Below are 72,089 nucleotides of genomic sequence, written 5' to 3' on the forward strand. Positions count from 1 at the left end.
AGGTGAATGAGCATACAGCATTGTACACAGGTGAATGAGCATACAGCGTTGTACACACGTGAATGAGCATAGTGATGTACACACGTGAATGAGCATAGTGATGTACACACGTGAATGAGCATACAGTGATGTACACAGGTGAATGAGCATACAGTGATGTACACAGGTGAATGAGCATACAGTGATGTACACAGGTGAATGAGCATACAGCGATGTACACAGGTGAATGAGCATACAGTGATGTACACAGGTGAATGAGCATACAGTGATGTACACAGGTGAATTAGCATACAGTGATGTACACAGGTGAATGAGTATAGTGATGTACACAGGTGAATGAGCATAGTGATGTACACACGTGAATTAGCATAGTGATGTACACACGTGAATGAGCATACAGTGATGTACACAGGTGAATGAGCATACAGTGATGTACACAGGTGAATGAGCATAGTGACGTACACACGTGAATGAGCATAGTGATGTACACACGTGAATGAGCATACAGTGATGTACACAGGTGAATGAGCATACAGTGATGTACACAGGTGAATTAGCATACAGTGATGTACACAGGTGAATGAGCATACAGTGATGTACACAGGTGAATGAGTATAGTGATGTACACAGGTGAATGAGTATAGTGATGTACACAGGTGAATGAGCATACAGTGATGTACACAGGTGAATGAGCATACAGTGATGTACACAGGTGAATGAGCATACAGTGATGTACACAGGTGAATGAGCATACAGTGGTGTACACAGGTGAATGAGTATAGTGATGTACACAGGTGAATTAGCATACAGTGATGTACACAGGTGAATGAGTATAGCGATGTACACAGGTGAATGAGTATAGTGATGTACACAGGTGAATGAGTATAGTGATGTACATAGGTGAATGAGCATACAGTGATGTACACAGGTGAATGAGCATACAGTGATGTACACAGGTGAATGAGCACACAGCATTGTACACACGTGAATGAGCATAGTGATGTACACACGTGAATGAGCATAGTGATGTACACACGTGAATGAGCATACAGTGATGTACACAGGTGAATGAGCATACAGTGATGTACACAGGTGAATGAGCATACAGCGATGTACACAGGTGAATGAGCATACAGTGATGTACACAGGTGAATGAGCATACAGTGATGTACACAGGTGAATTAGCATACAGTGATGTACACAGGTGAATGAGTATAGTGATGTACACAGGTGAATGAGTATAGTGATGTACACACGTGAATGAGCATAGTGATGTACACACGTGAATGAGCATACAGTGATGTACACAGGTGAATGAGCATACAGTGATGTACACAGGTGAATGAGCATACAGTGATGTACACAGGTGAATGAGCATACAGTGATGTACACAGGTGAATGAGTATAGTGATGTACACAGGTGAATGAGCATACAGTGATGTACACAGGTGAATGAGCATACAGTGATGTACACAGGTGAATTAGCATACAGTGATGTACACAGGTGAATGAGCATACAGAGATGTACACAGGTGAATTAGCATACAGTGATGTACACAGGTGAATGAGTATAGCGATGTACACAGGTGAATGAGTATAGTGATGTACACAGGTGAATGAGTATAGTGATGTACACAGGTGAATGAGTATAGTGATGTACACAGGTGAATGAGCATACAGTGATGTACACAGGTGAATTAGCATACAGTGATGTACACAGGTGAATGAGCATAGTGACGTACACACGTGAATGAGCATAGTGATGTACACACGTGAATGAGCATACAGTGATGTACACAGGTGAATGAGCATACAGTGATGTACACAGGTGAATTAGCATACAGTGATGTACACAGGTGAATGAGCATACAGTGATGTACACAGGTGAATGAGTATAGTGATGTACACAGGTGAATGAGTATAGTGATGTACACAGGTGAATGAGCATACAGTGATGTACACAGGTGAATGAGCATACAGTGATGTACACAGGTGAATGAGCATACAGTGGTGTACACAGGTGAATGAGTATAGTGATGTACACAGGTGAATGAGCATACAGTGATGTACACAGGTGAATTAGCATACAGTGATGTACACAGGTGAATAAATAGCGATGTACACAGGTGAATGAGTATAGTGATGTACACAGGTGAATGAGCATAGTGATGTACACAGGTGAATGAGCATACAGCGATGTACACAGGTGAATGAGCATACAGCGATGTACACAGGTGAATGAGCATACAGCGATGTACACAGGTGAATGAGCATACAGCGATGTACGCAGGTGAATGAGTATACAGCGATGTACGCAGGTGAATGAGCATACAGCGATGTACGCAGGTGAATGAGCATACAGTGATGTACACAGGTGAATGAGCATACAGCGATGTACGCAGGTGAATGAGCATACAGCAATGTACGCAGGTGAATGAGCATACAGCGATGTACGCAGGTGAATAAGCATAGAGCGATGTACGCAGGTGAATGAGCATAGAGCGTTGTATGCAGGTGAATGAGCATACAGCGATGTACACAGGTGAATGAGCATACAGCGATGTACACAGGTGAATGAGCATACAGCGATGTACGCAGGTGAATGAGCATACAGTGATGTACGCAGGTGAATGAGCATACAGCGATGTACACAGGTGAATGAGCATACAGCGATGTACGCAGGTGAATGAGCATACAGTGATGTACTCAGGTGAATGAGCACACAGTGATGTACACAGGTGAATGAGCATACAGCGATGTACGCAGGTGAATGAGCATACAGCGATGTACACAGGTGAATGAGCATACAGTGATGTACACAGGTGAATGAGTATAGTGATGTACACAGGTGAATGAGCATACAGCGATGTACGCAGGTGAATAAGCATAGAGCGATGTACGCAGGTGAATGAGCATAGAGCGTTGTACACAGGTGAATGAGTATAGTGATGTACACAGGTGAATGAGCATACAGCGATGTACGCAGGTGAATAAGCATAGAGCGATGTACGCAGGTGAATGAGTATAGTGATGTACACAGGTGAATGAGCATACAGCGATGTACGCAGGTGAATAAGCATAGAGCGATGTACGCAGGTGAATGAGCATAGAGCGTTGTACACAGGTGAATGAGCATAGTGATGTACACAGGTGAATGAGCATACAGCGTTGTACACAGGTGAATGAGCATACAGCGATGTACACAGGTGAATGAGCATACAGCGATGTACACAGGTGAATGAGCACACAGCGATGTACGCAGGTGAAGGAGCATACAGTGATGTACACAGGTGAATGAGCATACAGTGATGTACGCAGGTGAAGGAGCATACAGCGATGTACGCAGGTGAATGAGCATACAGCGATGTACGCAGGTGAATGAGCATACAGCGATGTACGCAGGTGAATGAGCATACAGCGATGTACGCAGGTGAATGAGCATACAGCGATGTACGCAGGTGAATGAGCATACAGCAATGTACGCAGGTGAATGAGCATACAGCGATGTACGCAGGTGAATGAGCATACAGCGATGTACACAGGTGAATGAGCATACAGCGATGTACGCAGGTGAATGAGCATACAGTGATGTACGAGCATACAGTGATGTACGCAGGTGAATGAGCATACAGTGATGTACACAGGTGAATGAGTATAGTGATGTACACAGGTGAATGAGCATACAGTGATGTACACAGGTGAATTAGCATAGTGATGTACACAGGTGAATTAGCATACAGGGCCTTATTTTGGTTCATTCTTTCTGACAAAATCCTTCTTAGATGGACAAAACCATGTGCACTGCAGGGGGGCAGATGTAACATGTGCAGAGAGAATTAGATTTGGGTGAGTAATTTTGTTTCTGTGCAGGGAAAATACTGACTGCTTTATTTTTACACTGCAATATAGATCTCACTTTGAAGTAAAACCCCACCCAAATCTAATTCTCTCTGCACAAGTAACACCTGCCCCACCTGCAGTGCACATGGTTTTGCCCATCTAAGAAGGATTTTGTCAGAAAGAATGAACCAAAATAAGGCCCACAGTGATGTACACAGGTGAATGAGCACACAGCGATGTACGCAGGTGAATGAGCACACAGCGATGTACACAGGTGAATGAGCATACAGTGATGTACACAGGTGAATGAGCATACAATGATGTACGCAGGTGAATGAGCATATAGTGATGTACACAGGTGAATGAGCATACAGCGATGTACACAGGTGAAGGAGCATACAGTGATGTACGCAGGTGAATGAGCATATAGTGATGTACAAAGGTGAAAGAGCATACAGCGATGTACGCAGGTGAATGAGCATACAGCGATGTACGCAGGTGAATGAGCATACAGTGATGTACACAGGTGAATGAGCATAGTGATGTACACAGGTGAATGAGCATACAGCGATGTACGCAGGTGAATGAGCATACAGCGATGTACGCAGGTGAATGAGCATACAGCGATGTACGCAGGTGAATGAGCATACAGCGATGTACGCAGGTGAATGAGCATACAGCGATGTACGCAGGTGAATGAGCATACAGCGATGTACGCAGGTGAATGAGCATACAGCGATGTACGCAGGTGAATGAGCATACAGCGATGTACACAGGTGAATGAGCATACAGCGATGTACGCAGGTGAATGAGCATACAGCGATGTACGCAGGTGAATGAGCACACAGCGATGTACACAGGTGAATGAGCACACAGCAATGTACGCAGGTGAAGGAGCATACAGTGATGTACGCAGGTGAATGAGCATACAGCATTGTACACAGGTGAATGAGCATACAGTGATGTACACAGGTGAATGAGCACACAACGATGTACGCAGGTGAATGAGCACACAGCGATGTACGCAGGTGAATGAGCATACAGCGATGTACGCAGGTGAATGAGCACACAGTGATGTACGCAGGTGAGCATACAGCATTGTACACAGGTGAATGAGCATACAGTGATGTACACAGGTGAATGAGCATACAGCATTGTACACAGGTGAATGAGCATACAGCGTTGTACACACGTGAATGAGCATAGTGATGTACACACGTGAATGAGCATAGTGATGTACACACGTGAATGAGCATACAGTGATGTACACAGGTGAATGAGCATACAGTGATGTACACAGGTGAATGAGCATACAGTGATGTACACAGGTGAATGAGCATACAGCGATGTACACAGGTGAATGAGCATACAGTGATGTACACAGGTGAATGAGCATACAGTGATGTACACAGGTGAATTAGCATACAGTGATGTACACCGGTGAATGAGTATAGTGATGTACACAGGTGAATGAGCATAGTGATGTACACACGTGAATGAGCATAGTGATGTACACACGTGAATGAGCATACAGTGATGTACACAGGTGAATGAGCATACAGTGATGTACACAGGTGAATGAGCATACAGTGATGTACACAGGTGAATGAGCATACAGTGATGTACACAGGTGAATGAGTATAGTGATGTACACAGGTGAATGAGCATACAGTGATGTACACAGGTGAATGAGCATACAGTGATGTACACAGGTGAATTAGCATACAGTGATGTACACAGGTGAATGAGCATACAGAGATGTACACAGGTGAATTAGCATACAGTGATGTACACAGGTGAATGAGTATAGCGATGTACACAGGTGAATGAGTATAGTGATGTACACAGGTGAATGAGTATAGTGATGTACACAGGTGAATGAGCATACAGTGATGTACACAGGTGAATTAGCATACAGTGATGTACACAGGTGAATGAGCATAGTGACGTACACACGTGAATGAGCATAGTGATGTACACACGTGAATGAGCATACAGTGATGTACACAGGTGAATGAGCATACAGTGATGTACACAGGTGAATGAGCATACAGTGGTGTACACAGGTGAATGAGTATAGTGATGTACACAGGTGAATGAGCATACAGTGATGTACACAGGTGAATTAGCATACAGTGATGTACACAGGTGAATGAGTATAGCGATGTACACAGGTGAATGAGTATAGTGATGTACACAGGTGAATGAGTATAGTGATGTACATAGGTGAATGAGCATACAGTGATGTACACAGGTGAATGAGCATACAGTGATGTACACAGGTGAATTAGCATACAGTGATGTACACAGGTGAATGAGCATAGTGACGTACACACGTGAATGAGCATAGTGATGTACACACGTGAATGAGCATACAGTGATGTACACAGGTGAATGAGCATACAGTGATGTACACAGGTGAATGAGCATACAGTGATGTACACAGGTGAATGAGCATACAGTGATGTACACAGGTGAATGAGCATACAGTGATGTACACAGGTGAATGAGCATACAGTGATGTACACAGGTGAATGGGCATACAGTGATGTACACAGGAGAATGAGCATACAGTGATGTACACAGGTGAATGAGCATACAGCGATGTACACAGGTGAATGAGTATAGTGATGTACACAGGTGAATGAGCATACAGTGATGTACACAGGTGAATTAGCATACAGTGATGTACACAGGTGAATGAGCATACAGTGATGTACACAGGTGAATGAGTATAGTGATGTACACAGGTGAATGAGCATACAGTGATGTACACAGGTGAATGAGTATAGTGATGTACACAGGTGAATGAGCATACAGTGATGTACACAGGTGAATTAGCATACAGTGATGTACACAGGTGAATGAGCATACAGTGATGTACACAGGTGAATGAGTATAGTGATGTACACAGGTGAATGAGCATACAGGGATGTACACAGGTGAATGAGTATAGTGATGTACACAGGTGAATGAGCATACAGTGATGTACACAGGTAAATGAGCATACAGTGATATACACAGGTGAATGAGCATACAGTGATGTACACAGGTGAATGAGTATAGTGATGTACACAGGTGAATGAGCATACAGTGATGTACACAGGTGAATGAGCATACAGCGATGTACACAGGTGAATGAGCATACAGTGATGTACACACCGCTGGGAGTGTCCGGGATAACGCAGGCGTGCCTAGGAAACCACTGGGAGTGTCCGGGATAACGCAGGCGTGCCTAGAAAACCGCTGGGAGGGTCCGGGATAACGCAGGCATGCCTAGGAAACCGCTGGGAGTGTCCGGGATAACGCAAGCGTGCCTAGGAAACCGCTAGGAGTGTCCGGGATAACGCAGGCGTGCCTAGGAAACCGCTGGGAGTGTCCGGGATAACACAGGCATGCCTAGAAAACCGCTGGAAGTATCCGGGATAACACAGGCGTGCCTAGGAAACCGCTGGGAGTGTCCGGGATAACACAGGCATGCCTAGAAAACCACTGGAAGTATCCGGGATAACACAGGCGTGCCTAGAAAACCGCTGGAAGTATCCGGGATAACACAGGCGTGCCTAGGAAACCGCTGGGAGTGTCCGGGATAACACAGGCATGCCTAGAAAACCGCTGGAAGTATCCGGGATAACACAGGCGTGCCTAGGAAACCGCTGGGAGTGTCCGGGATAACACAGGCATGCCTAGAAAACCACTGGAAGTATCCGGGATAACACAGGCGTGCCTAGGAAACCGCTGGGAGTGTCTGGGATAACGCAGGCGTGCCTAGGAAACCGCTGGGAGTGTCCAGGATAACACAGGCGTGCCTAGGAAACCGCTGGGAGTGTCCGGGATAACGCAGGCGTGCCTAGGAAACCGCTGGGAGTGTCGGGGATAACGCAGGCATGCCTGGGAAACCTCTGGGAGTGTCTGGGATAACGCAGGCGTGCCTAGGAAACCGCTGGGAGTGTCCGGGATAACGCAGGTGTTCCTAGGAAACCGCTGGGAGGTGTCCGGGATAACGCAGGCGAGCCTAGGAAACCGCTGGGAGTGTCCGGGATAACACAGGCGTGCCTAGGAAACCGCTGGGAGTGTCCGGGATAACACAGGCGTGCCTAGGAAACCGCTGGGAGTGTCCGGGATAACGCAGGCGTGCCTAGGAAACCGCTGGGAGTGTCCGGGATAACACAGACGTGCCTAGGAAACCACTGGGAGTGTCCGGGATAACACAGGCGTGCCTAGGAAACCGCTGGGAGTGTCCGGGATAACGCAGGTGTGCCTAGGAAACCGCTGGGAGTGTCCGGGATAACACAGGCGTGCCTAGGAAACCGCTGGGAGTGTCTGGGATAACACAGGCATGCCTAGAAAACCACTGGAAGTATCCGGGATAACACAGGCGTGCCTAGGAAACCGCTGGGAGTGTCTGGGATAACGCAGGCGTGCCTAGGAAACCACTGGGAGTGTCCGGGATAACACAGGCGTGCCTAGGAAACCGCATTTCGGACATTTCCACTTGGCTGTGAAGCCTTCACTAGTAGGACACATTAATTTGCAAGGCGGGATTTCACTCTAGCGGGCAGCGTTTACCTGATCACTGGCAATCTGGTCTGAATTACCCCCATTGACAAGTTTTCCCAGTTTATTGATTTTCATCCACATCCGCTCACAAGTCCCACTTCAAGGACACAAAAGACAGTGTAAATCATTTGTGAGCCCTGTGATCAGGTCAGAATCAGGCCCTTTATTCGAATATGAATTAGCAGAAAATGGGCACTGCTATGGGCACCCAGTTTGCCCCATTTTATGCCAATATTTTTAGGAGACAGTAGGAACAGAAGACGAGTTGGACCAATAACCCACATGGGGTGTCTTGGAGATTGACTTATTATATATATTGACTATATTATTGACATAATAAGATTATTGTTATTGACATTAACAGTGCATGAATTTGTATGACAATTTGTATATAGAAATCTCTATATGAGTTTAATATTCCAAGACAATGACCAATACAGACTAGGAATGGTGTGAAGCTTATGGACTCCAAAACATACAATGAGCCCCCATCACAACAACTGGTTGGAGTCAATCCTGAGTGGTCAGATGAGACACTTATTAAGGAATTATTCCGACAAAAATATATAAATAAAAGAAGTAAAAAGCCATAAAAACTCCAAAATTCCAATATACGTTGTTTACAGACTAACATCTTAGATAATTCCCTAAAGAACTTTGGAAAATCGTACATAAGGATCCTATAACAGGGGGACACATTTATACCCCAAATCCAAAGTAACGGCTGGTAAAACGTTATCTACAACACACAAATAAAAGCCTTACAGTCATTTTATAGGATGCAGAACGACGGGGTCCATCGGGACTGAAAGACTGGAAACAATGAGATGAATGGAAAGAAATGACAGTAACTGCCTATAATGGGTAGAAAGCTGCGGAGGAATAGGAGTAACGCTATGGCAAAACACTATGGGGGATGGATTACCTTTAGCACCCTGAGACACAGTGATACTGCTCTCCACCAAGTTCACATAGACGTCATAGAGGTCGGGGCGATTGCTGACATCGGAGGTATGGAAGCCGGCGATATATCCTACAAAGGAAACTATTACAGTCAGGGATAAACTGCTAATAATAATAATAATAATAATATGCACAGAACCCCACACCGTGATCCCGGTGACAGAACCACACACCGTGATCCGGTGACAGAACCACACACCGTGATCCGGTGACAGAACCACACACCATGATCCGGTGACAGAACCACACACCGTGATCCGGTGACAGAACCACACACCGTGATCCGGTGACAGAACCACACACCGTGATCCGGTGACAGAACCACACACCGTGATCCGGTGACTCAGTCCCAGCCAGTGTTACCTGGACAAGATCTTAGATCTTCGGTTTCTTCCTGAATGTAATGAACATAAGGATGAAGGATTGACCAGTCCTGTCTGTGCCAAACAAGTGCAGGAAGAACCCTGGGAACAGTCCAGAGAGATAACCATTATTCCCAGGACAGCGCCTAACATCTCCCTCACCCGGTGGTAACCATTATTCCCAGGACAGCGCCTAACATCTCCCTCACCCGGTGGTAACCATTATTCTCAGGACAGCGCCTAACATCTCCCTCACTCGGTGGTAACCATTATTCCCAGGACAGCGCCTAACATCTCCCTCACCCGGTGGTAACCATTATTCCCAGGACAGCGCCTAACATCTCCCTCACCCGGTGGTAACCATTATTCCCAGGACAGCGCCTAACATCTCCCTCACCCGGTGGTAACCATTATTCCCAGGACAGCGCCTAACATCTCCCTCACCCGGTGATAACCATTATTCCCAGGACAGCGCCTAACATCTCCCTCACCCGGTGGTAACCATTATTCCCAGGACAGCGCCTAACATCTCCCTCACCCGGAGGGAACCATTATTCCCAGGACAGCGCCTAACATCTCCCTCACCCGGTGATAACCATTATTCTCAGGACAGCGCCTAACATCTCCCTCACCCGGTGGTAACCATTATTCCCAGGACAGCGCCTAACATCTCCCTCACCCGGAGGGAACCATTATTCCCAGGACAGCGCCTAACATCTCCCTCACCCGGTAATGACATTACCAAGCAGACTCAGCGCCTAACATCTCCCTCACCCGGTGGTAACCATTATTCTCCGGACAGCGCCTAACATCTCCCTCACCCGGTGGTAACCATTATTTCCAGGACAGCGCCTAACATCTCCCTCACCCGGTGGTAACCATTATTTCCAGGACAGCGCCTAACATCTCCCTCACCCGGAGGTAACCATTATTTCCAGGACAGCACCTAACATCTCCCTCACTCCGTGGTAACCATTATTTCCAGGACAGCGCCTAACATCTCCCTCACCCGGTGGTAACCATTATTCTCAGGACAGCGCCTAACATCTCCCTCACCCGGTGGTAACCATTATTCCCAGGACAGCGCCTAACATCTCCCTCACCCGGTGTTAACCATTATTCTCAGGACAGCGCCTAACATCTCCCTCACCCGGTGGTAACCATTATTCTCAGGACAGCGCCTAACATCTCCCTCACCCGGTGGTAACCATTATTCTCAGGACAGCGCCTAACATCTCCCTCACCCGGTGGTAACCATTATTTCCAGGACAGCGCCTAACATCTCCCTCACCCGGTGGTAACCATTATTCCCAGGACAGCGCCTAACATCTCCCTCACCCGGAGGTAACCTTTATTCCCAGGACAGCGCCTAACATCTCCCTCACCCGGTGATAACCATTATTCCCAGGACAGCGCCTAACATCTCCCTCACCCGGTGATAACCATTATTCTCAGGACAGCGCCTAACATCTCCCTCACCCGGTAATGACATTACCAAGCAGACTCAGCGCCTAACATCTCCCTCACCCGGTGGTAACCATTATTCTCAGGACAGCGCCTAACATCTCCCTCACCCGGTGATAACCATTATTCCCAGGACAGCGCATAACATCTCCCTCACCCGGAGGGAACCATTATTCCCAGGACAGCGCCTAACATCTCCCTCACCCGGTGGTAACCATTATTCCCAGGACGGCGCCTAACATCTCCCTCACCCGGAGGTAACCTTTATTCCCAGGACAGCGCCTAACATCTCCCTCACCCGGTGATAACCATTATTCCCAGGACAGCGCCTAACATCTCCCTCACCCGGAGGGAACCATTATTCCAAGGACAGCGCCTAACATCTCCCTCACCCGGTGGTAACCATTATTCCCAGGACAGCGCCTAACATCTCCCTCACCCGGTGATAACCATTATTCTCAGGACAGCACCTAACATCTCCCTCACCCGGTGATAACCATTATTCTCAGGACAGCGCCTAACATCTCCCTCACCCGGTGGTAACCATTATTCCCAGGACAGCGCCTAACATCTCCCTCACCCGGTGATAACCATTATTCCCAGGACAGCGCCTAACATCTCCCTCACCCGGTGGTAACCATTATTCCCAGGACAGCGCCTAACATCTCCCTCACCCGGTGGTAACCATTATTCCCAGGACAGCGCCTAACATCTCCCTCACCCGGTGGTAACCATTATTCCCAGGACAGCGCCTAACATCTCCCTCACCCGGTGGTAACCATTATTCCCAGGACAGCGCCTAACATCTCCCTCACCCGGTGATAACCATTATTCTCAGGACAGCGCCTAACATCTCCCTCACCCGGTGGTAACCATTATTCTCAGGACAGCGCCTAACATCTCCCTCACCCGGTGATAACCATTATTCCCAGGACAGCGCATAACATCTCCCTCACCCGGTGATAACCATTATTCCCAGGACAGCGCCTAACATCTCCCTCACCCGGAGGGAACCATTATTCCCAGGACAGCGCCTAACATCTCCCTCACCCGGTGATAACCATTATTCCCAGGACAGCGCCTAACATCTCCCTCACCCGGAGGTAACCATTATTCCCAGGACAGCGCCTAACATCTCCCTCACCCGGAGGTAACCATTATTCCCAGGACAGCGCCTAACATCTCCCTCACCCGGTGATAACCATTATTCCCAGGACAGCGCCTAACATCTCCCTCACCCGGTGGTAACCATTATTCCCAGGACAGCGCCTAACATCTCCCTCACCCGGAGGTAACCATTATTCCCAGGACAGCGCCTAACATCTCCCTCACCCGGTGATAACCATTATTCCCAGGACAGCGCCTAACATCTCCCTCACCCGGTGATAACCATTATTCCCAGGACAGCGCCTAACATCTCCCTCACCCGGTGATAACCATTATTCCCAGGACAGCGCCTAACATCTCCCTCACCCGGAGGTAACCATTATTCCCAGGACAGCGCCTAACATCTCCCTCACCCGGTGATAACCATTATTCCCAGGACAGCGCCTAACATCTCCCTCACCCGGTGATAACCATTATTCCCAGGACAGCGCCTAACATCTCCCTCACCCGGAGATAACCATTATTCCCAGGACAGCGCGGTGTGGCGATACGCAGAATGTCATACAAATGGCACCATTAGCATACAGTACCGCAACCATGCAGACTCACGCCCGCTTCGCCCGCGGCTCAGGATCTCGCCCTATGAGGATATCCCTGAACACACAACGTTACCTACACTGGTCTTATACACAGATCACCGACAGCTGACTGCAGTTACCATGGGGACACTGTGATAAGTGTCCCGCCTCCCTCTGTAGCACATGAGCCCCCTCACCTGGTGAATTCCTGCACCACCTCCAGTTTCGGGTGATAGACGGCGACCCTTTTCTTCAGCATAAGGGCCGTATACAGAATAACAGCCTCCATGCCAAACTGCAACACCACATCTGTAACAGAGAGAGAGACAGGCTGAGCAGGACGCGTCTCCCCCGGGCAGCCGCAGGAACCGATGGGGACCGGTAACGCACCTCTGATGGACCCGGACGTGTAAGCTTTCAGCTGGTCGTAGTCGCGGCTCACAAAGGTCCCGTTTTCTGCGCTCTGACAGATGCCCTTGGTGAGGACGGATATGTAACTCTCCATCATTGGCACCGGACTGCCGTGCTTTCCATATATTCTGAGAGACAGAGAAGGTATGGGAGCTACCCAACATTTCCATTCTTTGTCATAAGTAAAATGGGGATTACACAATGATTGATATCAACCTTTGCTACATTTTGAGGATTTCCATATGCACTAACCTATCAGCTTGGGCGGTGGATATTTCCGCTTACTGGCAACAACTTAAAGATTAAAAATGGTTATTTCTACCAAAATGTCTATGGGTGGAATGAACTTGGGGATGGTGTTACTCTCCGTTATTCAGAGGCAGGGCACATTGAATATGTGGGTTTTATCTCAATTCACTTCCCTCGTTCACACACTATTCTGACAGGAGACCCCACTGGCACATCGCTCATCCCCTGATATACTCTGTGCTGCTGGGGACCCTGCTCCTCCCACTATATAACTCTCAGTCTGTGGCTGCTGCCCCCATTCCCCTCCTCACATCATGTCACTGCCCCTGTCACATGCAGCCCTGTCCTCACTGATACATCACTCATCTCCTGATATACTCTGTGCTGCTGGGACCCTGCTCCTCCCACTATATAACTCTCAGTCTGTGGCTTCCTGCTGCCCCCATTCCCCTTCTCACATCATGTCACTGCCCCTGTCACATGCAGCCTTGTCCCCACTGGCACATCACTCATCTCCTGATATACTCTGTGCTGCTGGGGATCCTGCTCCTCCCACTATATAACTCTCAGTCTGTGGCTTCCTGCTGCCCCCATTCCCCTCCTCACATCATGTCACTGCCCCTGTCACATGCAGCCCTGTCCTCACTGACACATCCCTCATCTCCTGATATACTCTGTGCTGCTGGGGACTCTGCTCCTCCCACTTTATAACTCTCAGTCTGTGGCTTCCTGCTGCCTCCATTCCCTCCTCACATCATGTCACTGCCCCTGTCACATGCAGCCCTGTCCTCACTGACACATCCCTCATCTCCTGATATACTCTGTGCTGCTGGGGACTCTGCTCCTCCCACTTTATAACTCTCAGTCTGTGGCTTCCTGCTGCCTCCATTCCCTCCTCACATCATGTCACTGTCCCTGTCACATGCAGCCCTGTCCTCACTGACACATCACTCATCTCCTGATATACTCTGTGCTGCTGGGGACCCTGCTCCTCCCACTATATAACTCTCAGTCTGTGGCTTCCTGCTGCCCTCATTCCCCTCCTCACATCATGTCACTGCCCCTGTCACATGCAGCCCTGTCCTCACTGACACATCACTCATCTCCTGATATACTCTGTGCTGCTGGGGACCCTGCTCCTCCCACTATATAACTCTCAGTCTGTGGCTTCCTGCTGCCTCCATTCCCCTCCTCACATCATGTCACTGCCCCTGTCACATGCAGCTCTGTCCTCACTGACACATCCCCCATCTCCTGATATACTCTGTGCTGCTGGGGACCCTGCTCCTCCCGCTATATAAATCTCAGTCTGTGGCTTCCTGCAGCCCCCATTCCCCTCCTCACATCATGTCACTGCCCCTGTCACATGCAGCCCTGTCCTCACTGACACATCACTCATCTCCTGATATACTCTGTGCTGCTGGGGACCCTGCTCCTCCCACTATATAACTCAGTCTGTGGCTTCCTGCTGCCCCCATTCCCCTCCTCACATCATGTCACTGCCCCTGTCACATGCAGCCCTGTCCTCACTGACGTATACCCCATCTCCTGATATACTCTGTGCTGCTGGGGGACCCTGCTCCTCCCACTGTATAACTGTCAGTCTGTGGCTTCCTGCTGCCCTCATTCCCCTCCTCACATCATGTCACTGCCCCTGTCCCATGCAGCCCTGTCCTCACTGACACATCACTCATCTCCCGATATACTCTGTGCTGCTGGGGACCCTGCTCCTCCCACTATATAACTCTCAGTCTGTGCTTCCTGCTGCCCCCATTCCCCTCCTCACATCATGTCACTGCCCCTGTCACATGCAGCCCTGTCCTCACTGACACATCACTCATCTCCTGATATACTCTGTGCTGCTGGGGACCCTGCTCCTCCCACTATATAACTCACAGTCTGTGGCTTCCTGCTGCCCCCATTCCCCTCCTCACATCATGTCACTGCCCTGTCACATGCAGCCCTGTCCTCACTGACACATCACTCATCCCCTTATATACTCTGTGCTGCTGGGGACCCTGCTCCTCCCACTATATAACTCACAGTCTGTGGCTTCCTGCTGCCCCCATTCCCCTCCTCACATCATGTCACTGCCCCTGTCACATGCAGCCCTGTCCTCACTGACACATCACTCATCTCCTGATATACTCTGTGCTGCTGGGGACCCTGCTCCTCCCACTATATAACTCTCAGTCTGTGGCTTTCTGCTGCCTCCATTCCCCTCCTCACATCATGTCACTGCCCTGTCACATGCAGCCCTGTCCTCACTGACACATCACACATCTCCTGATATACTCTGTGCTGCTGGGGACCCTGCTCCTTCCACTATATAACTCTCAGTCTGTGGCTTCCTGCTGCCCCCATTCCCCTCCTCACATCATGTCACTGCCCCTGTCACATGCAGTCCTGTTCTCACTGACACATCACTCATCCCCTGATATACTCTGTGCTGCTGGGGACCCTGCTCCTCCCACTATATAACTCTCAGTCTGTGGCTTCCTGCTGCCCCATTCCCCTCCTCACATCATGTCACTGCCCCTGTCACATGCAGTCCTGTTCTCACTGACACATCACTCATCTCCTGATATACTCTGTGCTGCTGTGGGCACCCACTGCTTCCAGTACGTATCACATGCTGTAGGCACCGACCTGCTCAGTGTCCGGCTGAATGCTGCATACTTCTCCGGGTTAAAGTCTTTGGCTACCAGAGCGAGACAGAAATGAGTCACCTGGGGAAACGACAGAACATATGAGACAGGGGAACCTTCCGTGTGTGAGCACATGCAGAACACGGGAACGCGCCAAGTCACGTACCTGTAGACCCATTCCTGGTACATACACATTGCTGCGCGCTCACCTTGTGCAGGACGGACGCAGCCTCCACGTGTGTCAGCAGGATATAGAACCACAGTCTCTTGTGCTGCCCATACAGGAAGCTGTAGAGGGGGCGGGGCTTCTCTTCCTGGAGGCAGCACTTCCTCAGCAGCAGCTGGCGGTACTCGGCAGAGATGTAGGGGTAGCACCAGACCCAGAGTGCCTCGCCATTTGTGTCTCTCTCTGCAGGAAAACCGGAGGCGCGTCACCAACAAATAACCCGCAACCGTGCCGTTCCCCTTCCCTGCCTGGGGCTGGTGCTGCTAGCACAGTGTGGTCTGAATTTCAGCACTGGTATGCAGACTAGACCTGTGCACAACAGGGAGTGGCACCCCAGACAGGAAAGAGGAGTAGGCTATGAAAGATGCAGGACGCTAGAATGATCACTACAACCAGCCTGCAAGACTCCAGGCCTACCTTACTCACATGGGCAGTGCGGCCAGGCGAGAGCGGGAAGGGCAGTGCGGCCAGGCGAGAGCGGGAAGGGCAGTGCGGCCAGGCAAGAGCGGGAAGGGCAGTGCGGCCAGGCGAGAGCGGGAAGGGCAGTGCGGCCAGGCGAGAGCGGGAAGGGCAGTGCGGCCAGGCGAGAGCGGGAAGGGCAGTGCGGCCAGGCGGGAGCGGGAAGGGCAGTGCGGCCAGGCGAGAGCGGGAAGGGCAGTGCGGCCAGGCGGGAGCGGGAAGGGCAGTGCGGCCAGGCGAGAGCGGGAAGGGCAGTGCGGCCAGGCGAGAGCGGGAAGGGCAGTGCGGCCAGGCGAGAGCGGGAAGGGCAGTGCGGCCAGGCGAGAGCGGGAAGGGCAGTGCGGCCAGGCGGGAGCGGGAAGGGCAGTGCGGCCAGGCGAGAGCGGGAAGGGCAGTGCGGCCAGGCGAGAGCGGGAAGTGCAGTGCGGCCAGGCGGGAGCGGGAAGGGCAGTGCGGCCAGGCGGGAGCGGGAAGGGCAGTGCGGCCAGGCGAGAGCGGGAAGGGCAGTGCGGCCAGGCGAGAGCGGGAAGGGCAGTGCGGCCAGGGGAGAGCGGGAAGGGCAGTGCGGCCAGGCAAGACCGGGAAGGGCAGTGCGGCCAGGCAAGACCGGGAAGGGCAGTGTGGCCAGGCAAGACCGGGAAGGGCAGTGTGGCCAGGCAAGAGCGGGAAAGGCAGTGAGGTAAGGGAGTAGGAGTGAGGAACCGGAGTGTGGGTGAGGTACAGGAGTGTGAGTGAGGTACAGGAGTGTGAGTGAGGTACAGCAGTTAGGTACCGGAGTAGGAGTGAGGTACAGCAGTGTGAGTGAGGTGTAGGAGTGAGGTACAGCAGTGTGAGTGAGGTGTAGGAGTGAGGGACAGGAGTGTGAGTGAGGTACACGAGAAGGGTGTAGGAGTGAGGTGCAGGAGTGTGAGTGAGGTACAGAAGTAGGAGTGAGGTACAGCAGTAGGAGTGAGGTACTGGAGTAGGAGTGAGGTACTGGAGTAGGAGTGAGGTACTGGAGTAGGAGTGTGGTACAGGAGTGAGGTACAGGAGTGAGGTACAGCAGTGAGGTACAGCAGTGAGGTACAGCAGTGTAAGTGAGGTACAGGAGAAGGGTGTAGGAGTGAGGTGCAGGAGTGTGAGTGAGGGACAGGAGTGTGAGTGAGGTACAGCAGTAGGAGTGAGGTACAGCAGTAGGAGTGAGGTACAGCAGTAGGAGTGAGGTACAGCAGTAGGAGTGAGGTACAGCAGTAGGAGTGAGGTACAGCAGTAGGAGTGAGGTACAGCAGTAAGAGTGAGGTACAGGAGTGAGGTACAGCAGTGTGAGTGAGGTACAGGAGAAGGGTGTAGGAGTGAGGTGCAGGAGTAGGAGTGAGGTGTAGGAGTGAGGTAATGGAGTAGAAGTGAGGTGTAGGAGTGAGGTACTGGAGTAGAAGTGAGGTACAGCAGTGTGAGTGAGGTACATGAGTAGGAGTGAGGTACAACAGTGAGTAAGGTACTGGAGTAGGGTGTAGGAGTGAGGTACAGGAGTGTGAGTGGGGTACAGGAGTGAGGTACAGCAGTGTGAGTGAGGTACAGGAGTGAGGTACAGGAGTGTGAGTGAGGTGTAGGAATGAGGTGCAGGAGTGTGAGTGAGGTACAGCAGTAGGAGTGAGGTACAGCAGTAGGAGTGAGGTACAGGAGTAGGAGTGAGGTACAGGAGTAGGAGTGAGGTACAGGAGTGAGGTACAAGAGTGTGAGTGAGGTACAGGAGTAGGAGTGAGGTACAGGAGTGTGAGTGAGGTACAGGAGTAGGAGTGAGGTACAGGAGTAGGGTGTAGGAATGAGGTACAGGAGTAGGAGTGAGGTACAGGAGTAGGGTGTAGGAGTGAGGTACAGGAGTGAGGAACAAGAGTGTGAGTGAGGTACAGGAGTAGGGAGCAGGAGTGTGGTACAGGAGTAGGAGAGGTGTAGGAATGAGGTACAGCAGTAGGAGTGAGGTACATGAGTAGGATTGAGGTGTAGGAGTGAGGTACAGCAGTAGGAGTGAGGTACATGAGTAGGAGTGAGGAACAGCAGTAGGAGTGAGGTACTTGAGTAGGATTGAGGTGTAGGAGTGAGGTACAGCATTAGGAGTGAGGTACAGGTGTAGGAGTGAGGTACAGCAGTAGGATGGAGTGAGGTACAGCAGTAGGATGGAGTGAGGTGAGGTGTAGGAGTGAGGTGTAGGAGTGAGGTACAGCAGTAGGACGGAGTGAGGTGTGAGGTACAGAAGTAGGACAGAGTGAGGTGTAGGAGTGAGGTACAGCAGTACGAGTGAGGTGTAGGAGTGAGGTACAGCAGTATGAGTGAGGTACAGCAGTAGGACGGAGTGAGGTGTGAGGTGTAGGAGTGAGGTACAGCATTAGGTTTGAGGTACAGGTGTAGGAGTGAGGTACAGTAGTAGGACAGAGTGAGGAGTGAGGTACAGCAGTAGGACGGAGTGAGGTGTAGGAGTGATGTACAGCAGGAGTGAGGTACAGCATTAGGTGTGAGGTACAGCAGTAGGCCGGAGTGAGGTGTAGGAGTGATGTACAGCAGTAGGACGGTGTGAGGTGTAGGACTGAGGTACAGGAGTGAGGTACAGCAATTTGAGTGAGGTGTAGGAGTGAGGTACAGAAGTAGGACGGAGTGAGGTACAGGAGTAGGAGTCAGGTACAGCCGTAGGACCGAGCGAGGTGTGAGGTACAGTAGTAGGACGGAGCGAGGTGTGAGGTACAGTAGTAGGATGGAGCAAGGTGTGAGGTACAGGAGTGAGGTACAGTAGTAGGACGGAGTGAGGTACAACAGTAGGACAGAGTGAGGTGTAGGAGTGAGGTACAGCAGTAGGACGGAGTGAGGTGTAGGAGTGAGGTACAGCATTAGTAGGAGTGAGGTACAGTAGTAGGAATGAGGTACAGTAGTAGGACGGAGTGAGGTGTGAGGTACAGGAGTGAGGTACAGCAGTAGGAGTGAGGTACAGCATTAGGTGTGAGGTACAGCAGTAGGACTGAGTGAGGTGTAGGAGTGATGTACAGTATTAGGTGTGAGGTACAGCAGTAGGACGGAGTGAGGTGTAGGAGTGAGGTACAGCAGTAGGAGTGAGGAGTGGGAGTGAGGTACAGCAGTAGGAGTGAGGTGTGAGGTGTAGGAGTGAGGTACAGCAGTAGGAGTGAGGTGTAGGAGTGAGGGACAGCAGTAGGAGTGAGGTGTAGGAGTTAGGTACAGCAGTAGGAGTGAGATGTAGGAGTGAGGTACAGCAGTAGGAGTGAGGTGTAGGAGTGAGGTACAGCAGTAGGACGGTGTGAGGTGTAGGAGTGAGGTACAGCAAGAGGACGGTGTGAGGTGTAGGAGTGAGGTACAGCAGTAAGAGTGAGGTACAGCAGTAGGACAGTGTGAGGTGTAGGAGTGAGGTACAGCAGTAGGACGGATTGAGATGTAGGAGTGAGGTACAGCAGTAGGACGGAGTGAGGTACAGCAGTAGGACGGTGTGAGGTGTAGGAGTGAGGTACAGTAGTAGGACGGAGTGAGGTACAGCAGTAGGAGTGAGGTGTAGGAGTGAGGTACAGCAGTAGGAGTGAGGTACAGCAGTAGGACAGTGTGAGGTGTAGGAGTGAGGTACAACAGTAGGACGGAGTGAGATGTAGGAGTGAGGTACAGCAGTAGGACGGAGTGAGGTACAGCAGTAGGACGGTGTGAGGTGTAGGAGTGAGGTACAGTAGTAGGACGGAGTGAGGTACAGCAGTAGGAGTGAGGTGTAGGAGTGAGGTACAGCAGTAGGAGTGAGGTGTAGGAGTGAGGTACAGCAGTAGGAGTGAGGTGTAGGAGTGAGGTACAGCAGTAGGAGTGAGGTGTAGGAGTGAGGTACAGCAGTAGGAGTGAGATGTAGGAGTGAGGTACAGCAGTAGGAGTGAGGTGTAGGAGTGAGGTACAGCAGTAGGACGGTGTGAGGGTGTAGGAGTGAGGTACAGCAGTAGGACGGTGTGAGGTGTAGGAGTGAGGTACAGCAGTAGGAGTGAGGTACAGCAGTAGGACGGAGTGAGATGTAGGAGTGAGGTACAGCAGTAGGACGGAGTGAGGTACAGCAGTAGGACGGTGTGAGGTGTAGGAGTGAGGTACAGTAGTAGGACGGAGTGAGGTACAGCAGTAGGAGTGAGGTGTAGGAGTGAGGTACAGCAGTAGGAGTGAGGTGTAGGAGTGAGGTACAGCAGTAGGAGTGAGGTGTAGGAGTGAGGTACAGCAGTAGGAGTGAGGTGTAGGAGTGAGGTACAGCAGTAGGAGTGAGATGTAGGAGTGAGGTACAGCAGTAGGAGTGTGGTGTAAGAGTGAGGTACAGCAATAGGACGGTGTGAGGTGTAGGAGTGAGGTACAGCAGTAGGACGGTGTGAGGTGTAGGAGTGAGGTACAGCAGTAGGAGTGAGGTACAGCAGTAGGACAGTGTGAGATGTAGGAGTTAGGTACAGCAGTAGGACGGAGTGAGATGTAGGAGTGAGGTACAGCAGTAGGACGGAGTGAGGTACAGCAGTAGGAGTGAGGTACAGCAGTAGGACAGTGTGAGGTGTAGGAGTGAGGTACAGTAGTAGGACGGAGTGAGGTACAGCAGTAGGTGTGAGGTGTAGGAGTGAGGTACAGCAGTAGGAGTGAGGTGTAGGAGTGAGGTGTAGGAGTGAGGTACAGCAGTAGGAGTGAGGTGTAGGAGTGAGGTACAGCAGTAGGAGTGAGGTGTAGGAGTGAGGTACAGCAGTAGGAGTGAGGTGTAGGAGTGAGGTACAGCAGTAGGAGTGAGGTGTAGGAGTGAGGTACAGCAGTAGGAGTGAGGTACAGCAGTAGGAGTGAGGTGTAGGAGTGAGGTACAGCAGTAGGACGGTGTGAGGTGTAGGAGTGAGGTACAGTAGTAGGACGGAGTGAGGTACAGCAGTAGGAGTGAGGTGTAGGAGTGAGGTACAGCAGTAGGAGTGAGGTGTAGGAGTGAGGTACAGCAGTAGGAGTGAGGTACAGGAGTGAGGTACAGCAGTAGGAGTGAGGTACAGCAGTAGGAGTGAGGTGTAGGAGTGAGGTACCGCAGTAGGAGTGATGTACCGCAGTAGGAGCGAGGTGTAGGAGTGAGGTACCGCAGTAGGAGTGAGGTGTAGGAGTGAGGTACCGCAGTAGGAGTGAGGTGTAGGAGTGAGGTATAGCAGTAGGAGTGAGGTACAGCAGTAGGACGGAGTGAGGTACAGCAGTAGGAGTGAGTTGTAGGAGTGAGGTACAGCAGTAGGAGTGAGGTACAGCAGTAGGACGGAGTGAGGTACAGCAGTAGGAGTGAGGTGTAGGAGTGAGGTACAGCAGTAGGAAGTGAGGTGTAGGAGTGAGGTACAGCAGTAGGAGTGAGGTGTAGGAGTGAGGTACAGCAGTAGGAGTGAGGTACAGCAGTAGGAGTGAGGTGTAGGAGTGAGGTGCAGCAGTAGGAGTGAGGTGCAGCAGTAGGAGTGAGGTACAGCAGTAGGAGTGAGGTGTAGGAGTGAGGTACAGCAGTAGGAGTGAGGTGTAGGAGTGAGGTACAGCAGTAGGAGTGAGGTACAGCAGTAGGAGTGAGGTACAGCAGTAGGAGTGAGGTACAGCAGTAGGAGTGAGGTGTAGGAGTGAGGTACAGCAGTAGGACGGTGTGAGGTGTAGGAGTGAGGTACAGTAGTAGGACGGAGTGAGGTACAGCAGTAGGAGTGAGGTGTAGGAGTGAGGTACAGCAGTAGGAGTGAGGTGTAGGAGTGAGGTACAGCAGTAGGAGTGAGGTACAGGAGTGAGGTACAGCAGTAGGAGTGAGGTACAGCAGTAGGAGTGAGGTGTAGGAGTGAGGTACCGCAGTAGGAGTGATGTACCGCAGTAGGAGCGAGGTGTAGGAGTGAGGTACCGCAGTAGGAGTGAGGTGTAGGAGTGAGGTACCGCAGTAGGAGTGAGGTGTAGGAGTGAGGTATAGCAGTAGGAGTGAGGTACAGCAGTAGGACGGAGTGAGGTACAGCAGTAGGAATGAGTTGTAGGAGTGAGGTACAGCAGTAGGAGTGAGGTACAGCAGTAGGACGGAGTGAGGTACAGCAGTAGGAGTGAGGTGTAGGAGTGAGGTACAGCAGTAGGAGTGAGGTGTAGGAGTGAGGTACAGCAGTAGGAGTGAGGTGTAGGAGTGAGGTACAGCAGTAGGAGTGAGGTACAGCAGTAGGAGTGAGGTGTAGGAGTGAGGTGCAGCAGTAGGAGTGAGGTGCAGCAGTAGGAGTGAGGGTACAGCAGTAGGAGTGAGGTGTAGGAGTGAGGTACAGCAGTAGGAGTGAGGTGTAGGAGTGAGGTACAGCAGTAGGAGTGAGGTACAGCAGTAGGAGTGAGGTACAGCAGTAGGAGTGAGGTACAGCAGTAGGAGTGAGGTGTAAGAGTGAGGTACAGCAGTAGGAGTGAGGTACAGCAGTAGGAGTGAGGTGTAGGAGTGAGGTACAGCAGTAGGAGTGAGGTACAGCAGTAGGAGTGAGGTGTAGGAGTGAGGTACAGCAGTAGGAGTGAGTGAGGTACAGCAGTAGGAGTGAATTACAGCAGTAGGAGTGAGGTACAGCAGTAGGAGTGAGGTGTAGGAGTGAGGTACAGCAGTAGGAGTGAGGTACAGCAGTAGGAGTGAGGTGTAGGAGTGAGGTACAGCAGTAGGAGTGAATTACAGCAGTAGGAGTGAGGTACAGCAGTAGTAGGAGTGAGGTACAGCAGTAGGAGTGAGGTGTAGGAGTGAGGTACCGCAGTAGGAGTGATGTACCGCAGTAGGAGCGAGGTGTAGGAGTGAGGTACCGCAGTAGGAGTGAGGTGTAGGAGTGAGGTACCGCAGTAGGAGTGAGGTGTAGGAGTGAGGTATAGCAGTAGGAGTGAGGTACAGCAGTAGGACGGAGTGAGGTACAGCAGTAGGAGTGAGTTGTAGGAGTGAGGTACAGCAGTAGGAGTGAGGTACAGCAGTAGGACGGAGTGAGGTACAGCAGTAGGAGTGAGGTGTAGGAGTGAGGTACAGCAGTAGGAGTGAGGTACAGCAGTAGGAGTGAGGTACAGCAGTAGGAGTGAGGTGTAGGAGTGAGGTGCAGCAGTAGGAGTGAGGTGCAGCAGTAGGAGTGAGGTACAGCAGTAGGAGTGAGGTGTAGGAGTGAGGTACAGCAGTAGGAGTGAGGTGTAGGAGTGAGGTACAGCAGTAGGAGTGAGGTACAGCAGTAGGAGTGAGGTACAGCAGTAGGAGTGAGGTACAGCAGTAGGAGTGAGGTGTAGGAGTGAGGTACAGCAGTAGGACGGTGTGAGGTGTAGGAGTGAGGTACAGTAGTAGGACGGAGTGAGGTACAGCAGTAGGAGTGAGGTGTAGGAGTGAGGTACAGCAGTAGGAGTGAGGTGTAGGAGTGAGGTACAGCAGTAGGAGTGAGGTACAGGAGTGAGGTACAGCAGTAGGAGTGAGGTACAGCAGTAGGAGTGAGGTGTAGGAGTGAGGTACCGCAGTAGGAGTGATGTACCGCAGTAGGAGCGAGGTGTAGGAGTGAGGTACCGCAGTAGGAGTGAGGTGTAGGAGTGAGGTACCGCAGTAGGAGTGAGGTGTAGGAGTGAGGTATAGCAGTAGGAGTGAGGTACAGCAGTAGGACGGAGTGAGGTACAGCAGTAGGAGTGAGTTGTAGGAGTGAGGTACAGCAGTAGGAGTGAGGTACAGCAGTAGGACGGAGTGAGGTACAGCAGTAGGAGTGAGGTGTAGGAGTGAGGTACAGCAGTAGGAGTGAGGTGTAGGAGTGAGGTACAGCAGTAGGAGTGAGGTGTAGGAGTGAGGTACAGCAGTAGGAGTGAGGTACAGCAGTAGGAGTGAGGTGTAGGAGTGAGGTGCAGCAGTAGGAGTGAGGTGCAGCAGTAGGAGTGAGGTACAGCAGTAGGAGTGAGGTGTAGGAGTGAGGTACAGCAGTAGGAGTGAGGTGTAGGAGTGAGGTACAGCAGTAGGAGTGAGGTACAGCAGTAGGAGTGAGGTACAGCAGTAGGAGTGAGGTGTAAGAGTGAGGTACAGCAGTAGGAGTGAGGTACAGCAGTAGGAGTGAGGTGTAGGAGTGAGGTACAGCAGTAGGAGTGAGGTACAGCAGTAGGAGTGAGGTGTAGGAGTGAGGTACAGCAGTAGGAGTGAGTGAGGTACAGCAGTAGGAGTGAATTACAGCAGTAGGAGTGAGGTACAGCAGTAGGAGTGAGGTGTAGGAGTGAGGTACAGCAGTAGGAGTGAGGTACAGCAGTAGGAGTGAGGTACAGCAGTAGGAGTGAGGTGTAGGAGTGAGGTACAGCAGTAGGAGTGAATTACAGCAGTAGGAGTGAGGTACAGCAGTAGTAGGAGTGAGGTACAGCAGTAGGAGTGAGGTGTAGGTGTGAGGTACAGCAGTAGGAGTGAATTACAGCAGTAGGACGGAGTGAGGTGTCGGAGTGAGGTGTCGGAGTGAGGTGTAAGGTGCCGGTTCTCTTCTCACCAATCAGCCCGACATTGAGGAGGAGCTGGGCGTCCGCTGAGGCCCCGGGAGCCGCCGACATGACGCAGGAGCTACAGCTACGGCCTCGCACAGTCTTCCTGCCGGGGGCGGGTCACTCTGCTCCGGCACCACCCTCACTCCCACCCCGGGGCTGCGGCCTACTCCCTCCGGTACTCATTGCGCTTGGTATCCCGAACCCCTCATACCACCAGGCACCGGTATATATATATTATATATACAGTATATAGGGATATATGGGGACAGGAGATATATATATATATCTCCTGTCCCTAAATATCGGGCATACTGATATATATATATATATATATATATATATATATATATATATATATATATATATATATATATATATATATATATGTATACTGTCCCCATATTCTTATATACCGGGCACACTGGTATATATACTGTCCCCATATTCTTATATACCGGGCACACTGGTATATATACTGTCCCCATATCCTTATATACCGATCACACTGGTATATATACTGTCCCCATATCCTTATACCGATCACACTGGTATATATACTGTCCCCATATCCTTATACCGATCACACTGGTATATATACTGTCCCCATATATCCTTATAAACCGGGCACACTGGTATATATACTGTTCCCATATTTCCTTGTATTCTATATATATTGTTACATACCAGACATTGACATACGTATCAGGGGGCAGAGAACAAGGGATCTGCAGCGCCCTATTACCCAGTATATAACCCAGGAGACGGTGACGTACAGCTGTATACAATAGAGGACAAGTACAGGTCACATAACCACAGCTGTATCAGCAGAGGACACTGACATAAGTATCAGGGTGCAGAGAACAAGGGATACGCAGCGCCCTATTACAGAGTATATAACCCAGGAGACAGTGACTGACAGCTGAATACAATAGAGGACAAGTACAGGGCACATAACCATAGCTGCATCAGCAGGGGACACTGACATAAGTATCAGGGGGCAGAGAACAAGGGATACGCAGCACCCTATTACAGAGTATATAACCCGGGAGACAGTGACTTACAGCTGAATACAATAGAGGACAAGTACAGGGCACATAACCATAGCTGCATCAGCAGAGGACACCGACATAAGTATCAGGGGGCAGAGAACAAGGGATACGCAGCGCCCTATTACAGAGTATATAACCCAGGAGACAGTGACTGACAGCTGAATACAATAGAGGACAAGTACAGGGCACATAACCATAGCTGTATCAGCAGAGGACACTGACATAAGTATCAGGGGGCAGAGAACAAGGGATCCGCAGCATCCTATTACAGAGTATATAACCCAGGAGACAGTGACTTACAGCTGTATACAATAGAGGACAAGTACAGGGCACATAACCATAGCTGCATCAGCAGGCGGCACTGACATAAGTATCAGGGGACAGAGAACAAGGGATCCGCAGCACCCTATTACACAGTATATAACCAAGGAGACAGTGACTTACAGCTATATGCAATAGAGGACAGGAACAGGGCACATAACCATAGCTGCATCAGCAGAGGACACTGACATAAGTATCAGGGGGCAGAGAAAAAGGGATCTGCAGCGCCCTATTACAGAGTATATAACCCAGGAGACAGTGACTTACAGCTGGATACAATAGAGGACAAGTACAGGGCACATAACCATAGCTGCATCAGCAGAGGACACTGACATAAGTATGAGGGGGCAGAGAACAAGGGATCCGCAGGGCCGTATTACAGACTATAGAACCCAGGAGACAGTGACTTACAGCTGTATACAATAGAGGACAAGTACAGGGCACATAACCATAGCTGCATCAGCAGGTGGCACTGACATAAGTATCCGGGGGCAGAGAACAAGGGATCCACAGCGCCCTATTACAGAGTATATAACCCAGGAGACAGTGACTAACAGCTGAATACAATAGAGGACAAGTACAGGGCACATAACCATAGCTGCATCAGCAGGGGACACTGACATAAGTATCAGGGGGCAGCGAACAAGGGATCCGCAGGGCCCTATTACAGAGTATATAACCCAGGAGACAGTGACTCACAGCTGAATACAATAGAGGACAAGTACAGGGCACATAACCATAGCTGCATCAGCAGGTGCAGGTGGCACTGACATAAGTATCAGGGGGCAGAGAACAAGGGATCCGCAGCGCCCTATTACACAGTATATAACCCAGGAGACAGTGACTTACAGCTATATACAATAGAGAACAAGTACAGGGCACATAACCATAGCTGCATCAGCAGAGGACACTGACATAAGTATCAGGGGCAGAGAAAAAGGGATCTGCAGCGCCCTATTACAGAGTATGTAACCCAGGAGACAGTGACTTACAGCTGGATACAATAGAGGACAAGTACAGGGCACATAACCATAGCTGCATCAGCAGAGGACACTGACATAAGTATGAGGGGGCAGAGAACAAGGGATCCGCAGGGCCGTATTACAGACTATAGAACCCAGGAGACAGTGACTTACAGCTGTATACAATAGAGGACAAGTACAGGGCACATAACCATAGCTGCATCAGCAGGTGGCACTGACATAAGTATCCGGGGGCAGAGAACAAGGGATCCACAGCGCCCTATTACAGAGTATATAACCCAGGAGACAGTGACTAACAGCTGAATACAATAGAGGACAAGTACAGGGCACATAACCATAGCTGCATCAGCAGGGGACACTGACATAAGTATCAGGGGGCAGCGAACAAGGGATCCGCAGGGCCCTATTACAGAGTATATAACCCAGGAGACAGTGACTCACAGCTGAATACAATAGAGGACAAGTACAGGGCACATAACCATAGCTGCATCAGCAGGTGCAGGTGGCACTGACATAAGTATCCGGGGGCAGAGAACAAGGGATCCACAGTGCCCTATTACACAGTATATAATCCAGGAGACAGTGACTTGCAGCTGTATACAATAGAGGACAGGTACAGGGCACATTACCATAGCTGCATCAGCAGAGGACACTGACATAAGTATCAGGGGGCAGAGAACAAGGGATCCGCAGCGCCCTATTACACAGTATATAACCCAGGAGACAGTGACTTACAGCTATATACAATAGAGAACAAGTACAGGGCACATAACCATAGCTGCATCAGCAGAGGACACTGACATAAGTATCAGGGGCAGAGAAAAAGGGATCTGCAGCGCCCTATTACAGAGTATGTAACCCAGGAGACAGTGACTTACAGCTGGATACAATAGAGGACAAGTACAGGGCACATAACCATAGCTGCATCAGCAGAGGACACTGACATAAGTATCAGGGGGCAGAGAACAAGGGATCCGCAGGGCCGTATTACAGACTATATAACCCCGGAGACAGTGACTTACAGCTGTATACAATAGAGGACAAGTACAGGGCACATAACCATAGCTGCATCAGCAGGTGGCACTGACATAAGTATCCGGGGGCAGAGAACAAGGGATCCACAGCGCCCTATTACAGAGTATATAACCCAGGAGACAGTGACTAACAGCTGAATACAATAGAGGACAAGTACAGGGCACATAACCATAGCTGCATCAGCAGGGAACACTGACATAAGTATCAGGGGGCAGAGAACAAGGGATCCGCAGCGCACTATTACAGAGTATATAACCCAGGAGACAGTGACTTATAGCTGAATACAATAGAGGACAGGTACAGGGCACATAACCATAGCTGCATCAGGAGAGGGCACTGACATAAGTATCAGGGGCAGAGAACAAAGGATCCGCAGGGCCCTATTACAGAGTATATAACCCAGGAGACAGTGACTCACAGCTGAATACAATAGAGGACAAGTACAGGGCACATAACCATAGCTGCATCAGCAGGTGGCACTGACATAAGTATCCGGAAGGCAGAGAAAAAGGGATCCACAGTGCCCTATTACAGAGTATATAATCCAGGAGACAGTGACTTGCTGCTGTATACAATAGAGGACAGGTACAGGGCACATTACCATAGCTGCATCAGCAGGGGACACTGACATAAGTATCAGGGGTCAGAGAACAAGGGATCCGCAGCGCCCTATTACAGAGTATATAACCCAGGAGACAGTGATTTATAGCTGAATACAATAGAGGACAAGTACAGGGCACATTACCATAGCTGCATCAGCAGAGGACACTGACATAAGTATCAGGGGGCAAAGAACAAGGGATCTCAGGGCCCTATTACAGAGTATATAACCCAGGAGACAGTGACTTACAGCTGTATACAATAGAGGACAAGTACAGGGCACATAACCATAGCTGCATCAGCAGGGGACACTGACATAAGTATCAGGGGGCAGAGATCAAGGGATCCGCAGTGCCCTATTACAGAGTATATAACCCAGGAGACAGTGACTTACAGCTGTATACAATGGAGGACAAGTACAGGGCACATAACCATAGCTGTATCAGCAGGTGGCACTGACATAAGTATCAGGGGGCAGAGAACAAGGGATCCGCAGTGCCCTATTACAGAGTACATAACCCAGGAGACAGTGACTTACAGATGTATACAATTGAGGACAGGTACAGGGTATATAACCATAGCTGCATCAGCAGAGGACACTGACATAAGTATCAGGGGGCAGAGAACAAGGGATCCGCAGCGCCCTATTACACAGTATATAACCCAGGAGACAGTGACTAACAGCTGTATACAATATAGGACAAGTACAGGGCACATAACCATAGCTGCATCAGCAGGCGGCACTGACATAAGTATCAGGGGGCAGAGAACAAGGGATCCGCAGCACCCTATTACACAGTATATAACCCAGGAGACAGTGATTTACAGCTGTATACAATAGAGGACAGGTACAGGGCACATTACCATAGCTGCAACAGCAAGCGTCACTGACATAAGTATCAGGGGGCAGAGAACAAGGGATCCGCAGCGCACTATTACAGAGTATATAACCCAGGAGACAGTGACTTATAGCTGAATACAATAGAGGACAGGTACAGGGCACATAACCATAGCTGCATCAGGAGAGGGCACTGACATAAGTATCAGGGGCAGAGAACAAGGGATCCGCAGCGCCCTATTACAGAGTATATAACCCAGGAGACAGTGACTTACAGCTGTATACAATAGAGGACAGGTACAGGGCACATAACCATAGCTGCATCAGCAGAGGACACTGACATAAGTATCAGGGGGCAGAGAACAAGGGATCCGCAGCGTCCTATTACAGAGTATATAACCCAGGAGACAGTGACTAACAGCTGTATACAATAGAGGACAAGTACAGGGCACATGTGTGGGGTATAACATGAGCTGGGGTGCTGTGTGGGTATAACATGAGCTGGGGTGCTGTGTGGGGTATAACATGAGCTGGGGTGCTGTGTGGGTATAACATGAGCTGGGGTGCTGTGTGGGGTATAACATGAGCTGGGGTGCTGTGTGGGGTATAACAAGAGCTGGGGGTGCTGTGTGGGGTATAACATGAGCTGGGGTGCTGTGTGGGGTATAACATGAGCTGGGGTGCTGTGTGGGTTATAACATGAGCTGGGGTGCTGTGTGGGGTATAACATGAGCTGGGGTGCTGTGTGGGGTATAACATGAGCTGGGGACGGTGTTGGGTATAACATAAGCTGGGGTGCTGTGTGGGGTATAACATGAGCTGGGGATGGTGAGGGGTATAACATGAGCTGGGGTGCTGTGTGGGGTATAACATGAGCTGAGGACGGTGTTGAGTATAACATAAGCTGGGGTGCTGTGTGGGGTATAACATGAGCTGGGTGCTGTGTGGGGTATAACATGAGCTGGGGTGCTGTGTGGGGTATAACATGAGCTGGGGGACAGTGTGGGGTATAACATGAGCTGGGGTGCTGTGTGGGGTATAACATGAGCTGGGGTGCTGTGTGGGGTATAACATGAGCTGGGGACGGTGTGGGGTATAACATGAGCTGGGTGCTGTGTGGGGTATAACATGAGCTGGGGTGCTGTGTGGGGTATAACATGAGCTGGGGTGCTGTGTGGGGTATAACATGAGCTGGGGTGCTGTGTGGGGTATAACATGAGATGGGGTGCTGTGTGGGGTATAACATGAGCTCGGGTGCTGTGTGGGGTATAACATGAGCTGGGGGTGCTGTGTGGGGTATAACATGAGCTTGGTGCTGTGTGGGGTATAACATGAGCTGGGGTGCTGTGTGGGGTATAACATGAGCTGGGGTGCTGTGTGGGGTATAACATGAGCTGGGGGTGCTGTGTGGGGTATAACATGAGCTGGGGTGCTGTGTGGGGTATAACATGAGATGGGGTGCTGTGTGGGGTATAACATGAGCTGGGGGTGCTGTGTGGGGTATAACATGAGCTGGGGGTGCTGTGTGGGGTATAACATGAGCTGGGGTGCTGTGTGGGGTATAACATGAGCTGGGGTGCTGTGTGGGGTATAACATGAGCTGGGGGTGCTGTGTGGGGAATAACATGAGCTGGGGGTGCTGTGTGGGGTATAACATGAGCTGGGGTGCTGTGTGGGGTATAACATGAGCTGGGGGTGCTGTGTGGGGTATAACATGAGCTGGGGGTGCTGTGTGGGGTATAACATGAGATGGGGTGCTGTGTGGGGTATAACATGAGCTGGGGTGCTGTGTGGGGTATAACATGAGCTGGGGGTGCTGTGTGGGGTATAACATGAGCTGGGGGTGCTGTGTGGGGTATAACATGAGCTGGGGTGCTGTGTTGGGTATAACATGAGCTGGGGTGCTGTGTGGGGTATAACATGAGCTGGGGGGTGCTGTGTGGGGTATAACATGAGCTGAGGCATAATATAAACCACACGGTAGGGGAGAGGAGTCTCTAGCAGGGAAGACTATGGTTCTACTTGTGGCCAGGGATGGACATTGCAGCCAATGGTTTCCAACCATCAATGTTTTTAAAGCGATGGTAATGTATTTTCCATTAGATACCAGGATTCCGATGTTTGCCAAATGGTAATTATTCAATGATGTTGCGATGGTTATACTGGGTCCTGTCACTGAAGTGGGTACTCCAGTATATACTGGGTCCTGAGTCCCAATGAAGGTAACCACGCACAGAGAAATAGGAAAAAAAAGGTTTCTTTTTATTCATCGAAACATTCGATGGCGGAAGCCCAGATTGTGGCCAGACTACGATGCTGGATAAGAGATTCTCCCTCCTGCACCGTCAGCCTCTAGGTGGCAGCAGTTCCGCCAGTGACCTCTAGGTGTCAGTAGTTCCCGCACATACAGTCATACCCGGCGGCCGCTAGGTGTCAGCAGTACAGTCACACTCTTTACCCGGCGGCCGCTAGGTGTCAGCAGTTCCGCCAGTGGCCGCTAGGTGTCAGTAGTAGTCACACTCCTTACCCGGCGGCCGCTAGGTGGCAGCAGTTCCACCAGTGGCCGCTAGGTGTCAGCAGTTCCGCCAGTGGCCGCTAGGTGTCAGTAGATCCCGTACATACAGTCATACTCCCGCACATACGGCCGCTAGGTGGCAGTAGTACAGTCATAGTAGGGACCCGGCGGCCGCTAGGTGGCAGCAGTTCCGCCAGTGACCTCTAGGTGTCAGTAGTTCCCGCACATACAGTCATACCCGGCGGCCGCTAGGTGGCAGTAGTACGGTCATAGTGGGGACCCGGCGGCCGCTAGGCCGGAAGTGACGCGAGTACGTGGCACCGCCCCTTACGTCCCCTCTGTCTCTGGCGTGGCGGACATGCTGCGGCTGCCATAACCGGATCCCGCTGTAGTCTGTTCCCGCCGCCGCCATGCCGGCCTACTTCCAGCGCCCCGAGAATGCCCTGAAGAGGGCGAACGGTGAGTGCGGGGGGGAAGCCTGACAGCCATCCCCGCTGCGCCGTGTGCGGGATCTGGGCCTACACCGGGGACACCTGGGGGGGGGGGGAGGAGACAACAGAGAGACCGAGAGATAGGACCCGGGGAGATGCCGGGGTGGGGGGAGGAGACGAGGCCAAGGGGAGACAACAGAGACAGACAGACTTACCCGGGGGGAGGCAGGAGGCAGATGGGGGGCGGTGTAGGGGAGACAGGCAGATGCCGGGGTGGGGGAGAGACAGGAGGCAGATGGGGGGGTTAGAGAGACAGGCAGATGCCGGGGTGGGGGAGAGACAGGAGGCGGGGGGGGGGGGGGAGAGACAGGAGGCGGGGGGGGGGGAGAGACAGGAGGCGGGGGGGGGGGGGGGGGAGAGGCGGTGTAGGGGAGACGGGCAGATGCGTGGGGTGGTGGTTAGGATGGGCAGATGTGGGGGTTAGGATGGGCAGATGTGGGGGTTAGGATGGGCAGATGCGTGGGGTGGGGGTAAGACAGGCAGATGCGTGGGGTGGGGGTAAGACAGGCAGATGTGTGGGGTGGGGGTAAGACAGGCAGATGTGTGGGTTAGGACGGGCAGATGCGTGGGGTGGGGGTTAGGACGGGCAGATGCGTGGGGTGAGGGTTAGGACGGGCAGATGCGTGGGGTGGGGGCAGGACGGGTAGATGCTGGGGGGGGTAAGACGGGTAGATGTGTGGGCTGGGGGTAGGACGGGCAGATGTGTGGGCTGGGGGTAGGACGGGCAGATGCGTGGGGTGGGGGTAGGACGGGTAGATGCTGGGGGGGGGGGGGGTAAGATGGCAGATGCTGGTGAGACTGTTAACAGATGCTGGCAACATGGGGGCGGTTGTGTCGCTGTCAATAGGGGGGGGGGGGGGGGCGCTAGTTGACATATGCTACCAGCACTCTTTCTGAGTGGGAAGATGGCTCTTTTGGTGGGGCGGTTGTTTGGCAGATTCCAGCGACACTTTGTGGTCAATAGATGTCAGCAACACTTTGTATGTCAACATATGTTAAGTTCTGTCTCCGTGTACTGTTCGGTTGTATGCCCTCTGTACATCGCTGCGATACACGTATGGTGCCCATATAAATGTAATACTGGTGGTGAGATTGGCAATATTGTGGGTGTCGGAGTTAAAAGATGCTGGGGGTCCAGGAAGGGGGTCAGTGGTAAGCAAATGCTGGGGACATAGAAAGGGGGGTTGTGGGAGACACATTCCATGGACATGATAGGGGGGGGGGGGGGGCGGCTTGGGGGGCTTGGACATGGCTGAGTCGGCCAAATGCACCAACCTTCAAAAGGTGATAAAGTAGAGAGTGATAAACCATCAGCTCTGGCCTGCCACGTCAAATACTATGGGGCGGATGTATTCGGCCTGGAGATTTGATAAAGTAGAGATTGATGACACTGCAGCCAATCTGCTCCTAACTGTCATTTTTCAAACATCCTTTACATTGACAGGAGAGTATTGTCTAATGTAACACTTAAGGCCCCCATATACTATGCAATTTGGTCCCTATTCTGGCAGATCGGACTGAGAAATCTTGTGAAATCTGCCCATATTGCATGTATATGACATCTGATCTGTGCGCGTCGGACCCCCTACCGGGTGGCAGGAGCGAGATCACATGGCACACATCGTATGTGTAAGGGGGAGATCTGATGCGACTTCTCCCTTCATAGAATTAGCGTAGTTTCAGTCCATTAGGGGATAACTGTATGGGGGCTTGGTGCTCAGATGGTAGGGACACTGGGAATGCATACAGCGCAGATGCCGGGGGGGGGGGGGGGGCGGCGTATGGGGGTACACCTTGGTGGTAGTGGAGATGCAGTAGACTGTACATACACTGCACTTGCTGTATGGGTCAGTGATTGGTCTCTGGGAGGTGCCTGCTTCTTATCTGGTTACTGCTGATTATGTGGAACCGTCAGCTGCTATTCTAGATAAATACAAACCCCACACAGAGTAATTCCATATTTCCTCCATTGTATGTTTCATCTGTAACTGGGTCACTTCCACATTGCAGAAGCTGCCGGCCATACATAGACTACATTGTGGTTCTTCCTGGTAGCCCTCTGTGTGCCCATCCATAGTCCTCTGCCCACGCATATCACTCCCACTATTGCCCCTATAGTCACTTGCCCACACCAGCCCCCCCCCCCTTTAGCCCCCTGCCTACGCCAGCTCCCCTGAATCTCCCTGCATGTACATATCCTCTTTGTCATGACCGATCTTTATGGATATTATTTTTAGAATTCCTTGAAGTTGGGAAGAAGCAGCCGGCTCTGGATGTTTTATATGACGTGATAAAAAGTAAAAAGCACCGAACATGGCAGAAAATCCACGAGCCGATTATGCTGAAGTACCTGGAGCTCTGCGTGGACCTCCGCAAGAGCCACCTCGCCAAGGAGGGTCTGTACCAGTACAAGAACATCTGCCAGCAGGTAAGGCTTCATGTGTCATCGGCCTGTCCGTCTCCCCTCTAATCGTTGGTGGTATCGGGTTATATGCTATATCTTCGGCTGTAGTCTTCCTTCCACTTGTGGAACGTCTTCCGCTGACGCCATTGTTCCTCCTCCTTTGCCAGGTTAATATCAAGTCTTTGGAAGATGTGGTTCGGGCCTACTTGAAGTTGGCGGAGGAGAGGACTGAGGCCGCCAAGGAGTCTTCTCAGCAAATGGTTTTGGATATTGAAGATCTGGACAACATCCAGACTCCAGAAAGGTATCGGGAATGTTGCGTAGAGTTGGCTTGCTCGGTACATTGGCCCTAGAGCCATGAATCCGCTGTGAGTCTATGTTGTGCTGATAGAGGTTACTGCTCCCATAGTGTGCTTCTGAGCGCCGTGAGTGGAGAAGACACCCAGGACCGCACAGACCGCCTGCTTCTGACACCATGGGTGAAGTTCCTCTGGGAGTCTTACAGGCAGTGCCTGGACTTACTACGAAACAACTCTAAGGTGGAGCGCCTGTACCATGACATCGCCCAGCAAGGTGACTACCGCTAGACGAGAGCTCTATGTCAGACTGATTCCAGGCTTCTCTATATCTCCTGTCTGTGTTTCTATGTCCACAGCCTTCAAGTTCTGCCTGCTGTACACCAGGAAGGCCGAGTTCCGGAAGCTGTGCGACAACCTGCGGATGCACCTGGGTCAGATCCAGCGACATCACAATCAGAGCACGGCCATCAACCTGAACAATCCAGAGAGCCAGTCCATGCACCTGGAGACCCGTCTGGTTCAGCTGGACAGTGCCATCAGCATGGAGCTCTGGCAGGTGCGAATGTCACTCACGCTGCAGCTCTGTACACCCAGGTGCCGGCCAGCTGTGGCTCCCCACGTTCTCTCTGATCAGCAGTCAGTCACGGGTAATGCTTTTCTTGTGCTTGCAGGAAGCCTTTAAAGCGGTTTGAGGATATCCATGGGCTGTTTGCCTTGTCCAAGAAGCCACCGAAGCCTCAGCTGATGGCGAATTACTACAACAAGGTGTCCACAGTCTTCTGGAAGTCGGGGAACACTCTATTCCATGCCTCCACCTTGCATCGCCTTTACCATCTCTCCAGGGATATGAGGAAGAATCTCACCCCAGATGAAATGCAGAGGCGAGTGCCCGCGGGCGTCATTGCTGCACAGTGCATGGTCTTTCTCTCCCTCCTGTGAGAGTGAAGAGTGTTCAGGATGTGCTACATTACAGTGGAAGGAATATTAGCAGTGTGGCCACTGTGATGCCAGCGCTGTCAGTCACCTTCCAACACCCTGTGTCCTCATGGTTACGTGCCGGCTGCTGGGACTGCCCTGCCTGTGTAGTGACCATAGCGTTCCTCTCCTGTGTTCCCTACTCCGTTATACATCCATACTAGTCAGTTATACCAGTGAGGTTATATAGAATATGACTGCAGATAAGAACTACTTGGCCCATCAAGTCACAGTTCCTAGATGAGGCCGCACCAGTGACGTATACAGAACTGGGCACAGTATCTAGATGAGGCTGCACCAGTGACCTATACAGAACCGGACACAGTATATAGATGAGGCCGCACCAGTGACCGATACAGAACTGGGCACAGTATCTAGATGAGGCTGCACCAGTGACCTATACAGAACCGGGCACAGTATCTAGATGAGGCCGCACCAGTGACCTATACAGAACTGGGCACAGTATCTAGATGAGGCCGCACCAGTGACCTATACAGAACTGGGCACAGTATATAGATGAGGCCGCACCAGTGACCTATACAGAACTGGGCACAGTATCTAGATGAGGCCGCACCAGTGACCTATACAGAACTGGGCACAGTATCTAGATGAGGCTGCACCAGTGACCTATACAGAACCGGACACAGTATATAGATGAGGCCGCACCAGTGACCGATACAGAACTGGGCACAGTATCTAGATGAGGCTGCACCAGTGACCTATACAGAACCGGGCACAGTATCTAGATGAGGCCGCACCAGTGACCTATACAGAACTGGGCACAGTATCTAGATGAGGCCGCACCAGTGACCTATACAGAACTGGGCACAGTATCTAGATGAGGCCGCACCAGTGACCTATACAGAACCGGGCACAGTATCTAGATGAGACCGCACCAGTGACCTATACAGAACCGGGCACAGTATCTAGATGAGGCCGCACCAGTGACCTATACAGAACCAGGCACAGTAACTAGATGAGGCCGCACCAGTGACCTATACAGAACTGGGCGCAGTATCTAGATGAAGCCGTACCAGTGACCTATACAGAACTGGGCGCAGTATCTAGATGAGGCCGCACCAGTGACCTATACAGAACTGGGCACAGTATCTAGATGAGGCCGCACCAGTGACCTATACAGAACTGGGCACAGTATCTAGATGAGGCTGTACCAGTGTCCTATACAGAACCGGGCACAGGACCTAGATGAGGCCGCACCAGTGACCTATACAGAACCGGGCACAGTATCTAGATGAGGCCGCACCAGTGACCTATACAGAACTGGGCACAGTATCTAGATGAGGCCGCACCAGTGACCTATACAGAACTGGGCACAGTATATAGATGAGGCTGCACCAGTGACCTATACAGAACCGGGCACAGTATCTAGATGAGGCCGCACCCAGTGACCTATACAGAACTGGGCACAGTATCTAGATGAGGCTGCACCAGTGACCTATACAGAACTGGGCACAGTATCTAGATGAGGCCGCACCAGTGACCTATACAGAACCGGGCACGGTATCTAGATGAGGCTGCACCAGTGACCTATACAGAACTGGGCACAGTATCTAGATGAGGCCACACCAGTGACCTATACAGAACTGGACACAGTATCTAGATGAGGCCGCACCAGTGACCTATACAGAACTGGGCACAGTATATAGATGAGGCCGCACCAGTGACCTATACAGAACTGGGCGCAGTATCTAGATGAAGCCGTACCAGTGACCTATACAGAACTGGGCACAGTATATAGATGAGGCTGCACCAGTGACCTATACAGAACCGGGCACAGTATCTAGATGAGGCCGCTCCAGGGACCTATACAGAACTGGGCGCAGTATCTAGATGAGGCCGCACCAGTGACCTATACAGAACCGGGCACAGTATCTAGATGAGGCCGCTCCAGGGACCTATACAGAACTGGGCGCAGTATCTAGATGAAGCCGCACCAGTGACCTATACAGAACTGGGCGCAGTATCTAGATGAAGCCGCACCAGTGACCTATACAGAACTGGGCGCAGTACCTAGATGAGGCCGCACCAGTGACCTATACAGTGGCATTATTACTACTTTCTGCGGCTGATAACTAAGCACCTGACCTATCCTCATTGCTTTTGTTACATTGCTGTATTCTGCAGGTCACTTGCTGTTTCCCTGAGCCCCCCCCCCCCCCCCACCAGTCACATGCTGCCTCCCTCCCGGTACCCATGCTGCATCACCCACTTACCCCGTTTTCCCCGTTACAGGATGTCGACCAGGGTCCTGCTGGCCACCCTCTCCATCCCCATAACCCCGGAACGCACGGACATTGCCCGGCTGCTGGACATGGATGGCATTATATTGGACAAGCAGCGCCGCCTTGCCACTCTGCTGGGACTGCAGGCGCCCCCAAACCGTGTCGCCCTCATCAATGATATGGTGAGATCTCCCGACACTAGGTGTAAAAGGCTTCTACAAAAGTAACTAGTGGTGATAGTTTGGCTGCAGTACCGCCGGCCGCCGGTTGGTGGTGATCTGTTCCAGACAATTATTTATTTATTATTATTTATTAACAGTTTCTTATATAGCGCAGCATATTCCGTTGTGCTTTACAAAGGAGACAGTGATACAACAAAACAGGGTATTTACAGACAGTCAAAATGTAGGAGGGCCCTGCTCGCAAGCTTACAATCTATAGGGAAATAGGCATTGATACATAAGGATAGATACTGTATTCTTTATTGCATCGATTCCACCAGAACGCAAGGTTCTATGACTGGTCTACCTGGGGGTCTAGCAAACAGGCTGTAAGCGACCAGAGATTTCTTGTGGAGAACCCCCCCACGTCAGGATTGGTACTTAAGTGTTAGATACGGTTCTGTCATTTTTCCCTTTTATTTTATTTCTGAAATTGCATTTAACCTTGTGTGTACTTTTAAAAACATTGTAATATTTTGTAACTATTTTCTAAAGCTCTGTAGTATGTCTAGGAATAAATAATACACATTCTCAGTCCTGGTTCTGTGTTAAGACTCATTAGCCTCAGAAGAGAACGCTCCAGCGTGTTACCATTTGTATATTGTATTGTGCGGGCAGGTGCGAGCCAAGCCGCCCCTTGCGCAGTTTCAAGCGCTAAAATCAGGGTTTGGCTGGTGGCAGTGTACCTCAAGTAAAAGGACCCGAGAGTCCAAAGTGAACCCCAGTCACGGCCGGAGCTGCTCAGATTGACGTATCGGAGCAGGCGCCCGGTGGGTCCGTGACAATATCCCTAAGCTGCCGTTTCCAGCGCTTTGTCAGCCCAGTATGTTGTGTGACCTGGGGGTGGGCTATGGGAAGCTACTTTATAGAGAGATGAAGTGGTCTCGTATCCGTTATTGTCTGTATGGGGGTTCTAAGCTGTCTGTGTCTTAGGTTCGCTTTAACGTGCTCCAGTACGTGGTCCCGGAGGTGAAGGAGCTGTACAACTGGCTGGAAGTGGATTTTCATCCCCTGAAGCTGTGCGACCGCGTCACTAAGGTAGAGTGCTCTGCGCACTGCGGCGTCATGTCTGGCGGACGGGTTAGCTAGACCATTGCGGTGTAATATATGCGCTGTCCTGTGCAGGTTCTGGAGTGGGTGAGAGAGCAGGCAGAGAAGGAACCGGATCTTCTGCAGTACATTCCGCAGCTACAGAACAACACCATCCTGAGACTGCTGCAGCAGGTAACTGCGGCGTGCCGTGCTGGCATCTGTGGTCCTTACTCTGGACCCCTGACTGGCGCTTACGTGATCTATGCTCTTCCTAAATCTCTCTCTCCTTGGTCAGGTAGCGCAGATCTATCAGAGCATCGAGTTCTCGCGTCTCACCTCACTGGTGCCTTTTGTTGATGCCTTTTTGCTGGAAAGAGCCATTGTTGATGCTGCCCGTCACTGTGATCTGCAGGTGAGGAGCAGGGTGGGGGCGTGTCCTGAGCGGGTGAGGGGTGGGGCTAATGCAGCACATTTCATTGACTTGCTCTGTGCATCTTACTGAGCAGTGTTATTTCTGATGTGCTAGAACAATACGAAGGTAAATTAGCAGCGTAACTATACACTGTTACCGCTGCCAGTCCCCTTCATACATGTGTCATGTGTTGTAACCGCGACGTTAACGCTGTGCCTCCCTCCCACAGGTCCGTATAGATCACAGCTCCCGTACACTAAGCTTTGGCTCGGACCTGAATTACTCTACGCGGGAAGATGCCCCCGTTGGTCCTTTCCTGCAGAACATGCCATCGGAACAGATCCGGAACCAGCTGACTGCAATGTCCTCTGTGCTGTCTAAGGCGGTGGCTACGATTAAGCCTCCGCATGTCCTGGTTAGTGCCGGTGGTCTCTGATATACCTGCTGCCAGTTAGTGGCTATACACCCGCCCTGTGACATCTGGTTATTGATGTCCTGGTTAGTACCGGTGGTCTCTGATATACCTGCTGCCAGTTAGTGGCTATACACCCGCCCTGTGACTTCCGGCTACTGATGTCCTGGTTAGTACCGGTGGTCTCTGATATACCTGCTGCCAGTTAGCGGCTATACACCCGCCCGGTGACATCCGGCTACTGATGTCCTGGTTAGTGCCCGTGGTCTCTGATATACCTGCTGCCAGTTAGTGGCTATACACCCGCCCTGTGACATCCGGCTACTGATGTCCTGGTTAGTACCGGTGGTCTCTGATATACCTGCTGCCAGTTAGCGGCTATACACCCGCCCTGTGACATCCGGCTACTGATGTCCTGGTTAGTACCGGTGGTCTCTGATATACCTGCTGCCAGTTAGTGGCTATACACTCGCCCTGTGACTTCCGGCTACTGATGTCCTGGTTAGTACCGGTGGTCTCTGATATACCTGCTGCCAGTTAGTGGCTATACACCCGCCCTGTGACATCCGGCTACTGATGTCCTGGTTAGTACCGGTGGTCTCTGATATACCTGCTGCCAGTTAGCGGCTATACACCCGCCCTGTGACTTCCGGCTACTGATGTCCTGGTTAGTACCGGTGGTCTCTGATATACCTGCTGCCAGTTAGTGGCTATACACTCGCCCTGTGACTTCCGGCTACTGATGTCCTGGTTAGTACCGGTGGTCTCTGATATACCTGCTGCCAGTTAGTGGCTATACACCCGCCCTGTGACTTCCGGCTACTGATGTCCTGGTTAGTACCGGTGGTCTCTGATATACCTGCTGCCAGTTAGCGGCTATACACCCGCCCTGTGACATCCGGCTACTGATGTCCTGGTTAGTGCCGGTGGTCTCTGATATACCTGCTGCCAGTTAGTGGCTATACACCCGCCCTGTGACATACGGCTACTGATGTCCTGGTTAGTGCCGGTGGTCTCTGATATACCTGCTGCCAGTTAGTGGCTATACACCCGCCCTGTGACATCCGGCTACTGATCTCCTGGAAGCCAACAAGGAGCTAACCAGTCACCATGTTCTCTTGTCAGACATTGCCCCCATCTGGGGTTTCCTTTCCCGTGTAGTTTTCCCAGCCAACCTTGTCTTTGTGTTCCCCTTAGAAAGAGAAGGAGGAGCAGCAGCAGCTGTCAATCGCTGCTTTCCAGAAGAACTCCAGAAAGGAACATCAGCGCATCCTGGCACGCCGACAGACCATTGAAGAGCGGAAGGAACGGCTGGAGAATCTGAACATTCAGAGGGAAAAGGAGGAATTAGAGCAGAGAGAAGCTGAGCTGCAGAAAGTGCGAAAGGCGGAGGAGGAGCGGCTGCGGCAGGAGGCGAAGGAGCGAGAGAAGGAACGTATCCTCCAGGAACATGAACTGATCAAGAAAAAGACCGTGAGGGAACGACTGGAGCAGATCAAGAAAACTGAGCTGGGCGCCAAAGCTTTCAAGGACATAGACATTGAGGTGGGTGGCGCGGCGCGGGCGGCTGCTGTGCGCAGGAAGCACATCTCATTGACCTGCTCTGTATCTTTCGGTGCAGTGTTATTTCTGATGTGCTAGAGTAATATGAAGGCTAATTAGCAGTGTAACTCATAGTTACCGCTGCCAGTCTCCTTCATACATGTTGTATACGTGTCCGGCGTCTGAGGCTTGGTGTTTATGTTGAGGTTTAAGAACGGGCAGGGTGCGACACTATGGCTAGCAGAAGACCCTATCCTGAACCTAGTTCTTGCTCCCCATGACCTACAACCAGTAATATTCGAGGGGTTGAACCGCTCCTGAATCTGTCTGGACTGTTTAGATGAATGAATTCCATATTCTGTTATCTGCACCCTTTCCAGAACCTGGAGGAGCTGGACCCAGATTTCATCATGGCAAAGCAGGTGGAACAGCTGGAGAAGGAGAAGAGAGAGTTGCAGGAACGCCTGAAGAACCAGGAGAAGAAGGTATGGTCTGATGAGTGGGTCACAAGCCAATTGTGACAGTTGGATGGTTGGGCTCTGTGTGTGTGTGTGTGTGTGTGTGTGTGTGTGTGTGTGTGGTGGGGGGGGGTGGGGGTGAGGATGTGGTTTGGCAGCTCTGGTCTGGGTGCTGTGTGGGCTTTCAGCTGGGTGGTTCAGGAGCTGTGTGGGATAGTGGCTGGCCAGAATTCGTGTTTTGGTGGAAAGGGCTTGTGCTGCCCTGGTTAGGCATTGTGTAGACTAATAGATGCCTGAGGAGGGCGGAGATGGGCGTTGTGTAGACTAGTAGATGCCCGAGGAGGGCTGGCATGGGCGTTGTGTAGACTAGTAGATGCCAGAGGAGGGCGGAGATGGGCGTTGTGTAGACTAGTAGATGCCCGAGGAGGGCGGGCATGGGCGTTGTGTAGACTAATAGATGCCTGAGGAGGGCGGAGATGGGCGTTGTGTAGACTAGTAGATGCCCGAGGAGGGCTGGCATGGGCGTTGTGTAGACTAGTAGATGCCAGAGGAGGGCGGAGATGGGCGTTGTGTAGACTAGTAGATGCCCGAGGAGGGCGGGCATGGGCGTTGTGTAGACTAGTAGATGCCCGAGGAGGGCTGGCATGGGCGTTGTGTAGACTAGTAGATGCCCGAGGAGGGCGGAGATGGGTGTTGTGTAGACTAGTAGATGCCCGAGGAGGGCGGAGATGGGTGTTGTGTAGACTAGTAGATGCCCGAGGATGGGGGGTTGGGCGTTGTGTAGACTAGTAGATGCCCGAGGAGGGCTAGCATGGGTGTTGTGTAGACTAGTAGATGCCCGAGGAGGGCGGAGATGGGCGTTGTGTGGACTAGTAGATGCCCGAGGAGGGCTGGGATGGGCGTTGCGTAGATTAGTAGATGCCCGAGGAGGGCGGAGATGGGCGTTGTGTAGACTAGTAGATGCCCGAGGAGGGCTGGGATGGGCGTTGTGTAGACTAGTAGATGCCCGAGGAGGGCTGGCATGGGCGTTGTGTAGACTAGTAGATGCCCGAGGAGGGCGGAGATGGGCGTTGTGTAGACTAGTAGATGCCCGAGGAGGCCTGGGATGGGCGTTGCGTAGACTAGTAGATGCCTGAGGGGGGCTGGCATGGGCGTTGTGTAGACTAGTAGATGCCCGAGGAGGGCTGGCATGGGCGTTGTGTAGACTAGTAGATGCCCGAGGAGGGCTTGCATGGGCGTTGTGTAGACTAGTAGATGCCCGAGGAGGGCTGGCATGGGCGTTGTGTAGACTAGTAGATGCCCGAGGAGGGCTGGCATGGGCGTTGTGTAGACTAGTAGATGCCCGAGGAGGGCTGGCATGGGCGTTGTGTAGACTAGTAGATGCCCGAGGAGGGCTGGCATGGGCGTTGTGTAGACTAGTAGATGCCCGAGGAGGGCTGGCATGGGCGTTGTGTAGACTAGTAGATGCCCGAGGAGGGCTGGCATGGGCGTTGTGTAGACTAGTAGATGCCCGAGGAGGGGGGGTTGGGCGTTGTGTAGACTAGTAGATGCCCGATAAGGGCTGGCATGGGTGTTGTGTAGACTAGTAGATGCCCGAGGAGGGCTGGGAAGGGCCTCGTGTAGATTAAGTAGCTGCCTATGTTGGGCTTTGGGATGGGCTGGGCCCTGTGTGGGCTGGCAATTGCTGGTTCGGGCCCTGTGTGGGCTGGCAGCTCGCTCATTGCCTGTTCATATTGCTTTAGAAATGAATCTAGAACCATCTCTGCTTATTTTGTAGATTGACTATTTTGAGAGAGCGAAACGCTTGGAAGAGATTCCCCTGATAAAGAAAGCGTATGAGGAGCAGCGGATCAGTGACATGGAGCTGTGGGAGCAGCAGGAGGCTGAGCGGGTAAGAACACCATATCCTGTACTGTAGTCTCTGGCACTGTTCGTAATCCGTCATCGTTACCTGTGGATGATGGGTTCCATTCCAGTGCAACAGCAATCCCCACTGAGCAGCCGGACTAAGTCACCTTGGTCATTGTGATTTGGGAACAGTAATCCGTGTGTCGTGTTTCTGCCATTGTTCTGTGTGTGCGTCTCGTCTGTCTCTCAGTGTGTCTATCTCTCGGCCTCCTACAGATTAGCACCCTGATGTTGGAGCGGGAGAAGGCCGTGGAGCACAAGAACAGGATGTCCAGGATGATAGAAGACCGCGATCTGTTTGAGTCCAGGCTGAAATCTGCCCGGCAGTCTGTGTACGAGGTAATGGCCCAGTTCCTCTGGGTTCTATATAGCAGCCGATCTATCAGATCATGTACAGAAGGTCCCGACCAGTCAGACCCATGCGTTGTATGTAATAAAGTCTAAACCAATCATATTAATATTATCCCTGAACAGTGCGGCTGCCGGCTTCCTTTATAAAGGACCACTAGACGCCGACGTTGTTATATTAATGCTTCGCACTGATCGTAACCGATGGCAGTTCTCTGCCAGCGTGTTCCATTCCGGTGCTAGATCATTGCCAAAAAATACACGGGGACTGATTCCGCTAGGTCAGTCTGTGCTATTTCTGGATACATCTATATTTATTTACAGTGTCTTATATAGCGCAGCAGATTCCGTTACAGCGTCTTATATAGCGCAGCAGATACTGTTAGTGTCTTATACAGCGCAGCAGATTCCGTTACAGTGTCTTATATAGCGCAGAAGAATCCGTTACAGTGTCTTATATAGCGCAGCAGATTCCGTTACAGTGTCTTATATAGCGCAGCAGATTCCGTTACAGTGTCTTATATAGCACAGCAGATTCCGTTACAGCGTCTTATATAGCGCAGCAGATTCCGTTACAGTGTCTTATATAGCACAGCAGATTCCGTTACAGCGTCTTATATAGCGCAGCAGATTCCGTTACAGTGTCTTATATAGCGCAGCAGATTCCGTTAGTGTCTTATATAGCGCAGCAGATTCCGTTAGTGTCTTATATAGCGCAGCAGATTCCGTTACAGTGTCTTCTATAGCGCAGCAGATTCCGTTAGTGTCTTATATAGCGCAGCAGATTCCGTTACAGTGTCTTATATAGCACAGCAGATTCCGTTACAGCGTCTTATATAGCGCAGCAGATTCCGTTACAGCGTCTTATATAGCGCAGCAGATTCCGTTAGTGTCTTATATAGCGCAGCAGATTCCGTTACAGTGTCTTATATAGCGCAGCAGATTCCGTTAGTGTCTTATATAGCGCAGCAGATTCCGTTACAGCGTCTTATATAGCGCAGCAGATTCCGTTAGTGTCTTATATAGCGCAGCAGATTCCGTTACAGTGTCTTCTATAGCGCAGCAGATTCCGTTACAGTGTCTTCTATAGCGCAGCAGATTCCGTTAGTGTCTTATATAGCGCAGCAGATTCCGTTAGTGTCTTATATAGCGCAGCAGATTCCGTTACAGTCTTATATAGCGCAGCAGATTCCGTTACAGCGTCTTATATAGCGCAGCAGATTCCGTTACAGTGTCTTATATAGCGCAGCAGATTCCGTTAGTGTCTTATATAGTGCAGCAGATTCCGTTACAGTGTCTTATATAGCGCAGCAGATTCCGTTACAGTGTCTTATATAGCGCAGCAGATTCCATTACAGTATCTTATATAGCGCAGCAGATTCCATTACAGTATCTTATATAGCGCAGCAGATTCCGTTACAGTGTCTTATATAGCGCAGCAGATTCCGTTAGTGTCTTATATAGTGCAGCAGATTCCGTTAGTGTCTTATATAGCGCAGCAGATTCCGTTACAGTGTCTTATATAGCGCAGCAGATTCCGTTACAGTGTCTTATATAGCGCAGCAGATTCCGTTAGTGTCTTCTATAGCGCAGCAGATTCCGTTAGTGTCTTATATAGCGCAGCAGATTCCGTTACAGTGTCTTATATAGCGCAGCAGATTCCGTTACAGTGTCTTATATAGCGCAGCAGATTCCGTTACAGTGTCTTATATAGCGCAGCAGATTCCGTTAGTGTCTTCTATAGCGCAGCAGATTCCGTTAGTGTCTTATATAGCGCAGCAGATTCCGTTACAGCGTCTTATATAGCGCAGCAGATTCCGTTAGTGTCTTATATAGCGCAGCAGATTCCGTTAGTGTCTTATATAGTGCAGCAGATTCCGTTAGTGTCTTATATAGCGCAGCAGATTCCGTTACAGCGTCTTATATAGTGCAGCAGATTCTGTTACAGCGTCTTATATAGCGCAGCAGATACTGTTACAGTGTCTTATATAGCGCAGCAGATTCCGTTAGTGTCTTATATAGCGCAGCAGATACTGTTACAGCGTCTTATATAGCGCAGCAGATTCCGTTACAGCGTCTTATATAGCGCAGCAGATTCCGTTAGTGTCTTATATAGCGCAGCAGATTCCGTTACAGTGTCTTCTATAGCGCAGCAGATTCCGTTACAGTGTCTTATATAGCGCAGCAGATTCCGTTAGTGTCTTATATAGCGCAGCAGATTCCGTTGCGCTTTACAATTGGAGACAACAGTGATTAAACAAACTGTGTAGATACAAACCGTATTGTCATAACCAGTCACCTGGGTGTCGCAGAGCTGGAACGTGTTTCCTATGGCACATAACACAACGCCAACTAACAGAATAAGAACAGACGGTGGTTTGAGGGAAGTGGAGATTATTTATGCCAGCCCCAAGGTGCCTGGAATTCAGCCCTGTCTGGAGAATGCTCCTGTTGGTCAGCACCAACCAGTCTGATGGCTCACAGATGGGCATGACTCTGGAGAGATGGAGAGTTTAATTACAGGATGCTGCCACAGCCAAAGGCTTCCAAGGAGGCAGGGACCTCATCCCATTTTGGACTGGATGCTGATGAGGATTATTGGGGCTTCATGGGGTAGTACCGCTTCCCAATGCTCTGTTCTGTGGGTAACTGCCTCTCCCTCTGTAAGCTTGGTTCAGTCCTTTGGCTGGCAATGCGGGTGTAGTGGGTGAGGCCTGCTCCTGGCACTGCTCCCTATATCATCTTGTGTTCGGTGTCCCGCAGTGGAACGAGAGAGCGGCTGTTAATATATTGTAGGGTTACATAGAGCGATCTGTAGGGAAGCCGCTGTCACTGAGTTTAATCTTTGTCAACTGTAGGAGAAGCTGAAGCAATTCCAGGAGAGACTTGCGGAGGAGAGGAAGGCGCGCCTGGAGGAACGCAAGAGACAGCGCAAGGCGGAACGACGTATTAACTATTATAGAGACAAGGAGGAGGAGGAGCAGAGGATAAAGGACGAGCAGCTGAAAAAGGGTATTTTCCTTCATCCCCCACCCCACAAAACCCTCATGCATTGCAGTCTCTGTCCCATCATGCCTTGCCACAGTTTTGCTGTTTAAGAAATGCTCAAACTATGGCAAAGCATGATGGGATATGTAATTTCACAACAGAGGGCCACACTAGGCACATGCCTGGTCAAGAGAGCCTCATAGTGTATTTATAATTATCATTCATTTATAACGAGGGATCCGCATCGCATGACAATACATAGATGAGCAAAACACAAGAAATAACAAATTACAGTACATGGTACATAAGGGCACTGGCGTTGGGGGGGGGGGGGGGGGGGGAATCGGGGCACTGGCATCGGTGTCGGGGGGGAGGGGATCAGGGCACTGGCGTCGGGACATTATCAGGGTGGCAGAGATATGTACTATGAGGAGAGCTTTCATTGTAAAGGGGTGACAGAAGTTATGGGTATAGTCTGCGTCAGTGGCGGCCAGCTCTAGTCCCAGAGAGCTACCAACAGTTACAGTTTTCCAGGTCTCCACAGAATCTATTAAAGTAATTTGCTCCACCTGTGGGTCTCTTAAAGAAAGTCAGTCCGTATTGAGTGCACCTGGGTAGCGGCTAAGTGGTCTGGAAAACGTGGACTGTTGATAGCTCTTGAGGACTGGCGTTTGCTGCCCCCGGTCTACGTTCTCCAACTTCTGATACATCCGAGCTGTGTATCATCCCTGTAGAGATGTGACCATTTCTCGTGCATCCAGTCTGGGGGCTATGCAAGACACTGGTCTCCTAACGGGCCCTTTAACGTAAGCCCCTCAGGAGCGGACGCCTTCTATGTGCAGCTCATTCCTTCGGAGCTACAATCACAGGAGCCCACCCACCTTGTGGTGGCCCCCAGCTGGATAATGATAAACGTGTTTTTCCAGCATGTAACAATCCCTCTTTCATTTCTCTGTTCAGGTTACCGAGAGCACCTGGCGTTGTGTAATAATATAATGACCTATCCGGGAGCGTTGCGGCCACTCATTTCTCATTTCCTTGTTTCAGAGCATGAAGAGCGCGAGCGGATTGAGAATGAGAAGAGAGAAATTGAGCAGCGGGAATACCAGGAGCGCATCAGGAAGCTGGAGGAGGTTGAGCGCAAGAAGCGCCAGCGGGAGCAGGAGATTGAGGAGCGGGAACGGCGGCGCGATGAGGAGCGCCGTGGTGGTGATGATTCTTTCAGAAAGGTGTGTTACGGTCTAAGTGGCACATAGTGGGCAAGGTGCCGCGTGTTCCCGTTGTATACACAGTTGGGATTTAATCGGAAGCACCGTCATCTTCATCAGCCCCCCCCCCCCCCCCCCTTATCTCCATAATAGGAATCCTCCCGCTGGGGTGACAAGGAGGCCGACAGCGGTTGGCGACGGGCTGCGGATCAGGCAGATGAGCGCAAACCTGCTCCTCCTCCCGATAGGTAACGATTTTATGCCTTCTGGCAGCTGTATATCAGAAGTGGTTGGTTCCGTAACCATAAGTCTTATGTGCGTATATGAGCGATTACGCCAAATCTCCACAATACTGGAGATGCATTTATTTTACGGCTTTATTTTAGGGAATGGCGCAGGGCAGGTCAAGATCCCGAGAAGCCAGAAAAAACAGAAGTTGAGGATAATGCTCCTGACCAAGATGAAGTCCCCAGTTTCAAGAAGGACAGTGAAAGTCTTCCGTCACGTTTGGATGACGGCAAAGCACGATTTGGTGGTGACCGAACACCACCACGCCGTACACAAATTGAAGACAAGGGCCCACGGCGTGAAATTGAAGAGGACAAAGTGTCATGGAGAGGTTCAGAAGATGCTGGTCCTAAGCGAGGCATTGATGAGGATCGTACACTCAAGAGGGGCATTGACGATGACCGCGCTCCAAGGAGAGGCTTTGACGAGGACCGCGGGCCCAGGAGGGGCTTTGACGAGGACCGCGGGCCCAGGAGGGGCTTTGACGAGGACCGTGCTCCCAGACGAGGCTTTGACGATGACCGTGCTCCCAGACGAGGCTTTGACGATGACCGTGCTCCCAGGAGAGGTTTTGACGATGACCGTGCTCCCAGGAGAGGTTTTGACGATGACCGTGCTCCCAGACGAGGTTTTGACGATGACCGTGCTCCCAGACGAGGTTTTGACGATGACCGCGCTCCCAGGAGAGGCTTTGACGATGACCGCGCTCCCAGGAGAGGCTTTGACGATGACCGCGCTCCCAGGAGAGGCTTTGACGATGACCGCGCTCCCAGGAGAGGCTTTGATGAAGATCGCGGCCCCAGGAGAGGCTTTGACGAAGATCGCGGCCCCAGGAGAGGCTTTGACGAAGATCGCGGCCCGAGGAGAGGTTTTGATGAAGATCGTGGGCCACGCCGAGGCTTTGATGAAGATCGTACACCTCGCAGAGCTTTGGATGAAGAACGTTCATCATGGAGAAGTGGGGATGATGACAAGGGTCCCAAGCGAGGCGGCGATGATGACCGTGGTCCAAGGAGAGGTGTGGATGATGACCGTGGTCCAAGGAGAGGTGTGGATGATGACCGTGGTCCAAGGAGAGGTGTGGATGATGACAGGGGACCCAGAAGAGGTGGGGATGATGAGGACGACAAATCGGCATGGAAGCCCCTAGGGCCAACTCGACCAGGTAATGTGATTTTTGTTGGGTCTGACAGGCGTAGGGTTTTTGGGGGGTATTGAGTCTGGCAGGCAGAGAGGATTGCTGGGGTGGGGGTGTAGTGTTGGTGCGAATGAGTGTCCGTGATTGGGGGGGGCCTTAGAGTTGGTGTCGAGGTGATGTGTTAAGTAAAATGCCCCCTACAGAATCCTATACAGTCTTGACCCCTGCATATTTGAATGGTGGGCTCGCATTATAAAGAACGTGTCCCCCTGGCAGAGCTCATCAGTATCTCCTGTTGGTGGAGGGAAGGGGGAGGTGCTGGAGACTGGTACATTATTTCGGACAGTCCTTTGGGAATGTGTAACGCTTTTCTATAATTCCAACTGTTAGACCTCTAATCCAATTGCTTTGTTTTTCTCCCTGACCAGGGGGCTGGCGTGACCGTGAAAAGGCCCGTGAGGACAGCTGGGGTCCACCCCGGGAAACACCTGCTTCTGAAGACCGCGAGATCTCCCCAGAAGAGAAACTGCCAGTTCGGTGAGTCTGCATGACTTGTGCCGTGTGTGGGGACGACAGTGGCCTGTATGGTAGGTCTAATAATCAATGTTTCCCCAGAGAGGAATCTGCCTGGAGACGTGGAGGGGAGAGACTGGCACCCAGTGACCCGGACAGAGAAGAAAGTCAAGAGACAGATGACAGAAAACGACCCTTGAAGACAGACCAGGGAGAGCGTACGTCCCATTGACATAATTGGTTTCTAGTTTTTTAGCGGTACTTGTTTCCTAGCATGGCGCCCATCGCATACCTTAATTAGTGGTATGCGATGGGACCTGATTTTAATACTGCATCGCATGCAATTACAATGGCATGCGATTCCTAATTGTACAGGCACCCTGATGGGGGATTACTATGTTAAATGCACCCCCATTGTTAACGCTAAGCCACCGAGCCTGAAGCATAGCGAGTGCAGCGAGCCCCGGGAGGGGATGCGGAATACATGTGAAGTTATCCGCGGGGCTCGCCACGCTTTGGGCTCAGTGTCTCGCTGCGCTCGCCACACTATAGAATAGACTCCACGCCGACTTGGATAGTGGGGTATGAAAATGTCGGAGGATGCGTACCGCTGCGCTCGCCACGCTTTGGGTTGGCGTTAAAAATGGGGTTGCATTTACAATTAAATCATTGTTTTGATTGCATCGCATTCGATCTGGTCGCATGCAATGCGATCAAAACGATGGCATAAGATTAAAATCGTGGGCGGCGTGCTAGGAAACAAGTACCTTTTGAGCTCATTTGGTAAGATGGACGTATGATGCGCGCTGCCCAGGCCATGAAGCCTCAGAAATGATAGTTGGATCCATTTTGTGGCTTGTCTGTCTTCGGGGTTTTATAGATTTGCAGCGGGATAATCTTCTATGATGGGTATATAAGATGTGGCCCTCCAGCTGCTGGGGAGCTACAATCCCTATATACCCAGTCAGTTGTAGCATTTGTCATAGCTGAAGGCTGCTCTAGAGGTGCCCAGACCCCGAGGAGGCGGCTTCTTCAGGAACTTACAAGTCTTATTGTCCTTCTGTATTCCAGCGAGCCCATGGCGGAAAGCGGAGGAGCGAGATGAGCGCAGTACCCCCCCGCGCCGAGCACCACCGCCAGTGGACAAGGAGAAAAGTTCATGGCGCACAGACAAGAAAGATGACAAGAAAGATGACAAAAAAGAGGACAAGGAAATGCCTCGTCGTGTCAGACTGGAGACAGATGAGGACGGCTGGACGACTGTGCGCCGCTAGGTACGTCCATGGTTCTGCTATATGCTTGTGAATGTGGGTTTAGCATCCAGTGCTGCCCGCCTCTCCGGTACATGGGGAACGTCGGCGGTGCCCCACCTCTGGCATATTATGTCCAATAAGATGTCTTTGTCCTTTGTGTTGTCCTTGCGGGACTGTCTCGCAGGTTGTATGTGGTGTAGATATGACTGGCCTCTGTCCTTCTGATTCCAGGATTAAGTGCTCCCCATTTGTAGAGCATTATGGGCCGTATGTGCAACATGGATCTGCGGTGATTGCATGAAGCAGAAGAATACCCAGCGGCTCAGTAATACGATCATGTTGCTCCTGGAAAAACGACTTGGTATCTATCGACCAATCATTTTAAATAAGACGAGGGTTCCTAGATAGGTTTCTATATTTATCAGCCAGATGGTCATCTATCGGCGCGTTCCACCCGCTGCATCGTCCTTCATAATACCCAAGTGAAGGAGAACATAGTTTGTCTGGTTTTAGCTTTCTTCTTTCCCTGATTTCTTCCCTCGTTGCTGGGTGGTGTCCGGGATAATACGCACTTTGATGTTTGGTCAACACAGGATTTCCTGCTGCTTATTCCATTAAAAAAATAAATAAAACATCTGCAATATTCAGTGTCTGCCTTTCACTGCAAACGTGTCTCGGATGGGTGATGGGACACTGGTTTGGGGGAGATGAGGGATGGTCAGCACCCATCCCGGGACCACTTGTTCTTATAGATGAAATGCAAAGTTATCATTTACTTGTTTGGAGAATGTTTTTCTCCTGTGTCTGAGGTCATGGCGTTCATAACAACGCCGAGATACGGTCTACTAGCCCCACACCAAAGGTGCACAACTTATTTGAGACTCAAGGTGTAGCCTAAGTTGGAATCTCAGCACCTTCACTTCCTCAGTATTGTGTTTAGGGAATGATCTGTGTATGAACTCTAACCCTGTACTGGATGATAGAAGGGGGGCATGTCCTCCGTAACCCTGTACTGGATGATAGAAGGGGGGCATGTCCTCCATAACCCTGTAATGGATGATAAGGGGGCATGACCTCTGTACTAGATGACAGAATGGGGGGGGGGGGGGGTGGTCTTGGTAACCCTGTACTGGATGATAGAAGGGGGGCATGTCCTCCGTAACCCTGTAATGGATGATAAGGGGGCATGACCTCTGTACTAGATGACAGAATGGGGGGGGGTGGTCTTGGTAACCCTGTACTGGATGATAGAAGGGGGGCATGTCCTCCGTAACCCTGTAATGGATGATAAGGGGGCATGACCTCTGTACTAGATGACAGAATGGGGGGGGAGGGGTGGTCTTGGTAACCCTGCACTGGATGATAGAAGGTAGGGGCTTGGCATTATGCTCAGATCAGCTGTAGCTACAAAAGGAGCGGAGAGACATTTCTCTTTGCATTGTCTGACTGTGTGCTTGCTGTATATTGTGTACTGTATTAACAATATCCCTGCCTGTCAGAAGTATTTCTTCTGCGGCAGACGTCAGGGGCCCCAGGGATAACGGTGGGGTAGAGAGTGTGGTCACGTTCCAGCACCAGAAAGGATAAAACTTCTGGCTGCCTAGACAGCCCTGGCTCCTCCCCTCTACCTCGCCTCTGAGGCCTGGCTCCTCCCCTCCTCTACCCCACCTCCTAGGCTAGCTACTTTCAGTTTCAGTTGTGCTGGCAGGAGCCAACACGCATTTTAGAAAGGAGCTGCTTTTAGCAGCCTAAACTTTGTTTTTAATTTTTTTTTTATCCTTTTTACACTGACTATTGGTCAGTGACAGAGCAGCAGCGCTGGGGGTCTGTTAGACCCCTGCACTGCGCTCCATCACCTGGGATCCAGCAGCCGCACACCTCCCACGTGGCTTCCACAGCGGGGGTGTCGGCTGGCTCCAGGCACTGAGGAGCCGGGACGGGGACCGGGACTTCAGCGGTGACAACCGCTTTCAGGTAACGCGCTCCCCGCTGGGAGCGTGCGCATACGCGCATGTAATAGCGGCTGAGCAGCTCGGCGAGGGGGATCGCCGGGCTGCATTAGCAAGTGCTCAGAACTGCCACCTTTCAATAGGCTGTGCACCCTGCCCCGCTGGACCACCAGGGAGACTTGAGTGTGGGCAGCGGCGTCGGTATGCGGGGCCGCCCGGCAAGCGCCGGATCTCCGCCATTTTACCGACGCCGCATGAGTCATTAATCCCAGGTGGCCATTTGCTAGTAGGGAGCCTCTCCTCACACAGCCCCTCTCCCGGAGACAGGAGCTAGGATGTACCCACGTTAGTTTCCAGCCCTGATCTCTTCCTGCCTGCCTGCTGCATGGTGATAGAGGGACACGGAGAGCACTTTGCCAGTCCAGGGTCCACCTCTTCACAGCCAGGCCATTTGGGCAAATCTCCCCTGTACCTCTCCTACTGGAGCACAGGGTACAGTACTTTATGCTCCTGCCGGCCATAGTGCTTTGCGGAGCTCAGTGCCACTTTATTATTTGTATTATATGTGTGCTGTGTCTTATACTGTGTTATCACCATCACTGCATGTCAGAAGTATAGTGTTACCTGTACCAGTGTAGCTGCCTCTTGTACAATGTCAAAGGACAGCGATAGTGACACAGGGGCTCCTATATTGGGGTCCTGCACACATTACAAGGCTGGCCCGAGTACCACCGGCCAGCCTGGGCAGTTGTGAGTATAGCCTGATAGCGGTCCGAGGCTACCCTTTCACAAAGGGGCGCCATTGTAAGTGGACGGAGCTGGCCAGGAGGGGAGCTTACCGCAGGGTTTGCTCCCAGAGGCCATGACACTTCCCCAGCTATCACGCGGCTCTGGCGGTTATTTTAACATACTTGACACCCCTGCACGCTGCTGGCGGCTCCGGACTGATGCTGCCAGGGCTGTGCTCCAACATGTCCCTGTCTCCCAGCTGCATCTATGACTGCAGCAGCTCCCCCAGGTTCTGTGATCAGACAGTGGGGTTTAGAGCATAGTGGGACAGTATTGGGCTCATAGCACTCCTGTGTTATATACCATGGTGTTGTTGATTGGCCTGTGGCAGCTCATCTCCTTATACTGTCTCTTATCCAGTGATTCCATCTCTGGTTACCTATACCTACTCTCTCTGTGTGTGTAGTGTAGAAGTGTATATAATGGCAGGTGGAAAGTGTATAACTCAGGTTACACTGTCCTCTGAGGGGCCTGCTTTATGCAGCATCGGCCCCTGTGTTCCATCCCAAAGGGATGTCCCTGCTGCCTTCCCTAATGTATTTTCCTCTGTATTACTGCTACCACTGGGTGACAGAGATATCGTTAGATCTCTGCAATAAAAAAGGCCTCTGCTTGTGCAATGTGTATCTGCTGGCAGGCAGGCAGACACCCCCTTTCTGTGTTCTCAGATGACAGTTTATGGGGGGACAGTTTGCAGCCAGCTAGGTCATACAGAGGACAGCAGGAAGTCTTATATCCTGCTATCAGGGTGACAGGTCACTCCCGAATGCACAGATACTTAAGGTGCCCACACACTAGAACGATTTTTGGGCTGAATGACCGATTTCCGATAAATCGGCCGATTTTGGTCCGATGCGCGCTCCCGTGGATCTTTAGCTGAATCTTCTGATCTTACGTGCTGCACAAAAGATCAGAAGATTTAACAAAAGATCCATAGAAACACACACGGGATCTTTAGAAAAATCTTTGGTAAAGATGTGCGCTTGCCTGAAATCTTCTGTCCAGGACGGAACAAAGATTTCAAGGCTAATTTATGCGCAGATCTTACGATCGCAGATCTTTCTAGTGTGTGGGCACCTTAAGGGCTTGTAACATTGCACTGTCGCATACAGAGCTGGTTGTGGTGTGTACGCACAATACAATCCAGTGTGGGATCTGACTGTGTAGTTGGAATTACATTAGGATCACATGCAGATCGCACATTTGAGATCATGATGCACCCTCTTGGAAGGCCACAAATGTCTATATGAAGTCTAATGCAGATAGCAGGACTTGTATGTAACTAACTCATAAGTTAGCAAAGATTTCTATAGCAAGTCAAATAGCAAAGGAATCTCAGTGTGTGCAGCCATTACAGTTCTGGTCCAGACACTTGTAAAGTGTAAAAGACCTCTGCAAACTCTCAAACCCTGTCGGCCATAGTCCAGGTCTGTGTAAACCTAATAAAGAGCTCAATCAGCAACGCTCCCGTCACTATCCAGACGAGGCGCACGGCTAGGAGGATTCAGTCCCCACAATACCAGGGGTTATTTCATGCTCTGACAGGCCACTATGGCAAACGTCACTATCCAGACGAGGCGCACGGCTAGGAGGATTCAGTCCCCACAATACCATGGGTTATTTCATGCTCTGACAGGGCGCTATGACAAACGTCACTATCCAGACGAGGCGCACGGCTATGAGGATTCAGTCCCCACAATACCAGGGGTTATTTCATGCTCTGACAGGCCACTATGGCAAACGTCACTATCCAGACGAGGCGCACGGCTAGGAGGATTCAGTCCCCACAATACCAGGGGTTATTTCATGCTCTGACAGGGCGCTATGGCAAACGTCACTATCCAGACGAGGCGCACGGCTAGGAGGATTCAGTCCCCACAATACCAGGGGTTATTTCATGCTCTGACAGGGCACTATGGCAAACGTCACTATCCAGACGAGGCGCACGGCTAGGAGGATTCAGTCCCCACAATGCCAGGGGTTATTTCATGCTCTGACAGGGCACTATGACAAACGTCACTATCCAGACGAGGCGCACGGCTAGGAGGATTCAGTCCCCACAATACCAGGGGTTATTTCATGCTCTGACAGGGCGCTATGGCAAACGTCACTATCCAGACGAGGCGCACGGCTAGGAGGATTCAGTCCCCACAATACCAGGGGTTATTTCATGCTCTGACAGGGCGCTATGGCAAACGTCACTATCCAGACGAGGCGCACGGCTAGGAGGATTCAGTCCCCACAATACCAGGGGTTATTTCATGCTCTGACAGGGCGCTATGACAAACGTCACTATCCAGACGAGGCGCACGGCTAGGAGGATTTAGTCCCCACAATGCCAGGGGTTATTTCATGCTCTGACAGGGCGCTATGACAAACGTCACTATCCAGACGAGGCGCACGGCTATGAGGATTCAGTCCCCACAATACCAGGGGTTATTTCATGCTCTGACAGGGCACTATGGCAAACGTCACTATCCAGACGAGGCGCACGGCTAGGAGGATTCAGTCCCCACAATACCAGGGGTTATTTCATGCTCTGACAGGGCACTATGGCAAACGTCACTATCCAGACGAGGCGCACGGCTAGGAGGATTCAGTCCCCACAATAGTAGGGGTTATTTCATGCTCTGACAGGGCACTATGACAAACGTCACTATCCAGACGAGGCGCACGGCTATGAGGATTCAGTCCCCACAATACCATGGGTTATTTCATGCTCTGACAGGGCGCTATGACAAACGTCACTATCCAGACGAGGCGCACGGCTAGGAGGATTCAGTCCCCACAATACCATGGGTTATTTCATGCTCTGACAGGGCGCTATGACAAACGTCACTATCCAGACGAGGCGCACGGCTATGAGGATTCAGTCCCCACAATACCAGGGGTTATTTCATGCTCTAACAGGGCGCTATGGCAAACGTCACTATCCAGACGAGGCGCACGGCTAGGAGGATTCAGTCCCCACAATACCAGGGGTTATTTCATGCTCTGACAGGGCACTATGACAAACGTCACTATCCAGACGAGGCGCACGGCTATGAGGATTCAGTCCCCACAATGCCAGGGGTTATTTCATGCTCTGACAGGGCGCTATGACAAACGTCACTATCCAGACAAGGCGCACGGCTAGGAGGATTCAGTCCCCACAATACCAGGGGTTATTTCATGGTCTGACAGGGCGCTATGGCAAACGTCATTATCCAGACGAGGCGCACGGCTAGGAGGATTCAGTCCCCACAATACCAGGGGTTATTTCATGCTCTGACAGGGCACTATGACAAATGTCACTATCCAGACGAGGCGCACGGCTATGAGGATTCAGTCCCCACAATACCGGGGGTTATTTCATGCTCTGACAGGGCACTATGGCAAACGTCACTATCCAGACGAGGCGCACGGCTATGAGGATTCAGTCCCCACAATACCAGGGGTTATTTCATGCTCTGACAGGGCACTATGGCAAACGTCACTATCCAGACGAGGCGCACGGCTAGGAGGATTCAGTCCCCACAATACCAGGGGTTATTTCATGGTCTGATAGGGCGCTATGGCAAACGTCACTATCCAGACGAGGCGCACGGCTAGGAGGATTCAGTCCCCACAATACCAGGGGTTATTTCATGCTCTGACAGGGCACTATGGCAAACGTCACTATCCAGACGAGGCGCACGGCTAGGAGGATTCAGTCCCCACAATACCAGGGGTTATTTCATGCTCTGACAGGGCACTATGGCAAACGTCACTATCCAGACGAGGCGCACGGCTAGGAGGATTCAGTCCCCACAATAGTAGGGGTTATTTCATGCTCTGACAGGGCACTATGACAAACGTCACTATCCAGACGAGGCGCACGGCTATGAGGATTCAGTCCCCACAATACCAGGGGTTATTTCATGCTCTGACAGGGCGCTATGACAAACGTCACTATCCAGACGAGGCGCACGGCTAGGAGGATTCAGTCCCCACAATGCCAGGGGTTATTTCATGCTCTGACAGGGCGCTATGACAAATGTCACTATCCAGACGAGGCGCACGGCTATGAGGATTCAGTCCCCACAATACCATGGGTTATTTCATGCTCTGACAGGGCGCTATGACAAACGTCACTATCCAGACGAGGCGCACGGCTATGAGGATTCAGTCCCCACAATACCAGGGGTTATTTCATGCTCTAACAGGGCGCTATGGCAAACGTCACTATCCAGACGAGGCGCACGGCTAGGAGGATTCAGTCCCCACAATAGTAGGGGTTATTTCATGCTCTGACAGGGCACTATGACAAACGTCACTATCCAGACGAGGCGCACGGCTATGAGGATTCAGTCCCCACAATACCATGGGTTATTTCATGCTCTGACAGGGCACTATGACAAACGTCACTATCCAGACGAGGCGCACGGCTAGGAGGATTCAGTCCCCACAATACCAGGGGTTATTTCATGCTCTGACAGGGCACTATGACAAACGTCACTATCCAGACGAGGCGCACGGCTATGAGGATTCAGTCCCCACAATGCCAGGGGTTATTTCATGCTCTGACAGGGCGCTATGACAAACGTCACTATCCAGACAAGGCGCACGGCTATGAGGATTCAGTCCCCACAATACCAGGGGTTATTTCATGGTCTGACAGGGCGCTATGGCAAACGTCACTATCCAGACGAGGCGCACGGCTAGGAGGATTCAGTCCCCACAATACCAGGGGTTATTTCATGGTCTGATAGGGCGCTATGGCAAACGTCACTATCCAGACGAGGCGCACGGCTAGGAGGATTCAGTCCCCACAATACCAGGGGTTATTTCATGCTCTGACAGGGCACTATGGCAAACGTCACTATCCAGACGAGGCGCACGGCTATGAGGATTCAGTCCCCACAATACCATGGGTTATTTCATGCTCTGACAGGGCGCTATGACAAACGTCACTATCCAGACGAGGCGCACGGCTATGAGGATTCAGTCCCCACAATACCATGGGTTATTTCATGCTCTGACAGGGCACTATGACAAACGTCACTATCCAGACGAGGCGCACGGCTATGAGGATTCAGTCCCCACAATACCAGGGGTTATTTCATGCTCTGACAGGGCACTATGGCAAACGTCACTATCCAGACGAGGCGCACGGCTAGGAGGATTCAGTCCCCACAATACCAGGGGTTATTTCATGCTCTGACAGGGCGCTATGACAAACGTCACTATCCAGACGAGGCGCACGGCTATGAGGATTCAGTCCCCACAATACCATGGGTTATTTCATGCTCTGACAGGGCGCTATGGCAAACGTCACTATCCAGACGAGGCGCACGGCTAGGAGGATTCAGTCCCCACAATACCAGGGGTTATTTCATGCTCTGACAGGGCGCTATGGCAAACGTCACTATCCAGACGAGGCGCACGGCTAGGAGGATTCAGTCCCCACAATACCAGGGGTTATTTCATGCTCTGACAGGGCACTATGACAGACGTCACTATCCAGACGAGGCGCACGGCTAGGAGGATTCAGTCCCCACAATACCAGGGGTTATTTCATGCTCTGACAGGGCACTATGACAGACGTCACTATCCAGACGAGGCGCACGGCTAGGAGGATTCAGTCCCCACAATACCAGGGGTTATTTCATGCTCTGACAGGGCACTATGACAAATGTCACTATCCAGACGAGGCGCACGGCTAGGAGGATTCAGTCCCCACAATACCAGGGGTTATTTCATGCTCTGACAGGGCACTATGACAAACGTCACTATCCAGACGAGGCGCACGGCTAGGAGGATTCAGTCCCCACAATACCAGGGGTTATTTCATGTTCTGACAGGGCACTATGGCAAACGTCACCAACGGTGGACTCTGAAGTGTAATTTCTCCACAGGATAACCTTCGGTATTCCTGCTCAATGGAAGTTGGAGAATAATTTGACTTAGTATTCCTCCAGGCCTCTAGTAGCCTTGCACCCCAGCGGGGTAGCATTTTCGGGGGATGCAGCTGTGGAGGTGCAGTACAAATTGTGTAATGGTTAACATTACTACCTGATGTCATGGGTTCCATTTAAACAACGGCATTACCCTAACTGTGTGGAGTTTATGTATATTCTCCCCGTGCTTGCGTGGGATTACTCCAGGTACTCCCGTTTTCTCCCACAAACAATTCGGTTTGTCATTTCTTATGGTTCTCCTTTAAGTTATGTTAGCGGAGTAACACTGGCTGCAGCTTTTATAATTAATAGCGAATATGGCCTCGACTACACATCCCATTGGGGACGCAATCTCACTGTGGTAAAAGTTTTACTGGTTACCAATGTTGACGGTCGTGTTCACTTCAGCGCCACCATATGCTATGTACCAATATGCTGCCTCTTATCTGTACGACCTATTATACGAAGGTACATGTATACATAGATTTATGTTTATATGCAGTTTGTGTGTGTGTGTGTGTGTGTGTATATAAGTATATAAATATATATATATTTTCTCTTTCCTCCACTAGGTGACACTGGAGAGTTACAGTGGGGAATAGAAGGGCGACCACAGGGAGCTTGGGCACTTTAGAATAAATTAAGTGACTAACTCCTCCCCTTCTACTTCCTCTCCTAGGCAGTCTTAGCATGTGCCCTGCAGGAGCTGGGTGCATTCATTGCTCACTCCTGGGCTTTTTTAATTTTAGTATGATCTGCAATCAGCAGGAGGACAGGCAGGTAGCCCCCTGTCCCTACCTGCCTGCCATGTGGGCGCTGTCGGCGGGTCCGGTCGCAGCTGCACGCAACTCGCCTCCGGTACCCGGCTGCAGGATCCACAGATCCTGAGGTCCCGTCGCCGCTGCACGCAGCGCGCCTCGAGGACCTGTCAGCACGCCGCACCCGACAGCAGAGGCAGGGGTAAGTTTAACGCTGATCCCCCATTAGCGGGGGATTCAGCGAAAGAGACGCGGCAATGCACTTTTAAAAACGGCGCCATAGCGAGGAGCGGAGCATAGGCGCGCGGCATGCTGGGCACTTCCGCTTCCTCCTTCTTTAAGGTGCGGCAGCCATTGAAGCAGTGTGATCCGCGGCTCCCTCCAGGCGAGGGTGAAGTGCAGGTGACCCTGGTGCAGTGAGTCACAGCGGGACATAGGAGGTCAAGGCGGCTTGGACTGTGTCCAAAAAGGTCCCTTAGCCGGTGCAGGTTATATTTATATACAGTGCGCGTCTGGCTTGTGGCAGACTCTGCCTTATATACCTCCTCTCCTGTCCGGTACTTAACCTCTCTCTCTCCTCTCTGTTGGATGATTGATAAGTGTATGATGGCTGGTGGGGCTCCTAAAAAGATTGCTTGCAAGAAGTGCAACACCAAGTTCACCCCACACGCTAAGGGCGCCATTTTATGTCCCCCATGTGCTGCAGCCCCAGTCCCCCCTCCTTCAGCAGCGGGGCAAGATACTCCTGTATGGGCTTCACAATTGTCCCCAGTGATTTCTCAGCTGACATCTGAGTTATCTGCAGCCAGACATGACAGGGATGCAGCCAGGGATCAACAGGCAGAGTTAACCTCTGCTGTTGAGGGTCTGTCTAGAGCAGTGGTGGGGAACCTCCGGCCCGCGGGCCGTATACGGACCCGGGAGCCGGTCTGTGTGGCCTGCCCACCCTCCCGACGGCTGCACAGCGAGTCTCATACAGCCGAAATCTCGCGAGAGCTACTGACCTCTCACGAGATTTCGCCTGTATGAGACTCCCTGCACAGCCGCCGGACCACACAGACCGGCGACTCGTAACCTGCGGCAGCCGCCGGAGTGTAGGACGGCTGCCGCAGTATGATTTGTAAGGTGTTTTTTTTTATATAAATGGCCCCCGAGGCATTATGCCTCATTGAAAATGGCCCTCGGACCTCAGAAGGTTCCCCACCCCTGGTCTAGAGCATTACATGCGGCCACCCCAGCACCCCCTCCCCCTACACTGGCTCCTGCTAATAGGATTTTTCCACAAGTCCCTCTGTTAGATGATACAGATGATGACATGCCAGATCTGGAGGAGGGTGAGTTTAATGAGCCTGAGGCTCCAGTTATACAGGACACTGATGTCCCCTCTCAAAGTCTAGAGGACTTAATACAAGCAGTCCGTTTAACCCTCAATGTCACTGAGGAGGAAAGGCCTGCTGCGCGTCCCTCTGTTTTTGCTAAAAAGCAGAAGCAGTCTGCATTCTTCCCATCCTCAGAAGAGCTGGATGATCACCTGCAAAAAGCTTGGTTACACCCTGACAAAAAGTTTCAGGTGTCCCAAAGGTTTTTCTTCAGCGGTAGACGTCAGGGGCCACAGGGATAACATTGGTCTAGGAGTGACGTCACGACCAATCCAGCACCAGAAAGGTTAAACTTCTGGGCTGCTCAGAGACAGCCCCCTGGGCTCTCACCTCCTATACCCCGCCTCCCAGGCTAGTCAGTTTTTATCGTGCTGGCAGGAGCCAACACGCATTGGAAAGGTGCTGCTATAATAGCAGCATAAAACTTTTAATTTTTTTTTTTTTTTTAATTCTTATTTTTACACTGACCGGAGTCAGTGACAGAGCAGCAGCGCCGGGGGTCTGTTAGACCCCTGCACTGCGCTCCATCACCCGGGACCCGGCAGCCCAACACCACCCACGTGGTTTCCACAAGCGGAGGTGTTCGGCTGGCTCTATAGCACTGGAGAGCACAGCCGCAACGGGGACCGGGACGACAGCGGTGAGCCGCTTACAGGTAACGCGCTCCCCGCTGGGAGCGCGCGCGCGCATGGTTAATGGCGGCTGAGCAGCCCGGCGAAGGGGGATCGCCGGGCTGCACTAGCAAGCGGCAGAACCGCCGCCTTTTGAAAAGTGTTGAGCGCTCTGTCCCGCTGGACCACCAGGGAGATGTTGAGTGTGGGCAGTGGCGTCGGTACGCGGGGCCGCCCGGCAAGCACCGGATCCCCGCCATTTTACCGGCGCCACATGAGTCATATATTCCCAGTGGCCATTTGCTAGCAGGGGGAGGGAGCCTCTCCTCACACAGCCCCTCCCCCGGAGACAGGAGCTAGGATGTACCCACGGGGTTTCCAGCCCTGATCTCTTCCTGCCTGCCTGCTGCACGTGTTGGAAGGACACAGAGAGCTTTCTGCCAGTCTGGAGTTCCATCTCTTCACGGCCGGGCCATCTGGGCAAATCCCCTCTGTATCCCTCCTTCAAGGATACCAGGTTACAGTAATTTATGCTCCTGCCGGCCTTAGTGCTTTGCGGAGCTCAGTGCCAGGTTTTTTATTTTGCATTGTATGCTCTGTTTGTGTGCTGTGTCTCATATTGTCTTAACACTATCACTGCCTGTCAGAAAGTATATTGTGTTAATTGCTACAGTCAGCTGCCTCTTGTACAATGTCAGAGGAAAGCGGTGACGACACATGGGCCCCTATATTGGTGTCCTGCACGCGTTGCAGAGCGGGCGTACCCCAGCTTGTAGAGGGGTTATGCCTACAATGTATAAAAACACATGCGCAGCCCCCTGTGGCATCTCCCCCGCGGGAACCTGCTTGGGCCCAGCTTACCCAGGTCATGTCGCAGTTAATAGACAAGCTCTCTGCTGCACCATCCCTGCAGCCGGGACCGTCCGTGTCTCGGCCATGTGCCCCCCCCCCCCCGAGGAGCCAGCATGGGCGCGTGCTTTGGCAGACTCAGTTCAGGGCATCCGTGCCTCTTTAAAGGGTAAATCCCGTAAGCCCCGGGGTGGGGAGATTCCTTCTACCCTCACCCATCAGGATACGGATGTAGATACTGATGAGGAGGAGGATCAGCTGGTTGACGACACAGTCGACGCAGATGCTGACGACACCTCTAGAGGCGACATAACAGCAAAAGTCGATGTAGAAGCCCTGGTAATTGCGGTTAGAGACGTGTTACATTTACAGGAGGTCTCTGAACCCGTACAGTCTGTGGGCCCATCTTTTAAGCGTCACAAGCAGACGCGGACAGTGTTCCCTAACTCTTCGGAGCAAGAGGATGTCCTTGGGGAGGCCTGGGTGTTACCAAATAGGAAGTTTCCGCTCCCTAAGCGGTTTAATTCCCTGTACCCGCTCCCTCCAGAGGATAGAGTTCGCTGGGAGACTCCTCCCAAGGTGGATGCACATATCGCTAAGATTGTGCGTTCCAATACTTTGCCCATTCCAACCGCCTCTCTTAAAGATGCCGCTGACAGAAAGTTAGAGAACTTTCTTAAGCTGATTTTTACAACAACTGGGGCGGTTGCACGACCTACCCTGGCATCTGCCTGGGTGGCAAAGGCCATGGTAAAATGGATTTCTCTCCTCACTAATATTATTACTGAGGGAGATAGTGTAGATGACATGTTTCCTATTCTTGACATCATGCATCAGGCTGCACTATATTTGGGAGAGGCTGCATTAGATGCAGCCACTCTTACTTCAAGAGCATCTGCCTCGGCAGTGGCGGCACGACGATCCCTGTGGCTTCGCTCTTGGAAAGCGGATACTGAGTCCAAACAAACTCTAGAGGCATTACCCTTTGCGGGTTCTCTATTGTTTGGATCAGAGCTGGACAAAATCGTGGCCACGGTGGCTGCCTCAAAGGCGGCTTTCCTGCCATCCACTCCTGCTCCACGTCCTCGACCGGCGTTCCAGTCCTTTCGTTTCCAGGGCAGGGGTAGGGGACAGTCGTTCACAAAGACTCAGGCCCAACCCGCAAAGCCCTCTAGGGCCAGAGGAAAACGTCCCTGGCCCACTAGACGTGCTGAACATAAACCCAAGGTTAAGCCCTCGGCATGATGGGCCGGCGCTCCACCTGGGGGATCCCAGGGTGGGGGGTCGCCTGCTTCGGTTTTCGCACATGTGGCTGGAGTCCACGACAGACGCTTGGGTTCGAGACTTAGTCTTCAAAGGCTATTCTATAACCTTTCGCCGTCGACCACCAAGCTCGTTCTTTTCAACAAGTTCTCCCAAGGACTTGGAAAAGCGCGTAGCCCTGGAACAGGCCATACAAAAACTACTTTCAGCAGGTGTCATTGCTCCCGTTCCAGTGCCGCAACAAGGCACAGGTTTCTACGCCAGTCTTTTCTTGGTACGGAAGCCCAATGGGACCTTCCGTCCCATTTTAAATCTAAAAAGACTAAACAAATTCCTTTGGGTCCCGAAGTTCAAAATGGAGACCTTGCGGTCCATTGTGCTGGCGTTGCAACCAGGGGACTACATGGCATCCCTCGACATACAAGATGCGTATCTACATGTACCCATCAAACAAGAACACTGGCGGTTCCTCAGGTTTGCGCTGCAGGACCGTCACTTTCAATTTCAGGCACTACCTTTCGGCCTGGCCACAGCTCCCCGCGTATTTACGAAGGTCATGGCAGTGATGTGCAGTGCTCTTCGCCACCAGGGGGTTCGGATTCTCCCATACCTGGACGATCTGTTGATCCTGGCTCAGTCGCCCCAGGTTCTCCAGGCACACTTGACCAAGGTCGTGGCAGTCCTGGAACGCCACGGCTGGATAATCAATTGGCCAAAGTCATCCATAGTCCCTACTCAATCTATGATTCACCTAGGGGCCCTGTTGGACACAGTAAATCAGCGGATTTACTTGCCGGAGATACGCCGCAAGGCCCTGCAATCCAGAATTCAACATCTTCTCTCACTCAGGTGTGTCTCAATACATGCCTGCATGAGGGTGCTGGGCTCCATGGTCTCGACCTTCGACATGGCGGAGTACGCTCAGTTCCACTCTCGACCATTACAACGGGAAATTCTGAGGAAATGGTCGGGGTCATACTCCAACATAAGGTAACACCTGATTGTCTTATCACCGGCAGCTCGGAGTTCCCTGTCATGGTGGCTTCTAGATCAGAACCTCATGGAAGGGAGGCCTTTTTGGATCCAAAAGTGGACTCTCCTCACCACGGATGCCAGTCTTCGTGGTTGGGGAGCAGTCACATGTCAGAAATCCTTTCAGGGGCTTTGGACTCCACAGGAATCCTTGCTATCCATCAACACTCTCGAACTAAGAGCTGTCTTACTAGCTCTCCGCCAGGCAGAGCCTTGGCTTCAAGGTCACCCGGTGCAGGTACAGTCGGACAATGCGACGACGGTGGCTTATATCAACCACCAGGGTGGCACTCGGAGTCGAGCAGCTATGGCGGAGGCCTCTTGTATCTTCCAGTGGGCGGAGAACAAGATCCCGGCATTATCGGCAATCTTCATCCCGGGACTTCTCAATTGGGAGGCGGACTTCTTGAGTCGGCAGACTCTGGATGCCGGCGAATGGACCCTACATCCGAAAGCATTTCAGATGTTGGTAGACCGGTGGGGCAGACCGGAGGTGGATCTGATGGCATCTCGCCACAATCACCAGGTCACCCTGTACGGTTCCAGGTCTCGAGATCCGAACGCTTGCATGGTAGACGCTCGGTCAGCCCAGTGGCCGTTCGCTCTCATGTATGCCTTTCCCCCATTTTCACTCCTTCTCCGAGTTCTTCGCAAATTGAAGGCAGAAGGGGGCACGATGATCTTGGTGGCCCCTCATTGGCCTCGGAGGATCTGGTTCTCAGATCTGCAGGCCCTGTCAGTGGCCCCTCCAATCCGGCTACCTCTGTGGCCGGATCTGCTATCGCAAGGGCCGTGCCTCCATCCCGATCTGCAGCGGTTATCTTTAACGGGGTGGCTGTTGAGACCGCCTTGTTAAAAGATAAAGGCTTTAATTCACGGGTGATTTCGACTATGCTCAGAGCTCGTAGGCCTTCTTCGGCCGGTGCTTATCATCGCATCTGGCGAGCTTACTTCGCCTGGTGTAGCTCACGCCAGTTTAATCCAAAAACCTATCGGTTATCTCGAATTCTGTCCTTTCTGCAAAAGGGTTTAGAGGCCGGCCTTAGACTGTCATCACTAAAGGTACAGGTATCGGCCTTGTCTATTCTATTTCGAAGGAGGCTGGCGTTGTTGCAGGACATCCGCACTTTCTTGCAGGGGGTTTTGCGAATTCAACCTCCGTTTGTCCCACCGGTTGCTCCATGGGATCTTTCTCTGGTTCTTAAGGCTCTACAGGGTCCCCCTTTTGAACCATTGCGATCAGTGGATCTATCTTGGATTACATGGAAAACTGTTTTTCTGCTGGCCATTGCTTCGGCCAGGAGGGTTTCAGATTTATCGGCTCTGTCCTGTCAGTCTCCTCTGGTTTTCCACCCTGACAGGGCGGTCCTTCGAACAGTCCCTTCACACCTTCCCAAGGTGGTGTCCAAATTTCACGTTAATCAGGAGATAGTGGTCCCAGCCTTTCGGGGGCCGGAGGCTTCTCCTGAACAGCGATTCCTAGATGTAGTGCGAGCGTTACGTATCTATGTGCGCCGTACTAAAGCACTTAGGAAATCTAACTCTCTCTTTGTCCTATATGGATTTCAGAAAAGAGGTTGGCCTGCTACGAAGCAGACCATTGCCCGGTGGCTAAGGTCTGTCATCAAACAAGCTTACTTGGGTGCCGCCCTTCCGGTTCCAACGGGCGTCCGGGCTCATTCCACGAGATCTGTGGGTGCGTCTTGGGCTGTTAGGGGTGGTGCGACAGCAGAGCAACTTTGCAAGGCGGCGACCTGGTCGTCTCCTCATACTTTCTTACGCTTCTATGCGTTTGATACGTTTACCTCACAAGACTCGGCATTCGGCCGGAGTGTATTGGCTGCGGCCCAGGCGCGCCCCCACCCATAGGTGGCTGCTTTAGGACATCCCAATGTTATCCCTGGGGCCCCTGACGTCTACCGCTGAAGAAAATTATATTTATGTCTTACCTGTTAAATATCTTTCTTCGAGGATGTCAGGGGCCACAGGGATCCCTCCCTGGCGCGCCTACTTCATGATATTAACATTAAGAGTTACTCCGTTGAGTCAACTTAGTTAAAATTTCCTCGGTTGAGGGTGTTTACACTTGTTACAAGTTATGGTTTCTCTATTGAGCAACCACACATACACACATATTTGTTGAGTGTGTTTCTGTATGGGTTTCTCTTCCTTCTATCTTGTCTCCTGCCTGGCTTGGAAAAAAACTGACTAGCCTGGGAGGCGGGGTATAGGAGGTGAGAGCCCAGGGGGCTGTCTCTGAGCAGCCCAGAAGTTTAACCTTTCTGGTGCTGGATTGGTCGTGACGTCACTCCTAGACCAATGTTATCCCTGTGGCCCCTGACGTCCTCGAAGAAAGATATTTAACAGGTAAGACATAAATATCATTTTCACTTCCTATCCCTTTCCTAAGGATGCTAGGGAGTCCTGTGAAACGCCCCCTGCTGTAGACTCTTCAGTATCAAGCTTGTCTAAAAAGACAGTACTGCCCATACCAGGAGCCTCTACCCTCAAGGATGTCTCTGACAGACGGTTAGAGAGCACCCTGAAGCATATTTATTCGGCCGCAGGTGGGCTGTTGGGTCAATAGGGCCATGGAGGTCTGGGCATCACAGATCGCCTCCTCTCTAGACCCAGGTGCAGACGATATGTTGCTTCTAGTGGAACACATACGTGAGGCTGCAGGATACTTAGTTGAAGCCTCTTCAGACGTTTGTTTGCTGGCGGCTCGTGTTTCTGCCCTTTCAGTTTCAGCTCGCCGAACTCTTTGGTTGAGACAGTGGAATGCGGACGCCGACTCCAAAAAGGCGGTGGAAGCATTACCCTTTGCTGGTGAGGCGCTCTTCGGTCCAGAGCTGGACAAGATGATCTCATAGGCTACGGGGGGGGTAAGTCGCAGTTTCTGCCTACAGCAGCACCTCCCCCACGTAGGTCCTTCCCAACTACAGGGGGGCAGTCCTTTCGTTTCTTCCGACCCACCCCCAGGTTCAGGGGTAGATCACGTGGAACTGCTTCCAGTTCCAGAGGATTCCGAGGCCCAGTTCAGCCAGCGCACCCATTCTGGATGCAAAAGTTACCTCCAAGCCCTCTGCATGACTCTCCCAATCCCTGCCCGGAGCGCAGAGTGGGAGGCCGTCTGCTGTTTTACCAGCACGTTTGGTCCATGTCCTGCCAGGACGCATGGGTAAAGGACCTGGTGGCAGTAGGCCACAAGATAGACTTCTTGTTGCCTCCTCCTCTACGTTTTTTTTCCCACAGGTTTGCCAGCTTCTCCGGAGAAAAGCAGAGCACTACAGGCGGCCATTCACAAACTCAGGGACATGGAGGTTGTTATCCCAGTCCCAGACTCCGAGAGGTCAAGGGGTTTCTATTCCAGCCTGTTTCTGGTCCCCAAACCGGACGGTTTGCATACCTGCACATCCCCATCTGGCCTCCTCACCAGGCCTACCTTAGGTTTGCCGTTCAGAGCTGTCACCTACAGTTCAGAGCCCTTCCCTTCAGCCTCTCCTCTGCGCCCGGGTATTTACCAAAGTCATGGCAGTCATGATGGAAATACTCAGGGCTCAGGGAGTTACCATTGTCCCTTACTTGGAGGACCTTCTGTTGAAGGCTCAGTCCAAGGAGATCCTGCTACACAACATCCAGCTGACACGTCACACTCTGGAGTCCCATGGCTGGATGCTCAATATCCAAAAGTCGCAGCTGACCCCCTCGCAGAGGATTCTGTTCCTGGGGATGACCTTGGACACTGTCCAAAGACGGGTTTTCCTCCCAGGGGACAAGATATTGTCTCTGCAGGAATCAGTTCGCCTGGTGCTGCAACATCGGAAAGTGTCAGTTTTACTCTGCACAAGGCAGTTGGGAAAGATGGTGGCCACGTTCGAGGCGGTGCAGTACGGGCGTTTTCGATCTCGCCCCTTCCATCTGTGTCTGCTCCACCAGTGGTCAGGTTCGCATCTCTTTCTTCATCAGAGAATTACCCTTTTCCATCAGGCTCGAGCATCACTAGCGTGGTGACTCGACTCCAGCAACCTGCAGGAGGGTCGGAGGTTCGCCATACACAGCTGGACGCTCCTCACCACAGATGCCAGCCTCAGGGGCTGGGGAGCGGTCACGCTGGGACTTCACTTCCAGGGTCTGTGGACACCGGAGGAAGCACAGATGTCCATCAATGTGCTGGAACTCCGAGCGTTGTATTATGCACTCCTTCAAGCGAAGGTCATTCTCTGGAACAAGGACATCAGAGTGCAGTCCGACAATGCCACGGCTGTGGCCTACATAAACAAACAGGGAGGCACTCGCAGCCGTGCAGTGATGAGAGAAGTGAAAAGGATTCTGCTCTGGGTGCAGGAGCACGCGGGGGCCGTGTCTGACATTTTCATACCAGGCGTGGAAAATTGGGAGGCAGACTACCTCAGCCGCCGAGACGTCCATCACGGAGAGTGGTGTCTGAACCCCCAGGTCTTCCAGACTTTGACTCGCCGGTGGGTATGTCCTCAGATAGACATGATGGCCTCCAGGCACAACCATCAGTTGCCCCGGTACTGCGCTCGGACAAGAGATCCTCAGGCAGTGGCAGTAGATGCCCTCACCGCCCCTTGGACGGATCAGTACCTTTACATCTTCCCTCCATTGCCTCTCATCCCTCGGGTTCTTCAGAGAATCCGCAGGGAGTCGGTGACAGTGCTGTTCATTGCTCAGGACTAGCCTCGCCGGTCATGGTACACGGTTCTAACAGGCCTGTTAGTAGACGAGCCGTGG

General features: G+C 51.6%; 2 protein-coding genes and 3 non-coding genes across 6 annotated transcripts in view; 4 read left to right on the plus strand and 1 right to left on the minus strand.

The window, feature by feature from the left end:
• DENND10 (DENN domain containing 10) overlaps positions 1 to 25,465 on the minus strand; it is a 40,124-nt gene extending 14,659 nt beyond the window's left edge. Inside the window, exons 1-7 of one of the 2 annotated variants that reach the window (XM_083149928.1) lie at positions 25,315 to 25,465; positions 16,392 to 16,591; positions 16,184 to 16,263; positions 13,265 to 13,413; positions 13,072 to 13,183; positions 9,727 to 9,827; positions 9,326 to 9,433 (exon numbers count right to left, since the gene is read on the minus strand). In XM_083149928.1, coding sequence (XP_083006054.1) covers positions 9,326 to 9,433; positions 9,727 to 9,827; positions 13,072 to 13,183; positions 13,265 to 13,413; positions 16,184 to 16,263; positions 16,392 to 16,591; positions 25,315 to 25,375 — 811 coding nt within the window. In that variant the 5' untranslated portion in view covers positions 25,376 to 25,465. Of the gene's footprint in view, positions 1 to 9,325; positions 9,434 to 9,726; positions 9,828 to 13,071; positions 13,184 to 13,264; positions 13,414 to 16,183; positions 16,264 to 16,348; positions 16,592 to 25,314 lie in introns of those variants that run through there. The other variant, XM_083149929.1, reaches the window with a different exon arrangement.
• A 7,486-nt stretch (positions 25,466 to 32,951) lies between these two features.
• EIF3A (eukaryotic translation initiation factor 3 subunit A) lies at positions 32,952 to 53,430 on the plus strand. Its single transcript, XM_083149931.1, is given in 24 exon segments — positions 32,952 to 33,109; positions 35,379 to 35,569; positions 35,713 to 35,849; positions 35,955 to 36,118; positions 36,201 to 36,400; positions 36,516 to 36,533; positions 36,535 to 36,725; positions 39,073 to 39,244; positions 40,217 to 40,321; positions 40,409 to 40,507; positions 40,611 to 40,727; positions 40,957 to 41,142; positions 42,337 to 42,684; positions 43,062 to 43,166; positions 44,917 to 45,030; positions 45,264 to 45,386; positions 48,254 to 48,407; positions 49,431 to 49,612; positions 49,745 to 49,839; positions 49,978 to 51,044; positions 51,446 to 51,554; positions 51,633 to 51,748; positions 52,602 to 52,804; positions 53,015 to 53,430. Coding segments are annotated over 23 exon segments (4,245 nt in total). The 5' UTR covers positions 32,952 to 33,060; the 3' UTR covers positions 53,015 to 53,430.
• On the plus strand, positions 40,780 to 40,909 carry LOC146012822 (small nucleolar RNA SNORA19). Its single transcript, XR_014445822.1, has one exon. It is a non-coding gene; the product is annotated as a small nucleolar RNA SNORA19 (small nucleolar RNA).
• LOC146012823 (small nucleolar RNA SNORA19) lies at positions 42,721 to 42,845 on the plus strand. Its single transcript, XR_014445823.1, has one exon. It is a non-coding gene; the product is annotated as a small nucleolar RNA SNORA19 (small nucleolar RNA).
• Positions 45,062 to 45,181, plus strand: LOC146012828 (small nucleolar RNA SNORA54). Its single transcript, XR_014445827.1, has one exon. It is a non-coding gene; the product is annotated as a small nucleolar RNA SNORA54 (small nucleolar RNA).
• Positions 53,431 to 72,089: the final 18,659 nt, after the last annotated feature.

Source organism: Crinia signifera, chromosome 6 (assembly GCF_055691185.1).
Source record: "Crinia signifera chromosome 6, ASM5569118v1, whole genome shotgun sequence".
In the NCBI taxonomy this organism is placed as follows: domain Eukaryota; kingdom Metazoa; phylum Chordata; class Amphibia; order Anura; family Myobatrachidae; genus Crinia; species Crinia signifera.